Below are 72089 nucleotides of genomic sequence, written 5' to 3'. Positions count from 1 at the left end.
TGTAAGTTTGCAAAATTTGTGTATTTCTCTTTGGGAGAGAGTGTGCTCAAGAATTGGGGTATAATTCTTGAGGGAGTTGTAAGGTTACTCTTTGTCCTCAAAAGAAAGAACAAATTAGTGAATTTGTTGGAAAATCCTTAGTGTGGATAGCTAAGGTTGTAAACGTAGACTTTGGTTGAGAAAGTCGAACCACTCTAAATCGCTATGCAAATATTTTCAATTTTCTGCAAAAGCTTCCACCAAAATTTTTATTGCCAATTCACCCTCTTCTTGGCCAATTCCATCGATCGATTAACTCAACACTTTATATATATTGTTTTTATATATAGTTCATATGTAAACTATATAGTATATATAAACTATATTTGTAGTATATACTATATAAATCTTTTATTAATTAATGTATTCAACTATATAGTATTCATACATTTAATATAAACTTTGAATTTATATAGTATAAATTATATTATAGAGTATATAAATATCAATTATAGTATATAGTTTATATGGTTTTTATATATAGTTCATATGCAAATTATACTATATAGTATATATAGTTTATATATATAATATATAGTATATAAATATAAACTATAGTTTATATATGTAGTATATACTATATAAATAGTTTATATAGTTCTTTAATAAACTATATATATAGTTCATATGTAAACTATATAGTTTATATATATATAATTCATATGTAAACTATAGTTCATATGTAAATATCAATTATTGTTAATATGTAAACTATAGTTCGTATATAAACTATATAGTTTTACTATAGTTTATATATAGTTCATATATAAACTATAGTTCATATACCAACTATATAATTTTTATAGTTTATATATAAATATCAACTATAGTATATAGTTTATATATAAACTATAGTTTATATAATGTAAATTATACTATACATACTATATAGTTTATATATATAGTATATACTATATAAATAGTTTATATTGTTTACTAATAAACTATATATATAGGTCATATGTAAACTATATAGTTTATACATATAGTTCATATGTAAACTATATAATATATATAGTTTACATATAGTATAAGTTAGTATATATTGTTTATATCTTGTTTAAATACTACTATCTATAAACTATATAGTATTATAGTTTATACATAATATATATATAATATATAGTTTATATAGAGTATATAATAATATAAATATAAACAATATAGTTTATATATATAATATATATACTTTATATATAAACTATATAGTTTATACTCTCTCTATATATATTATAGTTGTTTCAAATTTTTTTCTCAACTTTTGAAATGAATGCAATTTAGTCCACTTTACAGTTTTTTTTTCACATATTACAATCATTTTGATTTGATCCCTTTGTGTTGTTTAATTTATTTAAATTTTTATTTGTAATTTCATATTTGTTCAATTTAGTCCTTAAAATTATATTTGCATATGAAATTGTCCCATACTTATTACTTATTTATATTTTTAAAGTGGCTCATAACTTTTTAAATGGTTATAAATTAGTACTTTTGTATTAATTTAAACCTCATAATTTAAAATTATTTCTATTTAATCCCTCGTCAATGTGTGTTGTTTAATTTATTTAATTTTTTATTTGTAATTTCATATTTGTTCAATTTAGTCCTTAAAATTATATTTGCATATGAAATTGGCCCATATTTATTACTTATTTATATTTTTTTAATTGGTCCATAACTTTTTAAATGGTTATAACTTAGTACTTGTTTGTATTCATTTAAACCTTAAAATATAAAATTATTTCGATTTGATCCCCCATCAATGTGTAATGTTTAATTTATTTTAATTTTAATTTTTAATTTAACATTTGTTCAATTTAGTCCTTAAAATTACACTTGCATATGAAATTGGCTCATACTTATTACATATTTATATTTTTTAATTCGCCCAAAACTTTTTAAATGGGTATAATTTAGTACTTTTTTTGTATTAATTTCAACCTCGGAAATTAAAATTATTTTAATTTGATCCCTCATCAATGTCTGTTGTTTAATTTATTAAAATTTTAATTTGTAATTTCATATTTATTCAATTTAGTTCTTAAATTTATATTTTTCATGAAATTGAACCATGATTATTTATATTCTTAGTAATTTACTCTAAATAATATACAATTACAAATTGAAATTCAACGTTCACGAAATACATAAATAATTAATCCAAAAATAAAAATTAAACCGATTTGAACTCAATTCGTATCTGATAGAGATATGACCTGAATTTTATCTGACAATGATGTGACCCGATCTAAAAGAGATCCACCTGAAGTCCATCCGAACCTGAATTAACCTGTTTTTTAACTACTCCGGACCTGAACTGTTTTGACCTGAACTGCCATTGATCCGAACTGAAAGCAACTCGACCTGAACCCGAACTGTACCTAGTGTCAAGTCAACCTGAAAATGACCCGACCTTATTTGACCTGGACCCGACCTAATCCAAGTCGAAGCATCAAATTTACCTGAGTTGACCTAATTTTATTCTCAGACGAGAGAGATATGTTTCTAGGCTTACCATGAGAGGGTATGTATAGCCTTCAAATTCCTAAAACCAAGCTATAGATAATTTCTAAAATAATATCTTAAATCCTAATTAAAACACTTAAAACTATTTAACCTAAAACAAAGATAAAATAAAATACTATTTAAAATAATATTCTAAATCCTAATTGAAATACTAAAACCTATTTAAACTAAAATACTTAAAACAAAGATAAAATTTTAAGTTTAAAATATTATCCTAAAACTTGAGTTTAATCCAAATCCGTATTCCAGAAACGTGCAGCCAATCCATTTGTGCTTCTAGAAACGCTGATTGGATCTTCTAGAAGGTGATGATGTCATCGTATCGTCGGATGTTTCATGGCCGAATTCATGCCCATAATCTATCTTCGATTCCGAAAATAAAAAAAAAAAAACTGCAGAATTCTTTCCTTTTAGTGCAATTCCCAGAATCTGACGTCATACATAGAAAATGAATCAAAACGAAAAAAATAAGCCACTTGTTTAATTAAGCACTTATCAAATTCCCCCTCACTTATTCAATGCTTGTCCTCAAGCATTGATCAATTAACACATTAAAATCACAAGTTTATATCTTCAATTTGAATTTATTCCTCAAACTTCCAATTGAACTAAGTCCATGACATTTGTCGAATTCAAGTTGCAATCAAGCAAAGACACCACTAAATAAATTTAAAGTAAGCAAGACATCCCAATTAATTGCCAACTTCAATGAAACATGACTCGATACCTCACAAAGATTCACATATATCCACTCAAAGTGTTTGAGGTAAATGAAATCACTCAAATCGAAACAAACCAAAATTTACCAAAGGCTTGGAATCCAATCAAGTCTCCACTATGAAAAATGAACATAATGTAATAATCAAGGGGTCTTTAAACAAGGTGTAATGGGGCTTAGATTAGGGTAGGGAAAAGGCCAAAAAGAAAGGTTTAAAATACTAAAACAAGAGATCTAAATAATTAAGAACAATCCACAAATTAACATGAAGCGCAATGAAAAACAAAACAAGGAAAAATAATAGATGTAATACAATTGAAACGATCGATTTTTCCTTCATTTTTTTCGAGCTAAGGGTCTGTTTTTTCTAATGTTCAAAACAGTGAGCAGCTTATTTTTTTTTTAGAAACATTTAATTTTTTTCATTTTTTCGTGGAACAAGATTAATACAAGATCTAAAGTCGGCAAGGGTGTGAAAAGAGAGGAAAAATAAAAAGAAAAGCTTCGGGTTAAATTATGAGGTGTAAAACAAAGAAAGAGAAATAGACTCAAATGTGGTTCACTAGTAGATACGTAAATGGGTAGACTTTTTGGGAAAAGTGGGTTTATCCTAGGTGCCCCTATCACATTAAAACATTACATTCAATATGTAGTCTCGATATGCATTATGATTACAAGATCTAGAACATCCTAATTAGTCTGGCACACACAAGTCAAACAATGAGCAAGAAAGCAAATGTATGCTCGTTAGGCTCAAATCTCACAAGAAAAGTTTAAGTGCATTGAGTCATGTTCATCTTTATTGACAAAAGGATGAAATATCAATACTCAACAAAAAAATTCACTAGCTATACCAATCACCAATCATGCAAATTAAATTCGATCAAAACATGGTCATATTCCAAAAGGAAGCAAGAGTATAAAGTGAAGTTCAAGACTAGCAACCAATGATCCAAACACATCAACATCAGAATAACTCAATTTCAAACAATCAAACAAGTCAAGAAAAATTTAACATGCTTATCCTTCCCCCCTCACTTAATTCGTTTTGTCCCAGAACGTATATTAAATTAAAAAACAAAGATAGGGAAAAGGAATACTCCCCAATCTAGTGGCGACCACGGCCACGACCATATCGAGACGAGCCCAGGCGAAGGTACGAAATATTTGATCGAAATTCGAATTTGTTCAGAGAAAAATAAAATAAAATTAAGCATTTGATAAAATAAAATAAAAATAAAATAAAATAAATGAAATGAAATGAAATAAATTTTGCTAAAAATAAAGCAAAATTAAAATGAAAATAAAACGAAATGGGTTGCCACACATCAAGCGCTTTTGTTTAACGTCGTTAGCTCGGTGACCTAATTTTGCAGACTGTGGGTTCCTCTAAATTGATTTCTTCAATTAGACCAACGGGAGCATTTTCATAATACGGCTTCAACCTTTGACTGTTAACTTTAAATCGAACTCCTGAGTTATCTTCAACTTCAATAGCACCATGACGAAATACTTGAGTTACTGTAAACGGTCCGAGCCATTTTGATATAAGTTTTCCTGTAAAAAGTTTAAATTTGGAGTAAAATAACAAAACCTTTTGACCGACAAAAAGTTTTAAAAGAAATTCTACTATCGTGAAATTCTTTTGTTTTTTCTTTAAATATCCAAGCATCGTCATAGGCATTTTTCGGATTTCTTCAAGTTCTTGAATGTGTAATTTTTTTAGCTTCACCAACCGCATCCATGTCCATGTTACACTGTTTAACAGTCCAATAAGCCCAATGTTCTAACTCAACCGATAAATGGCATGGTTTATCGAAAACAAGTCAGTATGGTGACATCCCAATGAGACCTTTATAAGCGGTTCGATATGCCCAAAGTGCATCAATTAATTTTAAACTCCAATCCTTTCGGTCCTGTTTAACAATTTTTTCAAGAATTGTTTTAATTTCCCGATTTTATACTTATTCCTGTCCATTTGTTTGTGGATAGTAAGCGGTAGCAATTCTTTGTGTTACTCCAAATTTCTTCATTAATGATTCGATCACTTGGTTTAGGAAATGTGTTCCTCTGTCGCTTATTATAGCCTGTGGCGTGCCAAACCGGGAAAAAATAGTATTTTTTTCAAAAAATTAACTATAGTTTTAGCATCATTATTCCGAGTGGCTTTAGCTTCCACCCATTTAGAATCATAATCTACAACTAAAATAATATAGGTATTTCCAAATGACGAAATAAAAGGACCCATATAATTGATTCCACAAACATAAAAAAAATTCACAAACTTGTATAGAATTAAGAGACATTTCATTCCTACGGCTTAAAATACATGTACATTGACATCTTTCACAAGTTTTACAAAACATATAAGAGTCTCGAAAGATATTAGGCCAAAAGAAACCACATTCAAGAATTTGATGGGCTGTACGTTTTGGCTCAAAATGACCACCACAAGAATAATAATGACAAAATTATAAAATTGAATTTACCTCACTTTCGACAATATATCACCCAATTACCTAATCCGAGAATCGCTTCCATAAATAAGGATCATCCCAAATATAGTATCGGGATTCACGCTCAATTCGATTGATTTCAACTCTCGACAAATCTAATGGTAACTTACCTTAACCATGTGTGCAAACCACATGGTTATATTTTATGCCACCATTAATTTTTCTTTAGGAAATTCTTCTCTAAGTGGCGGGTCAGATGTCGAAAGGGGAATTCGACTCAAGTGATCCGCTACCAGATTTTCTCATTCCTTTTTGTCTTTAATTTCCAAGTTAAATTCCTGTAAAAGAAAGATCCATCAGATAAGCCTCGATTTTGCTTACTTTTTGCTCATCAAATTCCTTAAAGCTGCATGATCAGAATAAACAATAATTTTTATGCCAAGTAAATAAGATCTAAATTTTTTTAAAGTAAAAATTATAGCAAAAAGTTATTTTTCCATAGTTGAATAATTTTTCTGAGCCGAGTCCAATGTTCACGATGCATAAGCTATGACATGTTGTTATTTACCTATTTTTTGGCCGAGAACGGCTCAAACGCTAGTATCCGATGCGTCACACATAAGTTCAAAGGGATAATTCCAATCTGGTGGCTGAACAATTGGAGCTGAAATAAGCTTTTCCTTTAATGAATCGAAAGACCCCTTGCATTTGGAATTAAAGTCAAAGTCTTGATCCTTTCGAAGAAGATTGCATAAAGGTTGTGCTATCTTCGAAAAGTCTTTAATAAACCTACGGTAAAATCCTGCATGGCCAAGAAAAGAACGAATTTCCCTCACTGTTTTGGAGTAAGGAAGTGAACGTATAATATATGTTTTAGCTTTATCAACCACAATCCTTTTTGAGGAAACAATATGACCTAAAATTAACCCTTTATCAACCATAAAATGACATTTTTCATAGTTTAAAACAATATTATATTATAAAATTCTTTTAAGCACATTAGTTAAATTATCAAGACATTCATTAAAATAATTACCATAAACGTGAAGTCATCCATAAAGACTTTGATACCTTTCTCCACATAGTCCGAAAATATGCTTAACATGCATCTTTGGAAGGTGGCTGGTGCTTTACAAAGACCAAAGGGCATCCTTTTATAGGCAAATGTACTGAAGGGACAAGTAAAAGTCATTTTCTATTGATCTCGGGTGCTACTGTATTTGGAAAAAACCTGAAAAACCATCAAGGCAACAATAATGAGTTTCCCATCTAATCTTTTAATCATTTGGTCTATTAAGGAAAGAGGAAAATGATCTATTCGAGTAAGAGAGTTCAACTTCCTGTGATCAATACAAACTCGCCATCCATTTTGATCTCTTGTTGGCACTAACTCCGCTTCTTGATTTTCGACCACTGTGACTCCCATTTTCTTGGGAACCACATAAATCGTACGTACCCAATTACTATCTGATATCGGATAGATTATGTTAACATCAAGGAGTTTCTGAATTTCTTTCTTTATTGCTTCCATCATCGGTGGATTTAATCAGTGTTGTAATTCTTGTGATGCCTTTGCTCCTTCAACTTTGATCTTGTGCATCCAAGTCGAGGGAATTTATCCTTTAATGTCGGTAATGGTCCATCCTATGGTTTCTTTATTAGAATGTAACACTCCTACCAAAGTTTACTCTTCTCCTTCGGATAATTTACTTGAGATGATCACTAATAAGGTTCCATTTTCGCCCAAAAAGGCATTTTTCAAATGTTTCGATAATTACTTCAATACTACCTCAGGTGCCTGTAAAACAAAAGGTAGAATTTTAGTTTTAGAGGAAGATAAAGATAAATCACAATTAATTGAATTAATATTTTCAAACTCCTTTTCTTCCTCTTCGTGACAAAGTTCAGGATCCTTGAAAAGATCATAAGAGAAATTAGATTCAATATATTCATCAATTAAAGGATCTATAATATCAATATAATTAATTCTTTCAACAGGATCAAAGCATTTCATTGCTTTGTAAACATCAAATTCAACGATCTCACCATCAAATTTCATTGTCAGTATACCACTTCTAACATCGACTTTATATGTGTGGTGCTTAGGAAGGATCGACCTAAGAGTACCTCGAAATAAGAATCTGACCTATCATGTTCCATGTTAATGACATAAACATCTGCAGGAAAAAATAATACATCGACCTTTACTAAGACGTTTTCTATCAGTCCCACTAGGTAAATCATAGATCAATCAGCCAACTATATTGTTATTCTTGTTTCCTTTAAAGGCTCGTTAGTAATCATTTTATAAATAGAAAATGGCATAACATTGATTGAATCTCCTAAGTCACACATTGGACGTTTAATTTTAAAATTACCTATTTTACAAGGTATAGTGAACATACCTTGATCCTTTATCTTTGGTGGGAGCTTTCGTTGAAAAATTGCGGAGACACATTCTCCCAAATTTACCTTTTCATGCCCCATTAATTTCCTGTTCGTAGTGCAAAGTTCTTTTAAAAATCGGGTATACCTCGGTACTTGTCGAATTACTTAAAGAAGAGGTATGTTGACTTGAACTTTTTGGAACACCTCTAAGATCTCCCTTTCTTCAACTCTTTTATGACGTTTTATCAACCTTTATGGGAAGGGTAGTGGCGTGATTTTATGAGAAGAAAGAGAAGAATGTGCTTCAGACGTACCTTGTATTTCTAGAGGTGGCGTTTCTTCTTGTTTTTCTTGATGTGCAGTTTTTTCTGCTAGAACTTCAAGTGAGATAACTATTCCACTTCGAAGTGTGATGGCACTAACATTCTCTCTTGGATTTAACTCTGTTTGAGAAGGTAGTCTTCTTTGTGATTCCAATTTTCTCGTAGTTTGAGCTAGTCGGCTCACTTGGTTATCCAACTCTTGAAGATGTGTCTCAGTTCGGTTTTGGAATTTTTCCTGGGATGCAATGAACTTTTCTTGGGATGTAACCAACTTTTCTTGTAAAATTTCTAACTTTCCTATGATTTCTTCCAACGATAACTTTTGCGTTTGCTATTGAAGATGAGGTCTTGGTTGATAGGTTGTCTTTTGATTTGCCACATAATTGAAGATTGGGTGGTCATGCCATCCTGGATTATAAGTATTGTTTTATGGGTTGTATTGTCTTTTTAGAGGACCTAGAAAGTTCTCTATGGCATTGATTTCTGCATTGCCTCCTTCTTGTATCAGCGGGCAGCAATCTGTCGGATGTTCTAGCTTTGTGCATATCTCACATGCTCTTGTTACTCCAGATTTTCCAGCAACAAATGAATTAACTACTTAAGTTAATTTATCTAACATATTTTCAAGGGAAAATGTACTTATCTCGTGAACCCGTTGGCTGGGTTCATTTGAAAACTGTTGAGAATTGGCTGGCATGGTTGAAATCAATTCCCTTGCTATTGTTAGGGTCATGTTGACTAATGCTCCTCCACTGGCGGCATCTATAATTTTCATCTCTATTTGTAAAAGACCTTAATAAAAGTATTGAATTAATGTTTGATCACTTAATCCGTGTTGTAGACAACGTGCGTAAATCTTTTTAAATCATTCCCAATAGTCATAAAGACTTTCTTCTCTCTTTTGCAAAATGGAAAGAATGCTCCTTCGTAACTCGCTTGCTTTAGCCGCTGGAAAGAACCTGTCAAGAAATATTTGACTCATGTTAGCCCATAAATTAACTGAATTTGGAGGTAAATAAAATAACCAATCTTTAGCCAAGTCGGATAAAGAGAAAGGGAAAACTCTCAATTTAATTTGATCTTCAGTAACTCCATGTGGTTTCATGCTAGTGCAAACCATGTGGAATTCCAACAAGTGTTTGTGCAGATCTTCAGTGGCAAAGTTGTGGAAAGTGGGAAGAAGGTGAATGAGTCTCGTATTTAATTGAAACAGAGTCCCGCTAATATGAAAATTGATGTATAATGGCGACAGAGTGACAGGAGCTGTGACTAGCTCTCAGATCGTTTGTTATTCTTTTTCCATCGAAATTTGATCTTCGTTGTATGCGTCTGCTTCAAAGTTTGTCACCAAATTTGATTCTACTTCTGAACTCTGCTCTTATTCTTCTTGTCTTTTTATCTTTTCTCGAAGCGTTTATTTTGGATACTTCATGCTTGGATTCCATCTCCGGGTCTAGATATGCTAATTCACCTGAGTTTCTTCTGGTCATAAATCAAAAAATAGAAAAATAAATCAGTACTTGTCGTTAGTCTCAGAAACGGAGCCAATTTGATAACTGTCGTTTTGCTATCAAAATAATTTCAGCTTCTTAATAAGTAAAAAGGGAGAATAGAATAGAGAAACAGGGTCGATCCACAGAGACTGTGGTGTTTCTGATTTAGTTAAACTCTTTATTGATTTAGAAGAAGATATAATTTCAGACAAATATGAAAAGATACAAATAATAAAATAAATAAATATAATTAAAAGATAAAAGGGGGAGTTTTTAAATTGTTTAGAGAAATAAAATGAGATAAAAATTAAATAAACAAATAAATAAAATAAATAAATTGGGATAAAGAAAACTTATAGTAAATGCAGCCTCAGACTTCATCTTTGTCTCAAATTCCTCGGATCATCGAAACAGATATTTACTCCAAGATTCACGTCGTCTTACAAGGACAATTCTTCGCTGCCGACTCGAATTATGTTGTTTCAACAATAACTGATTCCAACTCGGTTTCCTCTTAGCAAACAATTTTGCTAAGCGTGTTCTCGGGAAGTTGAATGTTCTTTAATAAGCCAATCCTTCTTCCAACGTTAACTATAACAACATCCAGACCAACGTCAACTTTTGGTTTTGAAAATTGTTTTGATTTGAAAAGTAAGCTCATAAAACAGAGAGAAAAAATCTGAAGCGATTTAAGTGCCTTACAATTCTCACGTTTGGAATTGAGTCTTCATTTTTGCCTTTAGCTTAAAAGAAAATTAGCTAGGCATGACCAAAGTCATACTTAGTATACTTGAAAACAAAATTTTAAAGGGAAATAAAGGAAGTATGTGAAAAATGGGGAGAAACCTAAAGAGAAAAAGAAGATTTTATTATCAGACGAGAGAGATATGTTTCTAGGCTTACCCTGAGAGGGTATTTATAGCCTTCAAATTCCTAAAAACAAGCTAAATATAATTTCTAAAATAATATCTGAAATCCTAATTAAAACACTTAAAACTATTTAAACTAAAATACCTAAAACAAAGATAAAATAAAATAATATTTAAAATAATATCCTAAATCCTAATTGAAATACAAAAATCTATTTAAACTAAAATACTTAAAATAAAGATAAAATATAATGTTAAAATATTATCCTAAAACTTGAGTTTAATCCAAATTCGTATTCTAGAAATGTGCGGCCAATCCATCGTGCTTCTAGAAATGGTGACTGGATTTTCTAGAAGGTGCTGACGTCATCGCATCGTCGGATGTTTCATGCCCGAATTCATGCTCACTAATCCAGCTTCAATTCTGAAAATAAAAAAATGTAGAATTCTTTCCTTTCAGTGGAATTTCCAAAATCTGACGTCCTGGACAGAAAATAAATCAAAATGAACAAATAAACCACAAAAACCATTGATTGAAAAGTAATTTAAAAGAAAAATATTAACTAAATTAAACACTTATCAAACTTCTACAATGAGGCAGTCCTTTACCACCACTGGAGGAAGATACACATTGATGGAAACTCAAAAGCTAACGAGGGACATCAACTATGATATTCTTACTGAGTTCGTATCCAGATTCACTAGAGTACTCAGATATTGGTGTATATCATTATCTGCAGGAGATCAGATGCAGTTCCTTCTTCAATAAGATTTTACTGCAATAATCAGGGTCATGCACAATTGTTTTCTTGGAAATCAAGATTATGTGAAAACCCTCCAAAGAAAAGAAATTTTCAAAATAAAATGGTGTTCTTATGAGAAAAAAGATATGGAAAAACATTTTATTATCATGATCAAGCTATTCTACACTCCGGGAGCAGATCAAAGTTAGAAGCAAGCAATTCTAGCCTCAATTCTAGAGTTACTGCAAAATGCAATTCACTGACATCTTCAACAGTAAAGAAGAGATGTTTTACAGTTAACTGTTGGAGAAATACAACAGGAAACTATTATTGCTCTTAAAGAAACATGTGACAGGAAGAAGATCATTAAAGATTATATGACATGATCCAGAGAATTGGATTAAGCCTGCAAGGAACTTGGACTGACTATTAAGTGCAAAACTCTACATCAACGTCATTGTAAAATTCATAGGAGAAAGAAAGAAAATTCTTTAGTACTCCATCTTTTTCCAATAAGAAGAAGAATATAGAGGTACTTGAGAAAGAAAAAGCCCAAGGAGTCAAATCATCCAGATGTTATTTTTGCGGACAAAAGGGGCATTTTGCAAAAAATTGTCTTAAAAACAAGAACGGTGCAAAGATGATCAAGCAGATCTAAAAGAAAACATGGATTAAAAAAAAGATGATGTTGAATCTCTTTTCTCTATTGACCCCACTGATCATTCACTATTTGCTATCCAAAGCCTTGATACTGAAGACTCAACATCAGAGACATAATGGACTTCTGAAAATGAAGGGGTTTATATGCTTCAAAGAAAGATCAGTTCGTCAATGGCGTCTATAGTCCCTGTACCACATATCCCATCAATAATATATCTGGGAAAATATGAAAAGCCAATTTTGTTCATTGCTTTCATTGATACTGGATCCGCATAATCAATCATAAACCCAAAAGTACTTCCCCCAGAATGGTGGAAACCTCATACCAGATATTTTAATTCTGTAGCAGACCAGACTTTTGCAACTCATCTCATAAGTAAGCCTATTACTATTCAATTTTCCTAGGATGTTCTATTACCACTACAGTTCTTGGATCACAACTTCCTGGAAAAGATTTGGTTGTAGGTTTTGACCTATATACCAAGGCAAAACATCTGAGAATTCTACGTAATGGTCTTAAATATAAACAAATGTTTAAGCCATTTGTAGAAATTTTCATATTGTATTTGATGGAAGAGAAGATTTCTTGTGCTATAACAGAACTCAAGTAAAAACATTGTGTAGAATCACATGTATAATTCTTGTCTAAGTGTGATCATCCATTATGGAAGAATTTAGAGTTCTTCATACAGTTACTGTTCAAAAAGAATGAAGATATCAATCCAACTAAAGCTAGCCATTCAAGAATGAATCTTGAACATCAAAAGTTGGCAGAATCAGAATGTAATGAGCTCTTACAACAAGAGTTAATTGAACCTTCAGATTCACAGTGGGCGTGTGAAGCTTTCTATGTCAACAAGAGGTCTAAACAAGCACGAGGAAAGTTGAGACTTGTTATAAACTACCAGCCTCTTAACCAATTCCTTCAAGATGACAAATTCCCAGTGCCCAACAGAAATATATTGTTGTCAAGCCTATAAATTGCTCAAATCTTTTCAAAGTTTGATCATAAATTTGGATTTTGGAAATTGGATATAAGTCCAGCAGAAAGGCCCAAAACAAGATTTTGCATTCCAAACCATCACTACTAGTGGAAGGTCATGCCCTTTGAACTCAAAATAGCTCCATCACTATTTCAAAAGTCGATGATTAAAATATTTCAACCCATAAAGAAGAGTGCTCTTATCTACATCGATGACATTCTCCTGTATAGCCCAAATGAAGAGTATCATCTTTAATTACTTGATCAGTTTAAACAACTGATTCTTTAATATGGGATTATGCTATCATAAAAGAAGATGAAAATCTATCAACAGGAGATTAAATTCGTCGGGATGCATCTAAAAAATGGACAATATCACCCAGGACCTCACATTGCTCAAGAATTACTAAAGTTCCCAGAAGAGAATCTAACAAAGAAGCAAGGTCTTCAATTTCTTGGGATAGTAAATTATTTAAGAGATTTTATTCCAAAAAATCTCTAAATATACTAACCCTTTGAGGAAAATGCTTAAAAAAGATCCTCCTCCATGGAAGGAACCTCAGACGAGCCGTAAAAGTGTTAAAAGAGAAACTTCAGCAGATACAACCATTGCAAATTCCCTCAGATGAAAAGAAAATTCTCCAAACAGATGCAAGTGATAAATACACGGGAGCAATTATTTTAGAAGAAAAAGACAAGAAGATATATGTTTGCTGATACAAAAGTGGAAGACTTTCAGATGCAAAAATCCATTACCACTCAACCTTTAAGGAAATTCTAGAAGTCAAGAAAGGAATCACCGAGTTTGAATTTCATCTAATAGGACATCACTTTTTGGTATAAATGGATATGTCCTCTTTTCCTTAGATGATGAAGTTCAAACAGAATGTCAACCCAAATCCACAACTTCTCAGATGGGCAGAATGGTTTTCAAAATATTCATTTGATTGCAAGCACATAAAAGGTAAAACTAATGTTATTGCGGATTTATTGTCCAGAACACCTCAAAACAAAATAATGATGTTCAGATCTTCATCTTCATCATCCTTAAAACCACCAAAAAGATGAAAACCCCATCTTCCTTCGGAAACAACCTTTTCCATCCCTCCAAACCTCAATCCAAAATTCCCTCCTAAAGTCTATAGACTGGTAATTGAAAACAAATTCCATTCAAAAGACAAAGATATGATGTTTGGATTCCATTTAGTTATTTTTAGATATTATGGAGGCCTTTTCCTAAAACCTCATGGATTGCACCCTGATTATCCTTTTATTCATCCAACCCCTTTTGAATTTACTGAAGTACCAGACAAGCTAAAATGGTTATTATGGTATTTTACCCACCTACACCATGTAGCCTTTCAATTTGTTTTAGAAGATCTTCAGTATTGTTTTGACAAAGCCATTAGAGGATTAAGTCAACCAGAACTAGGATTGATCCATCCAGAACTCAAGAATCTTTTTGTTATCCTTCAATGGTTTTATGCTTTAAATCAATGGCTAGAGATGGTAAACAAAGAAGCTCAGAAGACTCCAGGAAATTATATACTAATCATTTCTACAAACCACACTACATACTGCATCATGGAGCATCAAAGCAACTTGGAACACTTCCTACGTCATGGATACACCGTATATTCCAGGATGATGTCAGAAAACTTGATGACCACTACAGAGAACTCCAGAGATATTTGTACCAGAAAAACAGACAGGTTACCATTAAAATATGGCCACCACCAAATGTGGATGCACCATGGGGCTCAAGGCCCTCAGATCCTACACTCTTGACACTTTACGACAAAGCAATAATGGATGCAACACGTGAATATCAAGAAATCTTGCTAGATCCATCAACATGGTCCCAAGATTATCCATGGGTCAGTAATACTGCCAGCAAGATTAGTGAATCATAAAAATGACAAACTTATCAAAAGCACAGACATGCAATAAGATGGAAATGGACCCGGAAGATTGACATGAAGCTTATCAGTTAGCATGCCACAGGAAAAAGAAGATCGAATAATTGAGCTAAACATCACCTCAAATGAGTCCACCGACTATAGCAACATATCACTGTAGTCACTTTAATGCTTTTACCTTTTACTTTGTCAAGCACCAGACTTTGTCTGAAATCTTATGTACTGTATGCATATGTGTAAAATATGTGTGTTTGTCGTGTTCCTTATCCTTCAGCCTATAAAAGGAGAACTTGTAAATTGTAAGAGGCAGGAATTAGCCCTTCTAAATAAAATCGTGTTTTTCTCAAAAATGGTTTTCTAAATTCCCTTCCATCTTTTTTCTGAGACTTTAGAGATGAATGAATAGATCTCCAGTGAGTTTTCTTGGTGTATGCTCTGCAACTTGCTATTTTTAATGGATCATGTTTTCTTCAGAAACCATGAAAGCTTAGACCAAGAAACTAAGTATGACAGTTTTGAAAGGGATTATGATTAGATATTGTCGCTAACAGGTAGTGCCCTTTGTCTGTGGAAGAGCCTAGTTTGGCATAGAGTTGCTATAGTACTTTCGATCATATTTATGGTCACCCCGTCCTATTTGGGAATATTTAATTAAACAAATCATTAAGCTCAATCACGTCTCTTCGCCACTATTTAGACTTGACCAATAATGTCTTATCAATCCGCTAATCTTGCCTGCCCAAGCTCTCAAACATTAGCTGCTTGAGGAAGGTAGGAGGTAAGGGAGAAAGCTTCTAGCTTTTGGGTGCATTTAGAGATTGATCGATAGAGGTTGATAGAATAATTATTTATTTAAAAATTTTAAATTCTCATATAATTTAAAATATTTTTTTATATTTTTTACTGACATTTTTTTCTTCTTAATAATTTATAAGTTAGTCCCTTAGTATAAAACTATACATTTGCTTTTTTTCTTAGCAAAATAATTTATTAATAATACTTAATCCTAAGTTGTTTGTCTTGTAAAACCTCTCTCTACTTATTTGAAGCAAAAGAGGACACACGACTAGGTGATTGAATACAAAACAGAGATCGCTCAATACACCAAAATAATCACAAAAATAGAAAAAATAACTTACAAAGTGGTGCAGAAACTGCAAAACCAAAGTATACAAAACCTCTTCGTGTTAAAACTACTTACCACCATAACCTTCCTTCTTTTGCAAGGTGTAAGTGCTTAGATTTCAAAAACTGTGCATTGGCCTTGTCCTTTGAAACAATGCGTAACTCCTCAATGACAACAATTTTGTAGACTGTTTGCTGCAAGGAATAAATACTTGCCCTCAAGCTCTTATCATTGAAAACATCATATATCAAACAAATCAGCAAGGCAGCAACCATAATAACCCAGCAATCCCTATAGGACATAATACGCAAAAGCAAGCAGTCTACAGAACTTGCACACAATTGTTACTTAACAACGATCACCGCCAAGCTAAAAATAAAACTTGACTCGACACCCCATTATTGTCAAACATGTCGCCATTGAAAAGTATGACTATGAACCATTAGGGAGCTGCTCCTTTCCAATATGCCTTAACCGATCAACAATTTTCGAAAAGGTTGTCCACCTTTCCAAAGAAAGATGCGAAGGTTTTTCAATCCAACTTAATATTTAGCCGCATTTGTCTTTAATTAAAATTAGGGAAATGAACATATTGAAAGAAGATGTATCACATGTTTAAGAGATGCCACTACAAAAAAATAAGACTTTTAGTGATAATTTAATCATGATACTAAAGACTTTGATCACAGAAAATATGAAAATTATTTTTTATTTATGTAATTAGACTTAATTTTGAACTCTTTGATAATTTGAGACAACTTTGAAGCTCATCACAAGTAATTCGTCACTAATAGTGTTTTATTGTGACCAAAGTAAGTTGTCATTTTCAATTGGTCACTAATAGAATGGTCGAATTGGTGTCAACTTATTTTCCGCGAAAAAATCGTAATAATGACAATATATTACATAGTAATTATTATTATTTATAATTGTGATGAAAACAGTTGGTCACTAATTTTAGATGGTTATTGATGACAATGATTGTTTTTGTCACTAGTCTTAGTTGGTCATTTGTGACAATAATTATTTTTCTTACTAGTCTTAGTTGGTGATTTGTGACAAAAATATTTTTTATCACTGTTAAAGTGAATAGTTATGTCCTATTTGTATTTGGTCACTAATAAAATATTTGAATTGACATCACATTTTTTTAACAAGAAACGATATAATAGTTATAACATATTCTCACTATTATTATTCATAATTGTGGTAATAACATTTTTTTCGCTAGTAAGTTTACCATTTTATAATGATATACTTGTGACAGTCTTAAATTACGTCACAAGTATAACTACAAGAGTAAAGGTCTTTACTGACAAATTGATAATGATTATTAGTAATTTTGTCACAAATATTAAACTTTTAATGAAATAAATTTTGTATGACACTATTAATAAAAATAAGTGTGAAATATTTTATTTCGTCATTGTTATAGTGATAACTATGATGATTATATTTTTCTCAAAATTAAATTCTCACTATAAATATATAATTGTAATACAAATTTCACCGTCACAAAAATTGTGAAACTATTAGAATACGAAAATTGACACAATTATTTTCTTGGCGAGAAGTGAAAAGATAGTGACGATATATAAAGTGATCACTATTATTTGATATTTGTTGTGACAATAAAGTTGCTTGTCACTTAAAATTTTACTTTTTATTGTGATAAATATTCACATCAATAATAATTAAAATTGTTGTTAAGATAAACCTAATTATTTATTTGATTTAAATCTCAATATTTATATGATTATATTTTAAAATAAACTTAATTATTTTTTATATTTATCTTCACCGTATGCATTTCATATGAGAAATCATAAAAAATATAATTAAATTATTATAATAATAATTAATATTATATATTAAAATAAATAAAATTAATTCCAACAATAGTTTAACATAAATATTATTTTTCTGTCAACAACATATATTTCTTTCTCAGCACAGTGGTTAGATGTTGCACTTTTTCCCTGAAGGTCCCAGGTTCAATCATCTTAAATATAACACCCTAAACCAAAACGACACCCAGTCGACCGATCAGAGTGCTACACGGAACCACCAGGGTAGGTTCGATCATCTTAAATATAACACCCTAAACTAGAACGACACTCAATCGAATGATCAGAGTTCTACACGGAACCACCAGTGGCTTACCAAAATTTTTTCTTAAACTTACTCAATTAAAAACATTTATTTAAAAATTACCCATGATAAAATAACAATAATATTTACATAATAAATCAATTCACATCGGGGGCTCTCTAGATATCATTTCAAAATATACAAACCATTAATTTAAACGAGTTACGACTCAATTAAACAAAACATGGATTCAAATATATATACAAAATAAGGGTTTCAGAATAGAGACATACTCTACTCTGAACCTGGTTTGGAACACTGCTGCACAAAATGCTCATTTATTGCTCCTCCTCACTTGAGAATCTGCGTAAGAAAACAAATTTCAAACACTCAGTTAACTAGCCGAATGCCACAATAACAACTAAAATATACTAAAAGGGGATTCATTAACTCATGCTCAGGCCCAAGTAATAAAATAATATAGTGAGTATACTTGTATACTCAATCTCTACCCTATTGTAAACATCATGGTACGACCAAGGGATTTCTGTATCTCGGAGCTCATGCAACCCTCTAGTCTACTGAGGATAAGGCCAAAAAATCTCTACATCGGACACAACACCCTCGACTGTCCCACCCCTTGCGAGTGTCAGACATTGCGCCCCAGTTAGTCAGTTTAAAGTGCCTTGTGCACTACCTAAGGATATTCAAACTGATTCTAAATTTTGTCACCTTATATTTGCTAAAGGAACTCGGGTGTCCTAATTGTTTCCCGAGCATCAATCAAGGCTAGTTTTATATCACCTTAACTTGTTTTATTTCTACGTGTAATTAAGCATTGTTATTGTTTCCACTTGTAATCTTATTTGAGAGTAATATATAGTTCTTGGGAACCTTATTAACCTTTAAAAACTTTTGGGTTTTATGCCCAAAATAGAACGAGGGTATCGATACTCACTCTTGGGGTATCGATATCTTAAGTTAAATTAAAGCAGAAAATGCGTGAGCAGTATCGATACTACCAACCTAGTATCAACACTCACGGACTAGGGTATCGATACCAATATCAATACTGAAAATGGCTTCGATGTTGAAAATAGACTTTTGGTATTGATACTCTACTAAGAGTACCGATATTGGTATCAATACTTATTGAGTATCGGTACCAAAAGTGGCTACTGGATTTCTGATCTTGCAATACCAAACCCCCAGTATCGATACTCCTTTAAAAGGTATCGATACTACCCTTATAAAGTTCACGTATTTTAAGCGTGAAACAAGAACAGTACTAATACTGGTCCCTCTAGTACCAATACTTAAACTCCTGAATGCCTGTTTTGGATATTCAAACTCAACCACATTGACACTTTGGAGTTCCCATCTATTATTAATATCTTATGTGATTACAAGGGGTCATAAATAAGGCTTTAAAACATACTACTAACATAAAACATAGAGTTCACCATGAACATACTTCTCAAGCTTAAATCTCAACTTTCATGTTATAACACACTTCCAATGACCCACTAAAGAGTTGTAAGTGTGGTTACCTTGAAATTCCTGGCTAAAAGCAAAACCTCAAACTCACTCAAGAGGTGCCTTCTATTTTCCCTTAGCTTTGGAACTCTCTCATATGTTTTTCGCTAAACAAGATAGAAAATATATTACTAGTTTAACTGGATGTTCAAAACAATTAAAATACACTCTCCATAATTCAAATCCACCCAAAAAGAGTTAGAATCTTCATATTCTCATAACCCCCTCAAAAACCCATTTTTGGAATCCATGTCTAAAACTTGCAATGTGGAGCTTAAACCGAAGCTAGGAGAATGAGGATTAAAAATCTTACCTTAGTTAAGCCAAATCTATATTTAAAATGCTTGATATATTGATATTGGAAAGGAAGAGGAAGAGAATAAAATTGAAGGAAGAAAAAGGTTTGGTGAGATATGGGGGGAGTAGTTCACGTAAACTAGCTTATAATAAGGGGATTTTCAGTTTTTTACCTAAAAATGGATAAATTGCACTTTCAATCACTTTGACTCCAAAATAAGCAAAATCACCATTATCCCTTGGGTCTAACTCAAGCCCAAACCTTAACTAGTTAATCCAAAAATTTTATTGGGTCTTTGGTTCAATTTATGGGTTTCAGGTTGACTCAAACTACAAACTCGAGTTTTAGAGTGTTACATTAAAAACCATGCATTGTGTTAATTTATAAAAAATATCATGTTAAACCAACAACCAAATGGTTGAATCATCTATCGTTAATGAAAAATAACTAACCGATGACAATGATTGTAATGTAAGTTCCTAAAGAAGATAGATACAACTAAAAATGTAATATCTACTATAAATGATTGAATAATAAAATTTTTAATTAATTTAGTTATGTAGTTGTGATAAAATATTTGGTCACTAAAAAAATACTTAGCATGATAACATTGGTGGACACAAAATATACTTTTAGTGTCAAATAAATTTATCATAATTTCTATTGATAATAGTATTGATTATTTGAACACTAAAAATATTTAGTGTGACAATATTGATGGCCACAAAATATATTTTTAGTGTCAACAAATTCATCACAATTCATATTGAAATTTGTGTGATGGTCACAAAAGAAAAAAAAGGAACAATTGTGACAATTTTTAGAATAATTATCGGTAATATAATAGTGACAACATTATTATTGACGATAAGTGAGGAATTAAAAATTTTGTCACTATGCATTTTAGTGTCTAAATTTAATAAATTTAATGCTTTTAGTGAACATTTGCATTTCACTAAAGGTGTATTTCCTTGTAGTGGGTATTCTTACATTTGAGATTAATTTTTTTAAGTAAACCTATTTATTATGGATTTGATTAGACGTTATGTATACTGTTTTTTTTTTTTGCACACTCATTATTTTACTAAAAAAATGTGACTTTGAGAATGCTTTAAAGGACAAATGAGAAATAGAGTGAAAAAATGAAAATCATGAACTACGGAGTACATTCACAAGGACATTCTTTTGAGTGAAATAAAATTAGAAAGAGTCACTATAGTTGTCAGAATTTGTAAATCATTCTACTTGAATGAGATATTGTTTGTAATCCTACTCAATAGTAAAAGGTAAGTTAGTATTGGATTAGAGACCCGTAATTTTCTCAATTTAAGGTTTTTGCATCACTAAATTTCTTATATTTCTTCTTATTTTAATTGTTTCTTTTACTCTTATGTTTTTACCCAACAACAGTATTAAAATTTGGTTCTAATTTCTATAATTTATCTCGCGAAATCAAAACGGAAAGAAACATTATTCATGATGGTGACATGAAACTCACTGTTGATAAACTTTCCTCTTAAAAACCAATGATAAAAGATGTTTGATGCGATCATGCAAGCACAAGATCCAAAGATTATGCCACAAGGACCAATCACAAGGTCTAAGGCTAAGCAAATCAGGGTAGAAATTTCTCTGAAGTGCATTCAAGCTTTTGATTCCTTTAAAGAGACTTTAACCTAAGATGGCAAGATATTTAATGTGTCGCATGATGATGATATATAGCATATTGCGTACTCCCACATCTTTACTTAGTTTATATTATGCTTATGTTATGTTTTACATTCATTCTTAGCTTATTAGTATGCATATTGTAATACCCCAAATTTTGGATTAAAATGCAAGTTTTGAAAGTTTAGTAGCCAAAATGTAAATTTATAAAAATTTAGGGAAAAATATAATTTTTAAAAGTTATATATTTTGGCCCATAAACGAATAGTTTTTCCAAAAATAAAATTTTCAAGGGAATCAAAATTTTGATTCGGGATTTGTATTAAAAGCATAAAGCAGTAAAGTTCGATAAGAATTCGGATAAACAAATCGATTCAGAATTTCATGAAAATTTAAAGGATGCTAGATAAAGGTTGGAAATATTATTTCCATATTTTATAAAAGTAAAATTTTGCATGGATAAGTGGAATTGAAGTTAATTTCCCTATTTAGCTGAAATTGGGAAATTTGATGACAAAATTACAATTTTCAAAAATTGCATGGCTAAAGTAAAATGTTAACTTCAAATTGGTTAATCTTTGACTATGGAATATTTTAATGGAATATATTGCAATGGAAAATGACAATTATCATGATTCATTAATGGCAAAATGGGGATTTCTCATAAATTGAATTTTAAATTCAATTTAATTAGTTTAAAGCCATGTGTTTTTATGATAAATTACTAGAAAAAATCAAGAAAATTTTCTCATCTTCCTCCTCTTGGCCGAAAGTCCATAGACACCAAGGTAAGGATTTGGTTTTAATTTTTAAAGCTACATGATTGATTTTTTTTTGGATTAAGCTATTAGATAGAGAATTAATCCTCTTGAAATTCTCTATCATTTGGTATAATAATTTCATGGAAATCATGCTTGGATGACGAGATTAGTGATTAGGGTTTATGAAGGACATCTTGAATTTGGTTGAATTCAAGGATGAATTTTATGTTTTTGATGTTGTAGATTAATTTCCAAGCCTATGTAATGATTAAAATTAAGTGTAAAGACATATACAAGGTTCAACCATAGTAGGGTTTATGGATATTGATTTAATTTTGATTAAATTTGATGTTATGAAGATTAGAATAGAATGAAATTGATGTTAGGAGGTTGAATACATGCTTGAAATTGAAAGAAAAGTTTACCCTAATTGCTTAAGGATATTCAGCCATAGGGGAAATTATGAGAAAATGTTGAAACATTTTCCATGGTCTATAATTGATGTGTTATATAAGCTTTGGAGATTGAATTGAATCAATTTGGAACCTGGAGATAGTAAAAGGATTATTTTACAAGTTTTTGAAATTATGAGACATTGTTGAAAAATCATTTAATTATGGGTATTAAATGTTAATGTTTAGTTATTGACCGCTGAAATTTAAGTTTGAATATTGATTTGGGACTAAAGTGTAGGTTTGGTGAAATGCCATGGTGGAATTAGAATGGTTATGAAATTTAGGAAATCGATTTCATGTTTGAAAATGTGATGGTAGTATTTTAGTATAAAATTAAAATACTGGAAATCATTACTTGAATGCTGATTTTCAAGATTAAGTAAATGTTTGGGATTAATTTACAAGTTGTAAAGTTGATGGTACTATTCGAAAAGGTTAATGAAAATTAAGGATGAAATTACAAGTTTTTAATTGTTAAAGTACTGGATTGAGTATATTATTTATATGATGGAATTTTTAATTTTTGGTTTGGAAAGAGTAAAATGGTGAAGGACCATTTTAAATTAAATGGAAAAGTTGATGTGAATTCTAAAGAGAATTCATAAATGGTGATTTAAATGTAAAGTTTGTGAAATTTGAAGGATTGATGATGGAAATAACTATTTATGAAATCAAATAGCTATTTTGGACAGTTTGAAGTTATGATGGAATTGTGAATTAGTTTTATATCGATTTAGTATCGATTATGCTTTATAGAATTTTTTTTATCGGAATTAGATTATGGTAGTATAATACTAACATATAGTTTGAAAATAGTGTTATGAATGTGATGTCGTGCAAATTATGAACAATTTTGTGATCCCAGTGACCTGAAAGCGAAAGGCAATCCACCTGAGTAAAAGGATATCATAAAAAAGGTTCGGTAGTGAGGCAAAAGTGAGTGCAATTTGATTATTTACTTATTTTGATCGAGGAAGACTTGCGATAAGTCAACCTCAAGATATTTGTAAAAAGTATGATTTTATTTTGATTATGGAATATTTCCATAATACTATATAAAGGTTTTATTAATGATTTATGGTATGAACTACCCAAGTAATGATTTTGTAATGATGAATTGAAAATGATTCTAGTTTGGAAATGTTGAATATTTAATGAATATGATATAATCTGAAAGCCTATTGTATGTTGCATTCAGAGTCGTAGGTACACTTGGCATGCCATGAAGTTGAGTAAAGTAAAGTCCGATTCTGATATGGTACATTCATTTACATTATGTATAACTCTATTGGTGCAAATGAAATAATTGCACTCGGAGCGCATATTATGACGATGATGATGGCATTGTTGGTACTTAGTGTGCACATTATGTACGACTCACGTACCTTTCATTCTCTTAAATATGCATTGGGATATGAAAATGAAATATGAAAGTTTTGAAATGTATCTGAATGAAAAAGAATACGAAATGATTATTATGTCTGATAATGATTGTCATGATTTTGATAAAATCATGAGATGATGATTTTCAGGTTTCTGATGAAGAAAATGGCTTGAATAAGTCAATTTGAAAGTTTCATGTTTTTATTTGAATTACCTTATATTGTTTTGATGTATTTATGATATTTTTATGCTTTATCTCACCTTAATGATTACTGCCTCACTAAGTTTTACTTAGCATGTGAAAATCTTCATGCGTAGGTTCAGATCAGGAAAAAGACTTGAAGTGAGAAGTCTTCTGAGCATCGTTTTGGAAACATTACCTACCCATAGTATCGATAAGATATCTATGATGTTCTTTTGACTTTTAGTGGCATGTATATTATATCTATATGCTTGCTCTGTCAGTTTTATTTAGAATGGTTTGTAATAGTAAACTAGGACCATTTTATATTTGCTAGCTTTAGTTATATCCAAATTTATGAATGAATAATATATATATATATATATATATATATATATTATGTTTTAAATGGTCTTTAAATTGTTAAATGAAATTTTTAAATGGAATGAATTTTTAAGGGTTTATATACAAAGAATGTTTCAAATGTTAACATAATATCTTTAGCTTCGTATTTCGAGACATATACATGTTATGGTTGTTATATTTATTAGTATTAAAGCTACATATTTAACCGATTCTCGGCCTAAACCAAGTTTATGTTATGTTGAAAATGTGTACATGCCACTAAGATGTCGAAATTACTAATATGGTATGGTTAGGTGATTTTATTTATAATGTTTCTCTTTACTAACATAAAGTTAAATGTGATTGTTTAGATGTTAGATTCGTAGGGATCGAGACGAGCTACCAAACAAGAGGTACCCAAGGGAATTAGTGGTGATAGTAATAAAGTTAAACATGTGTCTCCAGTTCAATCTGATTAGTAAGGAGAACATGCTCATTAGGTGATTCGTGCATCACAAGGCTCACATCAAAGGAAGATGGACTAATGCTTCCAATGGACTCACACGATCAAGCCTTGAAAAAAAAGAATAATAGATCAGTAGACTTACAACTACTTTTTGAATGGAATCTTGATGTTATTTGGTCGATATTCTTCTAGATTTACAACCCACTTCTGTTAGCATTCCAACTGTTCTTGAATCGAATCAATCCGATATTGGAACTCAAGATATGGCCATTTTAGTGAAGAGTGTGCATGAAAAACTTCCTATACGGGATTCTGTAAATATTACAAATTTTTAATATTTTTATTGATTATTTGTAATATAATTTAATATAGGATGAATTATTATCTTTTAGGATTATATTTACTATTTTATTAGGAATTAAGAGAGAGTTAAAACAATTATCTTTAGTTTATTGTTATTTTATTAGTTAGTCATGTTACTACAAGGACTCCTCCAAGCCTATATAAGGAGGCTCTTTCCCCTTATTGTATACACATCTTTTAATCTTTAATACAATATAACGATAGTTCATTTTTCCAAGAGCTGATTACCTTGTTCCTTCAAAGAATCTTCTTCTTTAGTTCTTCCGAGTTATTGAGAGAGAGGCCTTCACACTCCGATTTGCCTATTCATTGTAATTAGGCGGGCTGGTTAGAGCCGTATTATCGAGTTTTCTTTTTTCATTATGACTATGAGGGTTCGATAGGACATACCTATCTACCAAAATCATCACGCCACCTTCATCATTAGCATCTTTCATCATCCACGCCAATTTCATACAAAAACCATAGGTTTGTGTTACTTAATACCTATTAGAGTAATTTTTTAGTTGCGTTTTTCTCTTAATTCGATCATCTGATTTCAATTTCATCTTCAGCATCCCTTCTATTTTTTCATCATCTTTCCAAGGAGTATTTACTCATCACGATCATATCATTACATCATTCGCGCTTATTACAAGGGAATATAAGTTTATTACATGCTTTGTTTTATGCCCTAATTCATTACCCATGTTTTCCTTGATCTAATTCTTCTTGGATTTTAGTACCCTTAATTTTATTGCCTTATTCGTATTTATTTTGTCTATTTTCCAGCAAATAAAGGCCTCCTAGAACTCTAATCTTCTGTTTCCACTTCTCAGTCAATTGGTATCAGATTTGGGATGATTATTGGGAAGAATCAAATAAATTTGACTTGTTCTTCAAGCATCAATCACTGAAGTACCCTAACAGAGCTAGTTCGCGATGATTCATCATTTTCAAATTATTTTTGCAATTTTTTAATTTAGTTTCAATTCCTTCTTATTATTTTGATGATTTTCATTTAAAAAAAAGAAAATGGCAAAAAAAGAAAGAGAAAAAGCTAAAAAAATCTATAAATTGTAAATAGAGGAATTTGGGGTCGATTTTTTTATAGGTACTTGATTTGTCTTAAGATAGATTTACTATCCAAAATTCATACCAATCGAACATCAATAGACCCCCCTGTTCCATTGTTCAAGATTGTTAGATAGATTTGAGCACTTGTCCTTGATGAATTTTTCTAGAGTTTTTAAGAAAGAATTTGGGGATGAAATTTTCCATATTACAACTAAATATATTGGGTGATATCCAAAAGTTATTTTAAAATTTTTGGAGACCAGAAACCCTTTCATAAACATTTCTCAAGTTGATCCTGCATTTGTTCGGCATATTCGAGTTCTTCTCATTGACAAAATTTTCCAGAAGGAATTTCAAGCTGAAAATTTCCAGATCCCCAACTAGACTCATTGAAAAATAATTAAAAAAACATATTTTTTGGAGATCGACAACCCCTTCAAAAACGTTTTTCAAGTTAATCCAGTGTTTTAGGTTCTATTCCGGGTTTGGGATTTTTTCCAAAATTTTTCGTTTAAATCTTGTTGCTTCTAGGTTCTTTTGTTTTACCTTTCCTTGTTCCTTTACACCATCTAAAACATTCTCTTCCTTATGTTAGTAGGATTAAAAGAGTTTGCATACTTCTTCTTTCTTGCATTCTCGTTTACTTTGAGTACTATATTTCTTTGGCCTCTTAGAACTTATAAGTTTTTTGTCTTCTTTTGTTAGTGATCAAACTCTGATATGAATATCGAAAGACGTTTGGAGATGAGCATTTTAAAGAGTACAAGATTTGACTTTCTTGCCTCTCGTTGTGTTTCTTCCTTGGAGTGACCTGTGAGGTTTCTTTTTTTCTTTTATTTTCTTTTTACATTTTACATGTTGCTTTGAGTTTTGTGATTTTCAAGATGTTTTATCCAAATATACTGAAATCAAGCATTCCAAAATTATATGGCGTGGAATACCCACACGCCTACTATGAGTGGGAAACCAAGATGGAATTCATATTCCACGACTACAATTTCTTTGAACAATAAATACTGTCTGTAGCTACACATGACCTCAGAGACAAGGAACTCTTATGGAGTATACCAGATCTATATGGAATCAATTATGTCAAAACCTGGGAAGAGCTCAAATTTGAAATAAGAGAATGATTTGTTCCAAGTTACTACGCTCGAGAAAATAAACAAAGACATCAAAAAATACAACAAGACAACAAATATGTGGAAGAATATTTCAACGAGATGGAGCTTTACTACGATGAGAAAATATTTGTGAGAGCAAATAAGTCATCGAAACCAAGTTCGTATTAGGCCTCATTCAAAACATCCTTGGTGAACTTAATTGACAATGCTATATAAATCTTTCATATGTACTACAAAAAGCAATGACAATTGAATAACAATTACAGAGTAAGTATCATTTCAGAGATACTTACCAAGGTACTTCATCTACTTTCTAAGCTAATTCACCTACTTCCATTACATCTTCTACTCCACTTGCTATCATGGATAATGAATTAGACGATGACAATGATGAATACGATAGTAGTAGCTTTGTAATAGAATATCAATCTTCAGTTACTTCGTCCTTGTAACACCTTAATCTGATCTGACCCGAAAGCCGATGAACTATGATGTCACACGGAACCACCACAGTGGGCAACCATTTTTTTTAAAAATCTCATAAGAAGCATTATAATATATATCATTCCCAAATACCATATACTGACAAAATATTAGTAGTTTAAATATGAGGAAGCTCCCGACATAAGTCTCCAAAATATGATAATAAATAAATACAGAGTTTACGACTCAAATACACATATGGGTTTATGACAATACATGCCTACAAAAATACTCGAGATATACTCTAGAGGTGAACAAGACTGGAAGCTCTGAATCAATTATGTACTCCTTAAATTGGCACCTAAGGACCTGTGTACAGAAACACATTCCATACGCTGAGTTCATAAGCTCAATGCCACATAAATATCCCTACTATACTACATGCATTCAAAATATAAGCATGATACAATATAATCATGAACGATTGCAAACACTCACGTAAATAAGTAAGTATTATGGTGTAGCTCGGGGTCACTTAGCCTATGGAACTCACACCCCTCTTTACTTACTACACCCTTTATGAAGACCTAGCTCACAAAGCATCAATGTATCCTTAAACTTTGGGTTAAGTATGGGTCACGAAGTGTTGGTACTTTACGGGGCTAGTCTACTCTTCTAGAGTGTGCGGACGCGTCTGAGTCATGTAGCATCAGTACAACGTCCAACTAGCAATTATAGTGCCAAAGTACTAATTTGGAATTATAGTGTCTTATGGGATCTTACCGCATTAAGACATTATGTTATTACACATTTAAATATGGTTATCACTTTGATTTTTATGGAAGAGTTTGCCTTCTTTACGAAGCCCCATTTACCCTTCTCAAATTAGCAACCAAAACTACCAAAGATTTCACGTGGTATCGATACTCACCCTCCTTAGTATAGATGCTCCCATGGGTATCGATAGTAATTTTGCACTCGATGTTTAGGAAAATATCCCAACATCGATACTCCTAAGGGGAGTATCGATACTTTCCCCTTGGTATCGATACTCCCTTGAGTATCGGTACCAAAATAGCGTACTGGAATCAATTTAAGACCCCGACTATCGATACCAATCCCCATGGTACCAATACCGCACAAGTAATATCGATACTCTCCGGTGAGTATCTATACTCCCTCCTATTTATTTAATTTTTTAGCCTTCCACGAAGAATAGTATCGGTACTATTCTTACAGTACCGATACCCTTGGTCCTGCACCTCTATTTTCACTCATGAAAACACTCCCAAAACAATATTAAGGCACCCCAACATATCCATTTGGTGATTAAGGCTTATTTAGCATGTAAGAAACATAAAAGGTCATCACTTTGAGCAAAAACAACAATAAATCCCGTTTTACGCTTTAAATCCTCCACTCAAGTGCACACAAAGGCTCTTACACACAACATGCATCAAATCTTAAGATCTTAATCTACAAGCAGTAGGGAAAGGTTAGAAATGTCCTACCTATTACCTAATAGCTGCAAAAATGGCCTCAAGCTTAACCAAGAGTCTCATTTCCTTTGCCTTAGCCTTTATATCTTTCACCCACTTATCTCACTAGAACAAGCAAATACAGGGGGTTATTAAATCTCTCAAAGGCTTAGAGCATTAGAAATAATGGGTTTAAGGTTTAGAAATGTTCTAGAATTCATCCTATGCTCTAGAACTCAAAACCTTTCTTAAACCCAACCTTGACCAACATGACCAAACCTCCTGGTTGGGGGCTCATTTTGAAGCTTTAGAGAAGATGCATGTTAATATTACCTTCTTAATTTAAGACTAGGGATGAACGTAAACAAAATTATCATCTTTGTTTTTCTTCTAGACAAAGATATAAAAAGAAGAAATGAAGAAGAAGACAAAGAAATGGTGAAGAAAAAGAGAGTCGAAGAGCCTCTTCGATATTGGTGTCTTATTTATGCAGTGATTTCATCATCCTATTAAAAGGATTCATCTTTAAAACCTTTTAGGAGAAAATTACATTCCTATTCCTCCTCATTTGATGCACACTTTAAAAATACCCTTTTTAAGCCTTATTAAGCTTAAGCCCAAACCAAAACAACTATGTTATGACTCAAAACTCCTAATTATTTCCCTTAATACATTTAAAACCTATTTGGGTTTACCCGAAACTATTAACCCATAAATTGAGGCATTATAGTCTTACACCATTGGAATCAAAAGATGAACTAGAATGTAATAAGATGAAATTTTGAGATAAGGGTGGGAAAAAATAAAAAGAAAAAGAAACTTAAAAAGAGGCAAAAACAAAAAAAGGTTACAACCCATAAAAGCTAAGAACATGACCCACATGAGGTGAGTGATCTTATTTGTGAGAAAAAAATGAGTCAAAACATAGATGTTAAGAAAAAAGTATTGAGATAAAACCTTCATCACAAAAAAGCATTGCATCCTTGTTCGCTTTAAAGAATCAATGGTTTCAATATCTAACATTAGCAAGGATTTACCTAGTGTGATTATTTATCTCTTACAGGATTTTTGAGAAGTGATAGGTGATCCACCTGAGGGATGACCACCAGAAATAGGAAAACAACACCAAACTAATATAATTTAAGGTTCTATCATACCCCACCAAACAAACAATCTTGAAGGAACCAATGAGTTAGATTTGCTATGGAATGGCTCCACCCATGAAATCCTTATTCATTGTGTCATCTCGGTGATGAATCAAGATTTTCAAGAATCTAAAGGTAAGTATATTGCTGCTCATTTTAATGGTATTCTAACATACTTTTTCTCTTTTGTACAAGTTAAGTTACTTGAAGTTCTCTTCTATGTCACTAAAAAAAAGGTAAAAAACAATTCAAGACTGGTCTACACCATCTTCTATTACTAAGGTAAGATCCTTCCATGGTGTATCAAGCTCCTACCACCAATTTTCAAGGATTTTCCACTATTGCTACACCTTTGACGAAAATAATCAAGAAGTTAGTTGAGTTCAAATGGAAACCACAACAACAAGATACATTTGAATTGCCTAAAATTAAGTTAAGTTCTGCACCTACTCTTTATCTTCCTGGTTTTTCTAGCACATTCGAGTTAGAAAGCGATGCTTATGGTATAGGCATAGGCATAGTTCTTATGCATGAAAGATAACCTATCTTTTAATTTAGCGAGAAGTTAAAAGCTACACAATTGAATTACTCTTCCTAAGACAAAGAACTTCTGGAATTAGTTCATGCAGTCGAAGTATGGAAATTCTATCTTATTCCTAAAGAGTTTGTCATACACGAGGAACACGATTCACTAAAGTGGTTAAAAGATCGAGGTAGGACAAACATAGTAGAAGATGCACTATCCCGAAGGTACACTCTTACCTATCAAAAGCATACTACAATTTTAAGAATTGAACATATCAAATATGTACATCATGATGACTCATAATTTTTTTTATATTTATACCCATTGTTTTAAAACTGCTTTTAATGAGTTTTATCTTGTAGGTAGGTTTTCGTTTCAACTGATAAGGTTATGCAGTCCACAAAGTCCCAGAAGAGTTACTATTTCCTAAACCACACTTAGGTGACTTCATGGACTACTTTCATGAACCACTTGACATGGTTTTTAAACATTCATTCTTGCCACAAAAGATTGAAACCATGGACAAAACATATGAATCAGTCACAGGCAAAGATAACAGTGGCCGATGCCATATTAAATTTTAACTAAAACACCATATTTTAAGACATATGTTCAAAAGAGGATTTCAATGCAATAATAATTCGATTCCAACAAGGAACAAACCTCTAATAATGCGCATAAAGACATATCTAATTTCATTCTCTTGAATTTTCAGGTTTGTGAACGAATCCTTTTGAGGAGTGGGGAATGATACATGCACTAGAGTCCATAAAAATGACAACGCATGCTTCTTTGGACTAGCGTTTATACTCAAACATATTTCAAGAACAAAGTCTCAAAGATTCAAAACATATATACTCGGTAAGTATAATGTGTGTGAATTCTTAAAAGGCTCTAATTTTTCTCCCTTCGATGTTTTAGATTCGAGGTTAAATCCTTTTGAAGAAAGGGAGGATAATACATGCATCACAAGGCTCACATCAAAGGAAGATGGACTAACTCTTCCAATGGACTCACATGATCAAGCCTTGGAAAAGAATAATAATATATCATCAAATTTGTGACTACTTTTTGAATGTGATCCTAATGTTATTTGGTTTATATACTTCTATATTTATGACTGAATATCTGTTAGGTTTCCAACGATTCGTTAATCGCATCAATTCGATATCGGGAACTCATGATATGACCATTTTAGTGAAGACTGTGCATGCAGAAATTCCTATACGTGATTAATACGAGATTTTGTAAATATTACAAAATTTTAATATTTTTATTAATTATTTGTAATATAATTTAATATAGGATGATGGATTATCTTTTAGGATTATATTTATTATTTTATTAGGATTTAAGAGAGAGTTAAAATAATTATGTTTATTTTACTGTTATTTTATTAGTTAGTCATGTTACTACGAGAACTCCTTCAAGCCTATATAAGGAGGCTCCTTCCGCTCATTGTATACAAATATTTTATTCTTTAATATAATATAAAGAGAGTTTGTTTTTTCAATATTTGATTGCATTGTTCCTTTGAATCATCTTATTCTCTTGTTCTTCCGAATTCTTGAGAGAGAGAGATCTTTCGAGTTCTTAGGAGGGATGGTTAGAGCCGTATTATCAAGTTTTCCTTTTCATTGCAACTAGGAGGGTTCTATAAAACATATCCACCTACCAAGATCATCATGCCACCTTCATCATTAGTATCTATCATCATTCACACTAATTCCATCCAAAAACCCTAGGTTTGTGTTACTCAATACATACCGGGGTAAATTTTCAATTACATTTTTCTCTTAATCCGACCATTCGATTTCAATTATGTATTCACCATCTTTTCTATATTTTCATCCACTTTCCAATGAGTATTTACTCAGTAATACCAGGTCATTACATCATTGGTGCCCATTACAAGGGAAGATAAGTTTATTACATGTTTGTTTTATGCCCTAATTCATTACTTATCTTTATCCTAATTATTCTTGGATTTTATTACCCTTATTTTTATTGTATTATTCTTATTTCTTATTTATATTTTCCAATAACTAAAGGCATCATAAAACCCTAATCTTTGATTTCAACTTCTAAGCTCCCATACAAGGCCATTCGTTTCTTCATCGAGTCTAGAACTTTCTTAGGTTTGTTCCCTCGATGAAACATACGTTCACATCATTCACTACTGCTTCTCTATCATCAGGGAGTGCTAGCTCTGGATTAGGGGACTTTTCTCAAGCTTTACATGCTATTTTAGCTCATTATCAGTCAATAGCAGCACTTCCCCTCCTTCATCTCCCGCTCTTCCTCATGCTCATCTGGCTCTAATGGTATCAATTCTAAATGAATTAAAAATTTTGGGTGCCCTTAAATTTAAAATAAAAGCTAATTAAGGCCCAATAGCGACTGATATATGGATGAATGATGTGAAGTTTATGTTGGTCAGTCTTCACTGTTCAGATGAGGAGAAACAAGAAGGCATAGATTCATTGATGCAAGGTCAGGCTCGTATTTGGTGGACCAGTGTGACTTTGCATGTTCCTGAAGATTAGATTACCTCGTAGTTCTTTCAGGAGGCATTTTAGAGGAAATATATTAGGGAGTAGTTCATCAGGCATATAAAGTAGGATTTCTTCAATTTGATTTAGGGCAATAGATTAATATATGAGTATGAATGTAGGTTTAACATGCTCAATTGATATGCTTAAGAGCTAATTCATACAGAAAGACATTGTTGCTGAGGTTTCTTCGGTGTCTAAAACCTAGGTTAAAAGAGCTTTTGTTAACTTCAAATCTATCAAATTTTCAAGAAGTGGTAAACAAAGCTAAAGACTTGGAAATGTTTGGAAATGAAAAAACCATTATTGATCAGAGACGACAATCATCAAAGAGATCAGGAGCATCACCATCGTCTCATTCTAAAAGAGGTTGAGGTTCATATTTTTATTACTAATATAAGCCATAAAATGGTTCTTCTAGTTGCAAAGGGCCTGAGGTGAAAGAAAAAGGTCAATAGACTCAGACGATAGCTACTGGGGCTGGTAAATCAACTCAGGCACAGGGTCAATTTTTACTATGTCAACAATGTGGTAAAACTCACTCTGGAGCATGTAGAGTGGGTTTAGGATATTGTTTCCACTGTGGAAATATTGGTCATTTTATTAGGTACTGTTTGATGGTAGGAGAGAGATATGTTCAGACATAGAGTACTGTTGCAGTGTCTCACCGAGGCCGAGGCAGAGTTAGAGGGAGGGATATTTAGAGAGCTTCTTAGTTCGATATACAACCTTCGACTAAAGTTTATAACATCAAGAATGAGGAGGATTATGATGACTTAGAGATTATAACAAGTACTTTTCATCTATATGATGAGCCAATATTTATTTTAATTGATCTGGGTTCTACATATTCTTATGTTAGTATGAAATTAGTCAGATAAAAGGTCTTCCCTTAGAACCCATTGATAGTGATATGATAGCCATAAATCTACTAGGCCATAGTTCCAGAGTAAATCGAATAAATAGAAATTATCTAATAAAGATTAAAAGGGTGGTATTCCCGGTAAATCTTATGGAATTGTCGTTTGATGAGTTTGAGATCATCTTGGACGTGTATTGGTTATATATGCACTATGTGTAATTCCCTAAATATCGGGTCAGTAGTTCATGTCAACTCGAGATCCTTAAATTGAGCCCAAAGGACCTATTACGATTGATTGGACCAAATTTTGTTGGAAGTGGGCTTGAGTTGAGGCCAAGAGTTAGGGAATAATGATGATTTTAACTTGAGATAAAAAGTATAGGGGCAAAAAGTGGCAATTTACCTATTTTTTCAATTAAAGGATGAAAACCCTTTATTTTAGGTGATTTTCATGTGTATCGAACCCACCCAGAACTCTTCCATTTCTTTTTTTCTCTCTCTTCTTTTTCCTCTTCAAGGGTAAGCTAAAGGTGAAAGCTTTTGAAATTTCAAGCTTAGTTTGAGTTAAACAAAGTACAAATATAATCTCAAGTTTTGGTCATAATTTTCAAAAATAGGTTTTAGGGAGTTTTAATGGAATCAAGTGATTCTAGCCATTTTTTATTGATTTTAGTTATAGGTAGCGTATTTATTTTATATCAAACACCTAGTTGATTAGTAATCCAATTTTCTACCTTGTTTAGTGAAAGAGGCATGAGAGAGTTCCAAAGCAATGGGGAAAGAACAGACAAATCATAGTTGATTTGGGGGAGACTTTAGCAAAAAAAGAATCTAGGTAACCCATTTACAACTCCGTCATGCCAATTATAGGTCATTAGAAATTCATTCTAGCTTAAGAGTTGAGATTGAAGCATGTTAAATAAATTTCCATGGTAAATTCTATGTAATGGTGTTTTAGCATGTTTCAAAGCCTTATTTATGACCCCTTTTTATCACATAAGACTTAAATACTAATTAAAAACCTCCAGATAACAATTTAAGGGTGTTTGAGTGGCCAATTCGTCTCCAAATAGGGTATTTTCAATGGTGTGTATCGATATAGTAAGAACAATATCTATACTGTTCTTATTAGAGGCATAAGTCAGGGTAATTTTTTTGGGGGTCCAGTTTTATGACCAGATGGGTGGGTATCGAAACCATTTTCCAGTATACAATTTGAGTATCGATACTCTAGGGGAGTATGGATACCTAGGGTAGATTATCGATACTACCCATAGGAGTATCAATACTTATCCTACATTTTCAATAGAAATCAACATCGCAGTATCGATACCCTTAAGGGAGTATCGATACTAAAGGGGTGGTATCAATACCGAGAGGTTAGTTTTAATACCAGAGTGCATTTTTGGGCATGAAAGTTTAGGGACTTTATAAAGGATATGAGGTTTTACAAAAGCTCTACAATTCCTCTCAAACAAAATTACAAGTGAGGATAAGAATAATGTTAATTACAATTAGAAACGATATAAATTAGGGTGACATAAAACTAGCCTTGATTTAATACTTGGGAAAATGATCAGGACACCTGGGTTACTTTAGTAAGTGATACTAGTATCGATAAATAGAATCAATCCATATATCTTTTGGTAGGGTGCAATATACTTTAAACTAACTAACTAAGGCCGAGGCCAACACTCGTGAGGGGTGGGTTAGTCGAGGGTGTTGTGTCTGATGTAGAGTTCCAGGCCTCGTCCTTAGTGGACTAGTGGAGAGCGTTAGCTCTGAAATACAGAACCCTCAGCTGGACCATGATGTCTACCATAGAGTAGAGAGTGGGTATACGAGTATACTCACTGATGAATTAGACTTGATAACATGAGTATTTATTAAACACTTTTACTATGATTTAGTTGTTAGTGTATCACTGGACTAGTGAGCTCAGTGTTTGGAATTTGTTTCCTTACGCAGATTAGTAGGTGGAACATTTAAGGAGCCTTTTGATCAGCCAAGATCTAGACCAAGTTCAGAGCAGAGTACATCTCAAATATTTCTTTAAATGTCATGTATATTTATATACCTCCTTTTTATAATAGACCATAACTTATTTGAAAAGTTGGTTTGTATAGTTTTTTATATTTTTATTTTGGGAGCTCCCCGATGTAAAAACTTTATTTATATTGTATGAATGAATTTCTTTATTGAAATGGTTTAAAAATTGACATTTTTATTAACAAATTCAGAAATATTTTGAGTTAGCCATTCGAGTGGTTCCATGTGACATTGTAATCATCAACTGTGTGTCGTACTGGTTTAGGGTGTTACACTATGGTTGGGTAGACTGTCACATGAAGCAATTATTTTTGATAAATGCGAAAGGGTCTGAAATAATAGTAATCAGAGAAAAAACTAAATTGTTGGCCAATATGATATCAAAAGATTGTTCAACCTACTTGTCTAATGTGACTGACACTCAAGCGTATGAGGTTAAGAGGATATTCTGCCAGTTAAAATTTTTTCGAATGTGTTCCTTGATGAATTACTTGTATTACCTTCTGATCGTTAAGTGGAATTCAAGATTGATCTTTTTTGGCTACTGTACCTATATTAATGGCCCCGTACCGAATGGCTCTGACTAAACTCAGAAAGCTAAAGTTACAGTTTCAGGAGCTAATTGATCAGGGTTTTATTAGACCGAATGTGTCTCTGTAGGGTGCACCTATACTCTTTGATAAAAATGGATCTTTACAATTTTACATAGATTACTATCAGCTGAATGAAGTGACAGTAAAAAATAAATATCCTTTTCCAAGGATCAATGATCTATTTGATCAACTTAAAGGTGGTTTATTATTTTCGATAAATGATCTTCGATCTATATATCATCAATTAAATTAAAGAATAAGATATTTCGAAGATGATTTTTAGAACCTGATATGGTCACTATGAGTTCATAGTGATGCCATTTGGATTGATTAATGCCCCTGCAACATTTACAGATTTGATAAATCGGGTCCTCCAGTTGTACTTGGATCAATTTGTGGTCATGTTTATTGGCGATATTTTAGTTTATTCCAAGACTAAAGAAGAACACGATCCATATCTTTGCATTGTACTTTAGACATTACAGGATAAAAATCTTTATGCCAAGTTATCGAAGTGTGAATTCTGTTTGCCGAGAGTTGCTTTTCTTGGTCACATGATTTTGGCAGAAGGAATTAGGGTGATGCCAAGAAAATACAAGTGATAGTGGAATGGAATACTCTGAAAATGTTTCTGAAGGTCGAAGTTTCTTGGGGTTGGCTCGATATTATCAAAGATTCATGAAGAATTTCTCGATGATTGCTTCTCCACTCACCAAATTTCTAAGAAAAGATGTGTCATTTGTATGAACTGAGAAGTGTCAATAAAGCTTTGATATGCTTAAAAAGATTCTAACAGAGGCACCAGTTCTAATGCAACTAGGATCAGGTAAAGACTATGTGATTTACATTGATGCATCTCATAATGGTTTGGGATGTTTGTTGATGCAAGAAGCAAAAGTTATAGCTCATGCTTTGAGACAATGAAAGCTGATGAAAGGAATTATCCAACTCATGATTTGGAGTTAGTAGCTGTGGTTTTTGCTTTAAAGTTTGGTACCATTACCTATATGGTGAATGGTGTTATATCTATATGGATCATAAAAGTCTAATAATATCTGCTAACTCAGAAAGAATTGAATCTGAGACAAAGAAGATGGATTGAGTTCCTAAAAGACTATGATGTGATCATTGATTATCATCCTATAAAAGCGAATGTGGTAGCAGATGTACTTAGCTGAAAGATATTCTCTGCTTTGAGAGCTTTGGATGCTGAATTATTTATATAAAATGATGGTGCTTTTGTTGTATAGTTGAGGCTTTCATTATTGGATCGAATAAAATATCTTCAAAGTAGGGATGAGAAATGTTTAGCAAAGATCGATCAAGTGAATAAAGGTGAAGCTAGAGAATTTGAAGTTAAATCTGATAGATGTTTGTATTATCGGGGATGAGTTTGCATACTCGATGATAAAGAACTAAAGAAGGATATTATTTTTGAAGCTCATTATAATCGTTTTACTATGCATCTAGGATGAAGTAAAATGTATCAATATTTAAAGAGCCGATACTGGTGAGCATGTACGAAAATAACTATAACTGAGTTTGTATCTAAGTATTTCACAAGTCAGTAGGTGAAAGCAAAACACTAGATATCATCTGGTTTGTTGTAACCTATTTTCATTCCTAAATGGAAATGAAAAAGAGTTACTATGGTTTTTGTGATAGGTTTACCGTTGAAAAAAAAAGACTTGATCTGGGTGATTCTGCATAGATTGACTAATACAACACACTTTTTTCTAGTTTGAGCGAATTACTCGATGGATAAGTATGTTGAGTTATATTTCAGGGATATTGTGCGACTACATGGAATACATGTCTTGATATTTTCTGATAGAGATCCGAGATTTAGTTCGAGATTTTGGATGTTTATGCATACAGTTTTAGGAACTCGACTGAATTTCAGCATGACATTTATCTGCAAACTAATGAACAGTCTAAGCGAACTATCTAGATACTTGAAGATATGCTATGTGCGTGTTATTAATTTCAAATGATCATGGGAAAAGATTTTACCTTTAGTAGAGTTCACTTATAACAACAGTTATCAGTCGAATATTAAGATGGCTCCTTTTGAAGCATTATACGAAAGAAAATGTCAGACACCGTTAAATTGATATAAGTTAAAAGATTGAGACATAATTGGTCCATATCTAATTAAAGAAGTAGAAGACAAAGTAAAGGTTATAAAAGATAATCTCAAAATAGATGTCGACCGACAGAAATCTTATTCAGATTCGAAGAGAAACGAAATTTAATATCAATTCGATGATAAAAGTACTTCTCAAAGTATAACCATGGAGAAAGGTTTTGATATTCATGCGTAAAGGAAAGTTGAGTTTGAGATTCATTGGCTCGTATGAGGTTATAAAGAGAGTTGGTCCGATAACTCACTAGTTAACATTACTTCTGGAGAATGACAAAATTCATAATGTGTTTCATGTATCAATGATCCGTAAGTATCGTGCGGATCCTTTGCATGTGAATACACCGAAGAAAATTGAAATTAAGCTAGACTTGTCACATGAAGAGTAACCTGTGAAGATCTTAGATTATGGAGTTAAAGAATTGAGAAACAAAATGGTTCCACTTGTAAATGTTCTTTGGTGGAATCACAAGGTAGGCGAAGCGACTTGAGAATGAGAAGAAGATACGAAAAAGCAATTTCCTAATCTTTTCACTTCAGGTGTGTAAATACATACGAAAAATATGACGAATGTAATACCCTAAAATTTGGTTAGTGACCAAAATATAAAATTTGAAAGTTTAGTGGCCAAAGTATAAAGTTTAGAAAGTTTAAGTATGAAAAAAGTAATTTCCAAAAGTTAAAGGACCAAAAGTGAAATTTCCAAAATTTAAGTGTTTTTACCTCATAAATAAATAGTTTACCATAAGAACGATGTTTTGGTGTGAATCAGATTCTTGATCCGAAATTTATGTTAAAAGCTAGAAAGTGTTAAAACTGGTAAAAATTTGATAAATCGGATCGAATAGAAATACCAGGAAATTTTTGAAGGTTATTAAATTAAGCTTAGAAATATTATTTCCTCATGTTAAAATGATGGAAAATAATATGGATCACTGGATTTGAGACTTTATCTCCATGTTCAATTTGGACCTTTGGATGAAAAATGGCAATATTGAAAATTTTAAGAAAATGCATGGCAAAGTTGTAAAAGGTTAATTATTTTATTCATATTGACTTTGAAAAGATGATAAGGGTTATGTGGCTTGGTATGGATGTAAATATAAGGTTTCATTAATGGTAAAATTGTCATATCTCATTAAATGATTTTTAAATTCATTTAAGCTTAATATATGACAAATTAACATGAAATTAACTAGAAATTTCATGAAAATATGGTCTTCTTCAAGATCCATTTCTTACTCCCCATAAACCCTAGGTACGAGATTTTTTTCATTTTTGAGCAATTTCCTTTGGCTTTTGAATTAAGACGTGAAATAAAAAATTATTCTATTCGATTAGCTCTATCATTTGGTACCAATACTGAATGCTAATATTGCTTGATTTCAAAGATCCCAAATTTTAAGGTTTATGTTCATTTTAGGTTTTTATAAATTGATGATGGATTTTAAGGTTTTTTGACATTGTACATCCATTTCCAAGCTTGTTTGATGATTAAATCATGATCAAACCTCCTAGAAATGCATGAATAATTGTTGCCCTAAACCCTAAAAATTATAGGAGTTGTGATTTGATGAAATTGAGTTAGGGGTTTGATTGTAGAGGTTTTAAAATGTTGATTAGATGTTAATTTATTGCACGAATTGAATCAAAAATCAAGTGGAAATCAAGAAACCCTAGCTTTGTACTATTCGACGTTAGGGGTTTAAATAGGGAAAATTGTGAGAAATTTATCATGGATTAGAAATTATATTTGGAATGTTTTACAAGCCTTAGAAAAATTTTGGGATCATTATGTTATTTTTCAAAAGTTAGGGGACCTATTTGATAATTTTGAAAAGTTATGGGGTAAATGTGTAATTACCCAATAGTTGATGAACTATTCTATAAATTAATGTTAGAATGTCAAAATTGATGTTAGAGTGTAAAATTGGGTCAATTTGGAAAGTTGGTAAAAGGTGAAGATCAAATCACAAATGTGGAAAAGTTGGAAACCTAAGTGAAATTGTTGTGAAGTTTGGATAAATTGGATAAATAGGAATTGGAATGGTGAACTTGAAGTGATAAAGTCAACATTTATGTTGTGAAATGGAAATTGTATCAAATGAGCATCAAAATGTTTTTAGGAAATTATTCTATATTGTGTGCCAACGTTAGTGAAATTGTAACATGTGGTTTGAAATGTATATATCTTATAATGATGTTTGATTGAAGTCAAGATCAAGAAAAAATAGAGTTAAGGATGAATGTGAATCTCTAAGGAAGATTTGCAAGCTAAGGACACCAGGTGAGTGCATTTATTATTTACTTATATGATGTGAGAATGACTTGTGATGAGTAAACCTCGATTGTATTTAATATTCACGTTTTTAAATGATTTTGAAATATTTTTCATAAAGTTTTATGAAAATGATTTTACTGAATTATTTTAGGGTATGAACTACCCTAAAATGAATGAAAATGTTTCACACTATTTATCATCTATTAATGTTTTGGAATAATTGTTTAATCTGTGATTTGGATAAATATCCTATTATATGTACAATGAGAGTCATAGGTGCAATTGTAATACCTTGTATAAGGTGGGCCTGGATTGATATTGGTAAATGCATTACTGCATTATTGTAGTAGTACATTTGTTATACTATGGAACCTTGTGTGTAAGGATGATATTCATAATGAATTATCACTCCATAATTGTTAGTATAAAGTCAATGTATACTATAGTACCTATACGTTATTATGGCACTTAGATGCCTATTGGTGTGGCACATTATGTTCTTATTGGGTGGGTACCTTGCAATCTCATATGTCATACATTGGACTGTGAATGGATTTTTGAATACATCAAATGATAAATATGCTATGCATATGGAAATAATATTTCGCAGGTTAATTGACGAAAACTTGGCTTATCAAGTTAGTTTTATGCGTTTATATATTTTATATGATTAAATTCATATTTTGATCTTTTATGGTTTATTTATGTTTTTAAAATGCTTTAGTTAATTTCTTATGCCTCACTAAGTGTATACTTGGCTTGTGATGATTTTCATGCGTAGGTAAAAGAAGCGAATGGAGTAAGGAGCTGAGTTTGGCATCAATTATCGAAGACTACTTACTGGTATCAGTAATGCATCCTATTGTTGTTTTAAATTTCTAGTTGACATATATATGTGTAAAAGAGTTTGTTTTATTTTAATATGAGTCTGACACATGTTATAGTAGAAGTATATATTATATTATTAAATCGTATAATCTAAATAAAGAAAATTTTACTAATTTTCGAGTACGAAAAATGTTTTTAAAGAGCATGTGACATCTCTAACTCGTGTTTGGGGACGTATACGGGAAAGAGGTGTTACAGTGAATTTTCTTTAAGATTATTGACTAAAATTGTAATGCCCCAAATTTTGGTTAATGACTAAAATGCAAGTTTTGAAAGTTTAGTGGCCAAAGTATTAATTTTTTAATAGGGATAAAAATATATTTTTTAAAGTTACATATTTTGGTCTATAAATGAATAGTTTGTCCCAAAATAAATGTTTTCGTGGGAATCATAATTTTCATTTAGGATTTTTATTAAAGGCTATAAAGCAGTAAAGTTCGATAAGATATCGAATAATCGGATTGAATCGAGATTTCACAAAAATTTAAAGGATGCTAGATAAAGATTGGAAACGTTATTTCCTTATTTTGGAACAATGAAATTTAGCATGGATCAGTGGAATTGAAGTTAATTTTTTCTATTTAGCTGAAATTTGGTGACTAAATTGCAATTTTCAAAAATTACATGACTAAAGTAAAAAGTCAACTTCAAATTGGTTCATCTTTGACTATGGAATATTTTAATGCAAAATGTTGCAAAGGTAAATGATAATTATCATGATTCATTAATTGAAAAATGAGGATTTCTCATCAATTGAATTTTAAATTCAATTCAATTTAGTTTAAAAATTTCTCATCTTCCTCCTCTTCGCCGAAACTCCATAGCCACCCAATGTAAGGATTTTGTTTTGATTTTTAAATCTACATGATTTTTTTTAAATTAAGCTATTAGATATAGAATTAATCCTCCTGAAATTCTCTATCATTTGGTATAAAATTTTCTTGGAAATCATGCTTAGATGATGAGATTTATGATTAGGGTTTATGAAGGACATGTTGAATTTTGTTGAACTTAAGGTTGAATTTTATGCTTTTGATGTTGTAGATTAATTTCCAAGCATATATGATGATTAAAATTAAGTGTAAAGCTAGATACAAGGTAAGACCATGGTAGAGTTTATGGATATTGGTTTAATTTTGATTGAATTTGATGTTATGAAGATTAGAATAGAATGAATTTGATTTAAGGAGGTTGACTTCATGATTGAAATTAAAAGAAAAGTATACCCTAATTGCTTAAGGATATTCGACCATAGGGGGAATTATGGGAAAATTTTTGAAAAAAATTCTATAGTCTAGAATTGATATTAGACGGGTTCTACAAATTTTGGAGATTGAATAATCAATTTGGAACCTTTAGATAGTAAAAGGACTATTTTACAAGTTTTGGAAATTATGAAACATTTTTGAGAAATCATGTAATTATGGGTATTGAATGTTAATGTTTAATTATTGAATACTGAAATTTAAGTTTGAATATTGATTTGGGACTAACGTGCAAGTTCGGTTAAATTCTATGGTGGAATTTGAATGGTTATGATTTAAGGACTTGGTTGCAAGTTTGTAAATGTGATCATAATATTTGGGTATAAAATTAAAATATTGGAAATTATTACTTGAATGCTGATTTTCAAGTTTAAATATATGTTTGGGATCAATTTACAAGTTGGTAAAGTTAATGGTAGAGTTCGAAAAGGTTAAGGAAAATTAAGGATGCGATTGTAAGTTTTCAAATATTAAAGTATTGAATTGAGTATATTATTTATATGATGGAATTTTTAATGTTTGGTTTGGAATGAGTAAAGTGGTGAAGGACTATTTTAAATTAAATGGAAAACTTGATATGAATTCTAAAGAGAATTCATAAATGGTGATTTAAATGCGAAGTTTGTGAAAGTTGAATGATTGATTATGGAAATGAATATTTATGGAATCGAACATCTATTTTGGAAAGTTTGAATTTATGATGGAATTATGATTTAGTTTTATATCGATTTAGTATCAATTATGCAATATAAAAATTTATTTTATTGAAATTAGATTATGTTAGTATTATACTAACATATAGCTTGAAAATGTTGTTACATATGAGATGTCGTGAAAATTACGACAAATCTTGTGGTCCCAGTGACTAGAGAGCAAAAGGCAAAGCACCTGAGTAAAAGGATATATAAAAAAAGGTTTGGTAGTGAGGCAAAGTGAGTGCAGTTTGTTTATTTACTTATTTTGATCGTGGAAGACTTGTGATAAGTTAACCTCAAGATATTTTTAAAAAGTATGTTTTTATTTTGATTATTGAATATTTCCAAAATACTATATAATGTTTTTATGAATGATTTAGGGTATGAACTGCCCAAGTAATGATTTTATAATGATGAATTAAAAATGATTATGGTTTGGAAATGTTGATTATTAAATGAATATGATATAATTTGAAAGTCAATTGTTTGTTGCATTGAGAGTAGTAGGTACACTTAGCATGCCATGATGTTGCGTGAAGTAAAGTCCAATTCTGATATGGTACATTCATGTACATTATGTATGACACCGTTGGTACAACTGAAATGATTGCACTTGGAGTGCATACTATGATAATGATGATGGCACCGTTACTGCTTAGTACGCACATTATGTTCGACACTCGTACCTTGCATTCTCTTAAATATGTATTGGGTTATGAAAATGAAATATGAAAGTTCTTAAATTTATATGAATGAAAAATAATTAGAAATAATTATTATGTCTAATAGAATCGTGAGATGACAATTTTTAGGTTTCTAATGAAGAAAATATATTGAATAAGTCAGTTTGAAAGTTTAATGTTTTTATTTGAATTACCTCTTAATGTTTTGACATATTTCTAATATTTTTATGTTTTATCCCACCTTAAAGATTACTGTCTCACTAAGTTTTACTTAGCACGTGAAAATTTTCTTGTGTAGGTTCATATCAAGAAACAAACATGAAGTGAGGAGCCTCTTGAGCATCCTTTTGCAAATATTACCTATCGACAGTATATGTAAGACATCTCTGATGTTATTTTGACTTTTTGTGGAATGTATATTATATTTGTTCGCTTCCTCTGTTAGTTTTATTTAAAATGGTATGTTATAGCAAACTAGGACCGTTTTATTTTGGCTAGCTTTAGTCATATATGAATTTATGAATGAATAGTATATATATATATATATATATATATATATATATATATATATATATGCTTTAAATGGGTTTTCAATTTAAGCAGGATTTAGGCAATTTTACATAGATTATGGAACAACATTGAATTTCCTAATTACCGCCTAGAATCGATTTTGTTTTAGAAGATAAATTATTATTTAATATTTATAAGTGATTATTTAAATAAATTTAAATTGATAAATGAAAGGTTTTAAATAGAACGAAATTTTAAGTGCACAAAGAATGTATAAAATGTTAACGTAACATCGTTAGCTCGTATTTCGAGATGTATATGGCTAATAGGTGTTACATTTATTGGTATCATAACTGCGGATTTAGCCAATTCCCAACATAAACCTAGTTTATGTGATGTTGGAAATGTGTACATGCTACTAGGATGTCGAAATTACTAATATGGTATTATTAGGTGATTTTATTTATGATGTTGCTCCTTACTAATGTAAAGTTAAATGTGATTGTTTAGATGTCAGATTCAAAGGGCTCGAGATGAGCTACCGAGCAGGAGGTTCCTGAGGGAACTGGTGGTGACAGTAATGAAGTTGAGCACGCCCCTCCTGTTTAATTCGATCAACAGGGAGCACAAACTCGTCAAGGAATGCCAACTCTAAATCAGGGGACTTTTCTCTAAGTTTTGGAGGCTATTTTGGCTCGTTATCAGCCATTAGCAACATCTCCCCCTCCTCTGTAACCACTTTATCATCTAGCTATTATGGCTACAAGGGTACTAGTTTCGAAAGAATTAAAAGTCTGGGTGCCCTTGAATTTAAATGGATAAGCGAATGAAAGCCCAATAGTAGTAGATATGTGGATGAATGATATGAACATTATGTCGGACAGTCATCACTGCTCAGACAAGGAGAAACTGGAGGCCATAGTTTCATTGTTTCAAGGTTAGGCTCATATTTTGTGTACCAATGTGACTATGTGTGTTCCTCTATATCAGATTACCTAGAAATTCTTCCAGGAGGCATTTAAGAGGAAATATATTTAGGAGCAGTTTTTCACACAAATGAAGCATGATTTCTTCAATCTGATTCAAGGCAATATATCAATATATGAGTATGAATGTGAGTTTAACAAACTTAGTTGATATGCTTCAAAGATGATTTCTACAGAGAGATATTGTTTCCAGAGGTTTATTTGGGGTCTATGACCCATGTTAAAGGAGCTTTTCTTGACTACAAATCATCCACTTTTCAAGAAGTGGTAAACAAAGCTAAAGACTTGGAAATAAATCAAAATGAAAAGAGAAAATAACTTCAGTGACCGAAAATGGCTTATAATATACGATTTTAACCAACTTTTTATGAATTTGCAAAAATAACCAACAAATTCGCAACGCGATTTCAAATTTGCAACACGAACTCCAATTTCGCAACACAACTTCCAAATTCGCAACTCAGTTTTCAAATTCGCAACTAGAATTTCTTTTTCGCAACGCGATTTTCAAAATTCGCAACACAAGAGTCATTTTCGCAACAAGATTTTATAATTCGCAAAGCGCATTTATTTTCGCAACGCGAATTTTAATTTCGCAACACAAATGTAAATAGTATATCTCGTAAATCGTAACTCATAACCTAAACCCCTAAATCACAACTCAGTCCCATTTCCATTTCTCACTCTCTACGACGATATCCGTCCCCATATACGGTGACCCCCTCCATCTCCATCTCTCAGAGCCACCTTCTCACAACCATTCACGGCCACAAATGGAAAATCAACCACCGAAGGTTATTTTTTTAATTATTTTTATTTTCAAATTTTTGTATTATTATTAGATTTTTCATATTTAAATTGATGGTAAATTTACTTGTAATTTCAATATATAGATTAACCATTTCACTTAGATTGCTTAGTAAATTTATTCGGTTGCTGCTAATACTGCTAAAATGTATAGTCTTTAACCCTGTGAAGTTAGTATTTGTCTTTTGGTTGAAGTAATGCAATTCATTCAAGTTTCAATTTGCAGAAGAAGAGTAGTTTTTGTAACTTAAATTCGCAACACGAAAATGAAATTTGCAACACAAAAATCGCAAAGTGATTTTAGTTTTCGCGTTGCGAATTTTGTGTTGCGAATTTCATTTTCGAGTTGCGATTTTCATGTTGCGAATTTAAGTTTCAAGAATAAACTACTATTCTTCTGCAAATTGAAACTTGAATGAATTGCATTACTTCAACCAAAAAACAAAGACAAATACTAACTTCACAGTGTTGTGAATTTAAGTTTCAAGAATAAACTACTACTCTTCTAGAATGTTGTCTTTGAACCTGCACTAAACCTATATGTTGTCCTTTTAAATGTTTATATAAGTGCTTACTTATGGAATGTTATCTGATGCATTTTGTGAATCATGATAGAATAATGACTTGGGTGAATACCAGGCTAGTTTGAAACATATTTGGCTATATTTTCCCTGTTTAATATCATGTCTGTTTATTGTGTATAATTTGTAGTTTTTGGTATATTATTAGTATATCTAACTTGGTATGTTTATTGTCTTTGTTAGGAATTTTTTCGGTTGCATTGACTTTAAGGAATAAATTAAGCCTAGCCACTACAATTGCGTCGAGACTTACACTTGTCCAAAGAAATTTATTTGAGAATACTTTTTTAGGGCCATGGCTGAAAGTACAACATCCAAGTGGAGATGCTATGCTGACTCATTTATTTCTTCAGACCATGACTAATGATCTACCCAAGGGGATACAACGTGGTGATGAGGAGATATGGTTTCATTTTCCACCGACGTATACTCGTTTTGGACAGGAGGAGTTTTGCTTAGTCACTGGTCTACGTTTCGGATGACACGATGAATTAGGTCCGTACACTAGTCATATCGCCAGCCCATCATGGTTATTTCAGGTTTTTCCTTAGCTGGAAAAGGTGAAGGCCACTTTACACATCGACGATTTGAAAAGATTACTTCTTAAAGATGGTTTTACTCTAATTGATGACCTTGATATTGTTCGAGTATGCCTTTTGTTACTTTTGTATACCGGCTTTTTAGCAAAAGATGGCAGACAACCTATTTTTCAGGATTTAATATTATTGGTAGATGACCTAGATGCATGGAATGTGATTCTGTGGGGTTCATATCTATGGAAAGCTACTTGGAAAAAATTGTCGTTTGCCTTTGAGGACCGTCGTAGTTTGCGTGAGCATAGTTCCAAGTACACTTTGGTAGGATTTATTTGGGCCTTTAAGGTAAGAATTTCTATATAATGTTTCCAAAAATAGTTATTTAACAATTACTAAAATTAATGTTTGTGTATTATATTGTTTGTAGATTTGGATATTTGAGGAATTTCCCAGTATGCATACTTATGCCATCAATAATTCAAAAGATATTCATAGGGCTATTAGTTGGAAGAGGATCCGGCTGTTGGATTGGGAAGATTTACTACCATATAAGACGATCAATGATGTAAGTTAACACAAATACTACCATATATAAACAAGTTATTACTAGTAGACGTTTGACTTTGTTTGGGCTTTTATATTTTTAGGAGGGAAACTATCCAATACAGACATTGACACCCACAGAGGCTGGGCTTGCCACTGATTGGTGGAAAGCTAGTAGGCGTTTTTTATGGGACGGATGATGAGTACCCCCACTTTTTCATTGAGTCGATTCTTCAGTTCGACACCGAGATCCATCACCTCATCGAGTCGATTCTCCACTTCGACACCGAGATCCATCACTTGATCGAGCCGATTCTACACCGTGACACTGAGATCCATCACTTATTCCATCACATAATCGAGCCTCTTCTCCACCATCACCTCATGATAGGAGACCGACAAAGATGCCATGATATTTATCTCCCCGTTCTCCATCTCCACGGGATGAGTTAGGTGCTTTACGTGATGAGGTCAGTACTTTACGTGATGAGGTTGGTGCTTTACGTGATGACAATGGTGCATGGCATGATGAGGTATGGTCTTTACGTGGTGAGGTAGTTGTTTTACGTGATGACAATGGTTCTTTACGTGGTGAAGTAGTTGCTTTCTGTGATGAGGTCGGTGCTCTACGTGAGATTGTTTTATCGTTGCAGAATGAGGTTTATACTCTACGCAAGTAGGTAAGTTTGTTTAATTTTATAAGAAATATTATACTAAAAATGCAAATAACCTTTTTTGACATTATTTATTTATTTATATACTTATTTATGTATTAATTTATTTTTAGCGGCCCGATGAGGTAGGTGCTTTACGTCAGGTTTTTCTTGCACGATGGGGTTCATGCATCAGATGTCGTGGACCTTCCATTACGTCTCCTTTCACCCCATTAGTTCCAAGACTGCATAAGAAGAAGCCTGATCCACCTACCATTGTTTAGGATCCACCTCCCATTGTTCAAGATTCACCTCTTATCGTTCAAGAGACCCCTCCCATCATTCAAGAGGCCCCTCCCATCATTCAAGAAGCCCATCCCATCATTCAGGATCCACCTCCCATCGTTTAGGATCCACATTCCATACTATGTCGACATATTGGTAAACCCTCTCTTGAACCCGGTATGATGGATCAGATATGGCATTCGTATCAGTTACTGACCAGTACCATTCCTCAGCATGAGATATGCACACTACCAGACACAATTAAGGATAATACCATTTCGGCTAAGACCGCAGTTGATTTTTATCTACATGAGCGGAGCTAGGGGTTCTTCACCGACATATGCAAAACCGACGATACATATTTGTTTCTTGAGCAATCTTGGTGGGGTGTTTTATTAGGGGTTGAAGAGAATGGCTATTTCGAATGGGGGGTAAGTATTATATTCTTTTTATATTGATTTTGATTATTTTTTTTTAAATTTATTAAATTCTCTAATATATGTATTTTTTTATAAAACAACATATTAATGTATGGGTAACACGACTTCTGATCTTAAGGAAATTGAAGAAACTAAAAAAGACGCGATGGACTATTATGCCTTCTTCTTTTCACGTAGTTCACTTGAAAGATCAGAGAGACTCTTCATATGCGTTAGGTAATGGAAAAGCTATCCTTTATCCTGCGTGGTGGGAGGTCGGTAAGGTTAGTATTTATTTTTGCATATTTAAAGGTGTTCATAAAATTTATTTGATGCGCGTAGTTGAAGTATTATTTATTATATTGCAGGTGTTTATCCCTGTTATGAAACGTCGTCATTGGATTCTCGTCGAGCTTCAGCTCCCATCCCTGAAGACGATAGTATATGACAACATGCTGAATTACATATCATTATCTGATTTGAAAGATGTTATTTGTAGGAAATGAAGCGATCTTTTGGCTAAATACTTGGATGTGATTTCTTATTGGACTAATTCAGGAAACGAGAAGCCAAAAAAGTTAAAAGTTACAATGATGAGAGACGAGACAACGCCATAACAAACGTCAATAGCCAGAGGGGATTATGGTCCGCTTGTATGCATGTGCTTGGAACGTATGAAGAGATGAGGTAAACAGTTTCTACATCCGGAAGATATAGATAGACCTACAGCAGGGTTGTGGTTTTGGCATTTTATGGCTAGAGATATATATGCGAGACGTTGCCTACATGTATCTAGTTGTTGATATGCGATAGTATAACCATGTGAGAATTTCCTTTCGCTTATCTATATGACTCTGAACTGTGATTAGAATGTACATGATTTTCACTTGTGAGTTTTATGCATAGGTTTGAAGCTGAGAAATATTGAGATGCTTATAACCTCACCGGGTGATGAAAGTGTGCATAAACAACCATTTGTTGATACATGTTAAATAATTTAATTTATCTCAATTCATTAGCTGATCATATCCATTTGCAAGTTGTATATAATGATTGTCAACCTAAATTTTGTTGTATACAGTGAAATGTTTCTAACCAATGTCTGTAAGCTCCCTATTGTTAGGAGCATTTTAGGTTGGATGTGTTGTAAAGTGTAAATCAAATTTGTTTATTTCTTGTTTAATTGATTTGTTTAATTTTAATCTGCATTATGTTGTCCAGAAAGACATGTTAAAGGCACAATACGTTTAAGAAAATCAAATTCGTAATGCGAAAATCAATTTTGCAACGCGAAAATTGCAACTCGATATTCAAATTCGCAATACAAAAATCGAATTCGTAAAGCGAAAATCGGTTTCGCAATTCGAAAATCAAATTCACAACAAGAAAATTGCGTTGCGAATTTTAATATCAAGTTGCGAATTTTAATATCGACTTGTGATTTTCGTATTGCAAACACGATTTTCGTGTTGCGAATTTTATTTTTGCGTTGTGAATTTGGAATTCGAGTTGCAAATTTGAGTTGCGAATATGGAGAATTTCACAATAACCATATTTTTTTCTAGTTTCAATTCAAGGCAAACACCTTCAAAAAGAAGACAACAAACAACAATCTGAAAAGTGATAACAACTGAACAGATCATAGCAATGTTCAAACTCAAGTTACTAGTATATGTGATGTTAGGAGTACAACTTTATAATGCATGCCTAACTGCAAAAATGTATGCATTCACACATAAAATACACATAATACAACGTTTGCATTTAAAAATCACCTAAGTTAATAGTCCCAAAAGGTGAAGGCGGTTGTGATTGGGAATTTGATTTTGATTACGATTTTGATTTCCTTTTGCTTGGCACCATATGAGCTTTGTATTTTGATGAGGATCCATATTTTGGTAGAGGAAAAGATGATTGTGATGGCACTGGTGATCCACAGGTCAACCTTGTATGACCACTTTCCTTACACCGACTACATGTCGATATCTTCTTCTCTTCACCCTTAGACGGTATACAATCATATTTTTTGGTCGGCTAGGTACCCTTCTGTCCATGACTGGTGGTAAAACTGTTTGTAAGTCATCTGGTATGTCTCACTCAGAAGGATGTGTAATATGGTAGACAATCTCGACACAAGTCTGTCGATATACTTCTGTAGTGTAGCAATCCATAGCGTATGTGCTTGAATCATCTTGGTTTAGATGAAGAGTAACTTTTATAACATGGCCACATGGATAACCAGATGTTTTCCATTTCATACAACTACACGTCTTTGCATTTAGATTGACAAGCCCATTTAAGTTATTATCCAAGACTTCATACAAAGTTTTTGAACATGGTTCAACTCTCCATGACTTTGACTTCACAACACGTTTCGTTATCTTTTTTTCCAGTCCATGATGTAACATGACGTTCCAATGTTCCTATAAATTTAAATAAATAATACTTAGTAAAATCTATTAAATATGATAAGTTACGAATTTAAAGAAATAATACTTGCATGGTTTGTTTTATTATAGTACCACTGTTGAATAGAGGCTCGAAAAAACTCCATTAACATATAGTAATGGGTAATTTTCGGGAATGACGACTTAGAACGTTGATTGATTTTGTACTATTAGACATCATGAAACCATATATTGCTCCAAGTTGATGTACTCTTGACCATATTTCAAACTCGACATGTTCTAGTGTTTGAGCACATTGAGGCAAAACACGTCTTAAACAATTTATATGCTTATTAAAATCCACTTCCCGATAACCTTTTACAACCTTCCAGTATGTCTATTTGTGATTTTTTATACCAACAAACCTTGATTTTAGATTTTTGTACAAATGATCACCACAAATCCATGAAAAGCATCTGGGAAACACCTTCTAATAGCGTTGTCAATTGAGTTTTCCCTATCGGATATGATTGTTAGATTGCTAATAGGACCTATGCAATCCCTAAGATGCCCTATAAACCATGTCCATGAATAAGAGGTTTTAGATTTTCCAACCCCGTAAGGTATTGGCAATATCCCATTGTTAGCATCCATGACTACTGATAATAAGTTTACTCCAAGGTATCGACCTTTCAAATGTGCTCCGTCAACTATAATAATTGGGCGCATGCAAGTAATAAACGAATGAATCTACAAAATAATATACACAAGAAATATAATCATTTAAATGTGAAATGCATGTAACTAACAAAAATGAGTCAACAAAATTATATTGATTTACTAACCGCATCACTAATGGCGATAAACAATAACTCAAAACGTCCATCTCTATTTATTTTGATATGAGTTCCCAACCCATGATTTTTCAGCTTTAAATTGTGATAATAATCCAAAAGTTGGGCAAATGATGCTTCTGGCGACCCCCTCAACAATTCCAATGCATAAGATTTGGCTCAGCCAAAAAACCACCCAACACTTTTTTGTTTGCCTGTCTATGGTGAGGAAAAACTTGGGTTCTTGAACATGTATGTTTATCAATAAAAGTCCGAACTTGAAACATTTCTCAATCTTTTATCCTCTTTCCAATCATACGCCAAGTACAGTTTTTGTCAATCCTAAACTTTATTTCGAAACGCCCTTTGCTTGATTTGTTAACTTTTAGTTGATACCCATCTTCCACACATTTCATATACAAAGCTATCTTCAAGTCTTCCTTTGTATCAAAACAATCATCTTTCTTGATACGAATAACTTTTCTGTAACAATCAACTGATATCTTTACCAACTCTTCTTCCGGTATCTGAAGTAATTCTGGCATATTCCAGTTATACTCCTGTGGCTCTTTCTTCTTCTTATTTTTCCTTTTCAGGGTTATTTGAATTACAGAATGGATGTTCAACATATTCATTCTTAGTCGTAACTTCCTCTTTATTATCATCAACAACATCTTCCTCGGCAGCGATTGTTTCATCATCAAAATGCAAGTATTGACCAATATCAAAATCATTACAAGCAGGGTATGTTTCTTCTTCTAAAACATCATCAAAATCCGAATATTGACCAAGATCAAAGTCCGGGTATTGACCAAGATCAAATTTCGAATACTAACTAGTACTCATAATTTTTTCTGTTGGCTCATCATCGTCTAACTGGTCAATACGAAAACTGGAATTTGGTGTTGAAAGTTGATTGGGATTTGGATTAGAGAAAAGTTGTGGATTTTGAGATTGTGTTTGGTATTGGAAATGTGGTGAAACAAAATTTTCTTGGTGATGAAATTGTGGTGGAACCATGAAATTTTGAGGTTGATAAAAACGTTATACATTGTGAGCACCATAAACTGGGGCTGAAGAACTTAGTTGATTACTACTCGTTACTGACCCAACTTCACTACTTCTAGGTTCAACAACATACAACGTAACACCATCTTGCGAAACACTAATGTAAGTAATGAATCGTTCAACATCTTCGTTGTCGGTTAACAAATAAACTTTACCTTTTCTCTAATAAGATATCCTGAATCCACTTAGAGGCTCTAAATTCAACTTCTTTGAAACATGTAACATTAGAGTTTCAAAGGTTAACAAATTTAATGACAGTTTTAGTTGAAGATTCATGGGTAAAGGCATATATTGTAAAACACCATTAACATTCTCCCATAACCCTCCATAACATAAATCTATCCAAACATTATCAACATTAGATGATTTCATTCTACAAATTGTAAATAAATTTACTAAACAAACGAGCTATAAACTAGATATCATCACTAACTTAGAGAAAAACATACCTTTATTTAGTTGATACTTGATAATTTGGGAGGGAAATCATTGAAAATTATATAGAAATAAAATTATGTAAAAAAATTAGAGATGGGGAAGGATGTCGTCAAAAATAGGAACAAATGTCGCCGGAAAGAGTGAGAGATGGAGATAGACTATGTTACGATTTAGCTACTACTGCTGCGTAGTTTATATACACAAAAAATTCGTGTTGTGAAAAAGAAAATCTAGTTGCGAAAATTCGTGTTGCAAAAAAGAAAATCTAGTTGCAGAGAAGAAATTCATGTTGCGAAAAAAAAATTCATATTGTGAATTCAAAAATCGAGTTGCTAAATTAAAAGTCGTGTTGTGAAAAAGAAATTCGTGTTGTGAAAAAGAAATTTGTGTTGCGAATTTGACTTCTGTGTTGCGAATTTGGAAAATCGCGTTGCGAAAAAGAAATTCGAGTTGCAAATTTAAAAACTGAGTTGCAAATTTGAGTGAAATTAGAGTTCATGTCGCGAATTTAAAATCGCGTTGCGAATTTGAAACCGCGTAGCAAATTTTTTGGTTATTTTTGCAAATCCAAACAAAGTTGGTTAAAATCGTATATTATAAGACATTTTCATTCTCTGAAGTTATTTTCTCAAATGAAAAATCCATGATCGATCAGAGATAGGAATCATCAAAGAGATTGGGAGAAACATCATATTCTCATTCTAAAAAGGTATAGGTTTTGGTTTTTAGTACTAGAATAAGTCATAAAGTGGTGCTTTTGGTGGCAAAGGGCCTGAAGTGAAAGAAAAAGGTCAAAAAACTTAAACGGCAGCTACTGGGCTGGTAAATCAGCTTAGGCACATGATCAATTTTTACCATATCAGTAGTGTGGTAAACATACCCTGAAGCATGTAGAGCAGGTTCATGAGCTTGTTTTCGCTGTTGAGTCATTGATCATTTTATTAGAGACTATCTGATGGAAGGAAAGATGTCTATTAAGACAGAAAGGTCTGCAATATTGTCTTAGTGAGGCTGAGGAAGAGGTAGAGGGATGGGATATTCATAGATATCTTCCTAGTCCGATGTGCGTGTTTCGACTAGAGTTTATAACATCAAGATGGTGAAGGATCATGATGACCTAGACATTGTAGGAGGTAATTTCTATCTTTATGATGAGTCTGTATTTGTTTTTAATTGATCCAGGTTCTACGCATTCTGATGTTAGTATGAAATTAATTAAAGAAAAAGGTATTTCGTTGAACCCATTGATAGTGATATGATAACCACAAATCCATTGGGTCATACTGCTAGAGTAAAGTGGATAATTATAAATTTTCCAATAAAGATTCAAGGCATAAGTACATTAGCTCAGAAGTATCTTATTCGAACCTATTAAAGGGTAGTTTATTCACGTTAAAAGAAGCTCGAGGCATAAAGACATTAGCTCTAAACTAGATGAAGAATCTGAACAAGAGATGAAAGTAGTTGGACAGTAGTTGTGGTCCAAGCTAGCTACCTATGCACTCACCTTAGTACCAATTACCTACCATAGGCTCATCATGCATCATATGGTCAAACCATCCTTACTCTTAATGTGGGATGATATCTACATTCAAAAGGAGGTCATGTGCATTAAGTATGCTTCCATGTGTATAATACAAGCATGTGCATGAAATGTAACCCAATTAGGTGCTAAACATCCAAAGGGCGTCACTATTTGACCTAAGCATTGCATCCATTCCCCTTGGCACCTAAATGAAGCAATACATCATAATTCGACTAAGCACTATGCCTCCTTATTCGAACCAAATTATTCTCACCCTTTTGAAGTGTTAGTTGAGCCAACACCTAGGCCAAAGAACATATATATTGATTAAATAATAATTTATCTTCATAAAGACACAAGTGTGGCCAAACCAATACCTATCCATTCAACCATGCCCCCTTATTTGTTAAAAATAGCCAATGTCTTGGCATTTGTAAGTCATATGCTTTATGCATAAATCTATTATGAGGTTTTCATCTTTTTCAAGTTCTTTGTTAACTCTATGGACTTATCAAGTTCCTTGTATGCTTCTGGCATCAACCCATTCTTTTCTATTGATATTTTTGTTTCTTGACTTATTATAATCAAAGGGGTTAATCCTTCTTTACCACCTCTTAAGCAAACTATAAGCATTGATATTAGGCTCTTTGTAGCCTAGTTTCTTCCTTATTGCTTAAGATACTATCCTACCCATTATATTGTTTCATAAGCCACCACCATGCCTACAACATCACTCAAACCAGCTTACTTCCATTGCTTTCTTTCTTATTCCATTTATTATTCTAGCCCACCATTTTCACCATTATAACAGCCCACCAAGCCATCTTCTTTGAGCTTGACTTATTGCAAGTGACTTGCTCTTTCACTCGATCCATAGTCAAGGTACAATCGTGGGGGTTTAACCTATATCAAGCGATATTTAGAGCTTTGGGTGAAGAGAAAAAAATACCCAAATAAACCCTACCATCAAGCAAAAAAATAACAAAAACAAGTACAAGCAATAGTGCATTCAACCAAAAGAAGAAATTCAACCAAGAGGCTCCAAATAAACAACAAAAGGAGTTCAAAATGATCAAAAGGGAAGGACGAAAAAGAAAAGCACAAAAAAGATCAAGGGAAGAACTACAACAACAAGGTTTCATCATCAAAGTCTGGAAGCCATCCAAAGCCTTGATTCTGGTGAAAAGTGAAGTTCTGAGTGACTTGTTGTTAATGGCCTTTTTTTCTTTTCTTTCTACCTTCTAATCCACTTTTCACTTTAAATTTGTTTTCTATCCTACCTTAACCTACTTTGCAGAAGACGCTAACATTACACCAAGACTTGAAAAAGTTTTGAGTGAGTTTTCTTTAGGACTTCACAAAAAAATAAATAATGGAAAAATACACTAAGCGTGGGAGATTAGAAGAGGACGAGTGAAAGCCATTGAGTCCTGAGTGCTAAACACGAGTGATCTAAGTGTCATCATTCTTTTCCTTTAGAGTGACCACAGAGGTCTTTGTGAGAAAAATTTGGTAAGGTCATTTTACACATTTCATTCTTCTTTTTACTAACGATGTTTCCAGTTTTTTTTTGTTCTACATCCAACAGAGTCATTGTTTTTAAAAAGGCATTGAACATTCAAAACTTAGAGGAATAACAAGAGAGGACATCTTCCACACAAGATGTCATATTTACAACAAAGTTTGTTTCATTATTATTGATGGTGGTTGTTGTACAAATGTAGCAAGTATTTTCATGGTGGAGAAGCCAAACTTAAAGACTACAAAATATCTCAATCCGTAAAATCTACAATGGTTGAACGATGGAGGAGAATTAAAGGTCAAAAAATAAGTATTTGTTCTTTCTCAATAGTTAATTACAAAGATGAAGTATTATGTTATGTGCTTCCAACGAATGCAATTCATATTCTGCTTAAGCATCAATGGTAATTTGATAAAAGGGTTTCTCATGACGAATTCACCAATATGCACACGCCTCTTCCAATTCCAAGCATGTTGTGGGTTGACATATTAATGTATTTTGTGTTAGGACTACCAAGGACCAAGAGTGGACGAGACTCTATCTTTTTAGTGGTTGATCGATTCTCCAAAATGGCCTATTTCATTCCATGCCATAAGACGGATGATGATAATCACATAACCAACCTATTATTTTAGGAAGTGGTACGGTTACATGGGATTCCAAGAACCATTGCGTCTGATCGTGATGTTAAGTTCTTTAGCCACTTTTGAAGGACATTCTGGAGTGAGATCAGAACAAAGTTACTCTTCCCCGCCATATGTTATCCTCATACTGATAGTCAAATTAAAGTGGTGAATCAAGTTCTATCTACCTTGTTGAGGTCTATCATGAAGAAGAATATCAAGGCTTGGGAAGAATGTCTCCCTAAGTGGAGTTCGCTTACAATGGAGCATCTTGTTCTGCAATAAAGCACTCTCCATTTGAGGTAATGTATGGTTTCAACCCTTTTACACTTTTATACTTACTACCTTTACCTTTCGAATGTATGATAAGAAAGGATAGCAAGGACAAGTTCGAGTATGGAAAGAAGCTTCATGAACAAGTTAGAGTATTGTTTTGGGTGAAATAGCAGAATTTAGGAAAGTTTGGTTGCTAATTTGAATGGAATAGGAAATTTTGGGAGGTATTACAAGTTTTTAAATGTTAAAGTATTAGATTGAGTACATTATCTCAATTTTGGAAATTTTAATGTTTGATTTGAAATAAGTAAAATGGTAAAGGACCATTATGAATTAATTGGAAAAGTTAGTGTAAATTCTAAAAGAATTCATAAATGTTGACTAAACTGCAAAGTTTATGGAATTTAAATGGTTGGTGATGAAAATGAATATTTATGGAATTGAAGAGTTATTTTGGAAAAGTTGAAGTTGACATGGATTAGGGAAGTGATTTCTATATCGATTATATTTTACTGAATTTTTATTATTGGGTTTCGGTTATGTTAGTATAATAAAATCATATATTTTGAACACTTTTTTGTTTATATGATGATGTCTAGACTATGATAAATCTTGCGATCCAAGTGAATCTAAATCAAAGTATAAAGTACCGAAATAAAAGGATATTGTTATAAAAGGTTTCGGTAGTGAGGCAAAGAGGAGTGCATTTGTAACACCCGAAACACAATCGAGCCTAAAGTGCTACATTGGGTTACCGAGGTAACCCTTGATTTTCAAAACATGTTCATTTTCTTTTCAAACATGTTGAATAGTATCATAGTTCAATATAAATAACTGTTATAAACAATTTACAAAATTGGAGCTCCTTGACAAATAATTTAAAACCAAAATATTATAAACTCTGAGTTTAAAAATCTGAATACATGAGTAAGGTTCTATGAATGCATATGCCCACTAAGTTAAGGTATACTACTTTGAAGGAGATGTTGGAAGTCCTACTGTGATGGTGCTCCATGAACTGCTCAAGCTACTGACCTACCAACGTAAAACATCCGAAGGTTAAGCTTATAAAGCCCCAACAATATAATCGCTAGTCTAAAGCAGCATAAGAATTTCATAAACACAAGCATGTTGAAGAAATTGCACTAAGTAGTAGATACATGCATGATCTAGATCAAGTGCTACCTACTTAAGGCTTAGCTACTATATCAACTAAGTAGGGGTCTCATGCTTCCCTAGGTCCTTTACTGAGGGCTTAATCATGAGTACACCTCAAAAGGGTCTCTAACCCTATTGACTTTACCTAATGCACATTGTCTAAATGTGATACTGACACTTATGAACATTATCTAAATGCAACAATAGCTCTGATATGTAATACCCTAAATTTTGGTTAGTAACCAAAATGTAAATTTTGAAAGTTTTGTGGCTAACTTATAAACTTTTGGAAACTTTTAGGGACTTAAGTGGTAATTTTTTCAAAAAGAATTTTTATTCCATAAATCAATAGTTTAATATTGAAAGTAGTGTTTTATTGAAATCAGATTCTTGATTTGGAAATTGTGTTAAAAACTAGAAAGTGTTAAAGTTCGGTAAAAATTCGGTAAATCGGATCAAATAGAAATTTTGAGAAAAATTGAAGGATGATAAATTAGGCTTAAAAATATTATTTCCACATTTTAAAATGATGAAAAATAATATAAACCATTGGATTTGAGGATTCAATTACATGTTAATTTTGGATCGTTGGATTAAAGTGGAAAGATTGTAATTTTTTTGGGAAATTACAAGAGCAAAATGGTAAAGTGGGACCTATTTTCTTCATCTTTGACTTTTGGAAGATGATAAGGTTAAGGTGTCTTGGTTTTGTGAACTACAATTTGGGAAAAAAATTTAATCACATTTTAGTTGGTAAACGTTCTAAGTACTAATGTGACATATATATAACATATATTGGTATAAGTATACAGGTCGTAGGTATTACATTTATTGGTATCAGAGCTACATGTTTAGCCGTTTCTGGACATAGAATGAGTCTAAGAATGGATACATGGTAATAGAATGTCAAAATTTTACTGATAGATGTATCTATGCTATGATGCTTATTGTTGAGTAAAATTACTCCTTACTAATGTTAGATGATTTTGACTGTGTTCCGATGTCGGATCATCAGGATCTAGTAAGGAAAATTAGAATGTTACTCTTGGTATGCATAATAGTATCGGGAAATATAAAATACACCCAAATGTAGAGTTGCATAATATAAAACAATATGATATGCATGTTCAAGACCGGGAGTTGTTTTTACAAGCTCTTGAAAATATTATTAATTGTCGGGCAATAGTATCGGTTCTAAACAACTAAGAAAAATCAAAGCACATGAATTTTGAGGGGATATAGGAGCTGATCCGATGACTATTGATTACTGGTTGAATGATGTTAAGAACATGTTGAACATGATTCCTTATGACGATTAGGGAAAGCTAGAAGGGGTAGTGTCTCTCCTGATGGAGTAAGCTAATGTGTGGTGGAATACAGTCGTCGCACGAGTCTCTGCTAAGCATATCACATGGGACGTTTTCCTTTTGGAATTCAAGAAGAAGTATATTGAGGACGTGTTCATAAAAAAATGATGCAACAATTCCTGAATTTGAAGCAGTCTGGTAGAACAATAAATGAGTATGAATTTGAGTTCCACAGATTGAGCCAATTTGCATCAGAGTTTCTTTCGACAGAGAAAGCCAGAATGGATAGGTTTATTTCTAGATTGGATCCTCAATACAAAAGGATATTGTTTATCATCATTTTACTGCTTTCCAATAAGCAGTAAACAAGGCTAAAGCTATGGAAAAAGTTTACCTTGAAGAATTGGAGCGAAAAAGGCTTAAACAAGTAAAATGTATGGAAACTCCTACTATACACCATTTTCCAAATGCAACAATGGTCAACAAAAAAAAAGTTATACCTCCTCAGCATCCATATGCAGAAAGGGATTTTTTGGAGGGAAGTCGAAGCAGACTCAGACAGCTTTGATATGTACTTAAGGTTCATGATTTCGTCCAATTCCAGAATGTAATATTTGCGGAAGGAAACATCCAGGTCAGTGTTGTTCGATGAAGGAACATGCTTTATCTGTGGGCAAGATGCGTATTTTAAAAGAAATAGTCCAGAGCGCTACCTAGACCAGTCGGTAGCAAGACCCCATAAGGGTATAGGTGGCAAAGGAGGAAAACCAGATACGCCTGAGGATGCATCCAATCATGAAGACAATACTACTGCTCGAATTTATCATATCAAGACTGATGATGATCGAGATGCTTCTAAAATTATAGCAGTACCTTTTGTCTCTTTGATGAACCTATTTTTGCGTCGATAGATTCTAGTTCTACTTACTCTTATATTAGTGCAAAGATGGTTAGAGATAGGATAATTCCCTTAGAACCTATTTATAGTGATATTATGGCAATCAATCCGCTGGGATATAATGCGAGGATTAGTCGGATATGTAAGGATTATCCGATAAAGATACATGGAGTAGAATTTCTTGCAAATATTTTGGAATTACCTTTTGAGTAGTTTGAAATAATTTTAGGCATGAATTGGTTATCTTCCTACTATGGTTGGGTATATTTTCGTTTGAAGGTAATGTTTTTAAATGACACAAAAGGTTCAAAGATATTTTTTGTTGACGAAAGGGTGAATCCCTTATCGAATGTGATTTTACCCTTTACTACTAAGAAATTGTTGTCATATGGATGTCAAGCAATTTTAACGAATGTGCTGGATACAAGATCTGCTGAAGTTAAGTTGGAAGACATTCAAACAGTTCGAGAATATCCAGAGGTGTTTCTAGATGAGTTGCCTGAATTACCTCCAAATAGAGAGGTGGAGTTTGGTATTGATGTATTTCCAGGTACAATGCCTATTTCAATGGCTCCTTACCGAATGACCCAGACAGAATTAAGGGAATTTAAGGCTCAAATACAAGAGTTGCTAGATCGAGGATTCATTAGACCAAGTGTTTCACCTTAGGGAGCACCAGTGTTGTTTGTGAAAAAGAATGACGGATCCATGCGATTATGTATAGATTATCGGCAATTAAACAAATTGATTATCAAGAACAAGTATCCTCTTCCAAGGATTGATGATTTGTTTGATCAGATTAAGGGAGCATCAGTTTTCTCTAAGATTGATCTTCGATCAGGATATCACCATCTAAAGATTAAAGAGGAAGATATTCCAACTTTCAGGATACCGTATAGGCACTACGAGTTTGTGGTAATGCCATTTGGTTTAACCAATGCTCCGACAACATTCATGGATTTAGTGAATCAAGTATTTCAGCCTTACTTGTTTGTGGTGGTATTTATTGATGACATTCTAGTGTACTCAAGGACAAAGAAAGAGTATGACGTTAACCTTCGTACAGTTCTTGAGATCCTTAAGGAGAAAAAGTTATATGACAAGCTGTCAAAGTGTTAATTTTGGATGTCAGAAGATGCTTTTCTTGGTCATGTTATCTCAAAAAAAGGCCTAAAGGTTGATCCTAAGAAAGTTTAGGCGATAGTAGAGTGGAAACCCCTAAATAATATTGTAGAGGTTCGAAGCTTCTTAGGACATACTAGTTATTTTTGAATGTTCGTGAAAAACTTTTCGATGATTGCTTCTCCTTTGACCAAGAACTTGAGAAAAGATGTTCCATTTATTTTGACTGAGAAGTTCCAAGGGAGTTTTGAAACTCTAAAGAATATTTTAACGGAAGCACCGGTATTGGTACAACCAGAATATGGTAAAGAGCATGTGGTATATAATGATGCATCTCATAATGGTTTGGGTTGTGTACTTATGCAATAATGTAAGGTTGTAGATTATGCTTCCCAATAACTAAAGATGCATGAGAGAAATTATCCCACACGTGATCTTAAGTTGGCAACAGTGGTATTTGCTCTAAAGATTTGGCATCATTATTTGTATGGTGAGCGGTCCTACATCTACACAGATCATAAAAGTCTAAAGTACTTGTTGACTCAAAAAGAGCTAAACTTGAGACATAGAATATGGATAGAACTTTTAAAGGACTATGATATGGTCATCAACTACCATCATGGGAAGGCTAATGTTGTAGCTGATGCACTTAGCCGAAAGACTTTCGCACCTTTGTAGACTTTAGATGCACGTTTATCTTTAAAGGAAAATAGTGCACTGTTGGATTAATTAAGGATAAAACCAATGCTTTTAGATCAGTTAAAAGAGCTATAAAAGAAAGACATGAGATGCTTGGAAAAGATTGCACAAGTGGAAAAAGGTGAAATTAAAGACTTTGAAGTCATGTCCGACGGATGTCTGTATTATAGAGGAAGAATCTATATTCCACATGATGATGAGTTGAAGAAAGATATTCTTTTTTAGGCTCATTATAGTCCACTGACTATGCACCCATGTGGGAACAAGATGTATCAAGATTTAAAGAATCGATATTGGTGGTCGGGTATAAAAAAGCCATCATTGAGTTTGTTACAACATGTATGACATGTCAGCAAGTAAAAGCTAAACATCAAGCACCTTCGGGATTGTTACAAGCGATTTCAATTCCATAATGGAAGTGGGAAAGAGTCATTAAGGATTTTATTACATGGCTACCTTTAACATCAAATAAGAAGGATTTCATTTGGGTGATAGTTGACCGATTAACTAAGTCGGCACATTTCATTCCAGTGCAAATGGACTATTCATTAGATAAGTATGCAGAGATGTATATAAAATAGATAGTTCGTCCGAATGAAGTGATGGTGTTGATAATATCTGACAGGGATCCAAGGTTCACATCAAGATTTTGGAATTCTTTACATAAAGCTTTGTGTACTTGATTGAATTTCAGTACAACCTTTCATCCATAGACGGATGGTCAATCAGAGCGGACTATTCAGATATTAGAGGATATGTTGAGGGCATGTGTGATTGAGTTTGAGGGATCATGGGAAAATATTTGCCTTTAGTAGAATTTTCCTACAACAACAATATCAATCGAGCATCAAGATAGCTTTGTATGAAGCTTTATATGAGAGAAAGTGTCGAACATCGTTAAATTGGTTTGAGTTAAAATATCAAGATCTTATTGGTCCCGATTTATTAAAAGAGGTCGAGGATAAAGTAAGGATAATTCAAGATAATCTCAAGATAGCATTTGATCGGGAAAAGTCTTATGCAGACTTGAAGCGAAAAGAGATTAAATTCCATGAAGGTGATAAATTATTTCTAAAAGTATCACCTTGGAAAAGATATTACATTTTGGACATAAAGGAAAATTAAGTCCAAGATTCATTGGACCTTTTGAGATCTTAAAGAGAACCAGACCGTTTGCCTACCAGTTAGCATGTCGATGCTTAGAATGTATCAATGTGATCCTTCACATGTCATTACATCAGAGTAAATTGAGATCGGACTAGATTTTACTTATGAAGAAGAACTAGTGCAGATTCTGACTCGAGAAATCAAATAACTACGTAATAAGACGATTTCTCTAGTTAAAGTACTTTGGTGAAATCGTAAAGTCGAGGAAGCTATGGGGAAAGAGTGGAGAACACGAGGAAGCAATATCCACACCTCTTCACATCAGGTACATATTAAAATTCAAGGACGAATTTTATTTAGGAGGGAGAATTGTAATACCCCAAACTTTAGTTAGTAACCAAAATATAAATTTTGGAAGTTTAGTGGCTAAAGTATAAAGAAAAGTTTATGGACCTAAGTGGTAATTTTACCAAAAATTTTCATTCCATAAATGGATAGTTTACTCTTAAAAGTGGGGTTTTATTGAAATTAGATTCTTGATCTGGAAATTGTGTTAAAACTATAAAGTGTTAAAGTCCGGTAAAAAAATCGTAAATCGGATCTTATATAAATTTTGAGAAATTTTGCAGGATGATAAATTAGGCTTAAAAATAATATTTCCACATTTTAAAATGATGGAAAATAATATAAACCATTGTATTTGAGGATTTAATTCCATGTTGAATTTGGATCGTAGGATTAAAGTGGTAAGATTAAAATTTTTGTGAACTTGTATAGGAAAAATGGTAAAGTGGGAAATATTTTGTTCATCTATGACTTTTCGAAGATGATAAGGTTCAGGCGTCTTGGTTTTATGGTAAATATGAAGTTTCATTAAGGGTAAATTGGTCTTTTCTCCATTAAATGAATAATATATTCATTTAAGCTTAAATTAAAGGTAAATTAACATGAAATTAATCTAAAATTTCATGCTATTTTGTTTATCTTCCTCCTCAAAAGCTGTGAGATCCACCAAAGGTGAGAAAAAGTTTCTTTTCAATTTTTGAGCAATTTTCTTTGGATTTTCAGTTATGTCGTGAAATAGAAAATTATTCTACGCGGAAAAAAAAAACTTTCTTTCGGTACCATTTAGGCTTGTTAATATTTCTTTATTTAAAAGATCCCAAATTCAAGGGTTTATGTTCATATTAAGGCTTAAGGGATTCATGATGAATCTGATGTTTTTGAGGTTGTAGATTCATTTTCAAGCTTGTGTGATGATAAAAACATGTACAATCTTCGTAGAAAATTCTCTTTAAGATTCGACCAAACTATAAGTTTGGGAAACTTTCTGTTTTGTTGAAATTAGATTAGTGATTTGATTTATAGATGTTGTAATGTTGGATGGAAGTTGATTTCATGCTTGAATCGAATCAAAATCGAGCAAAAACATGAAAAAACTATTCTAGGAGCTTTGGAACATTCGACCATGGCATAAATGGATGAGAAACAATTTTGGAAAATTAATGTAAGGGATGGAAATGATGTAGGAAGCATTCTACAAGACTTAGAAATTTTTGGGGACCATTTAGTAATTTTTGAAAAGTTAGGGATCAAATTTATAATTTTTGGAAAATTATGGGTTGTTGTGTAATTGTTCTATAATTCATGTACTATTCTGGAAATTAATGTTTTGGAATTGAAATGAGTGTTAGGATATGAAATTTGATCATTTTGGAAGTTTAGAAAGTTGGTGATTTATATGTAACATTCAATTAGTTTACGGTGTTTAATTGTAATTATACCTTTGTATATGTATTTGGGTGGTAATTATTTCATTGATGGAATTTTGGCATTTAAAATTTGAGTGGTAAAGTGGTGAAGGACAATTTTATATAAGTTGGAAAAGTTGGTGCCAAAATTAAAAGAATTAATAAGTGTTGAAGTATTTGATGGTGGACAATTTCAAGTGTGATTATGGATTTTGTTTTGGAAATGTATTTACATTAGTACAATACTAACATATGTATCGATATAAATTTATGAGTTTGTACAGATCATGATTGACTTTGCATTCGAAGCAAATTGAGAATAAAAAGGATTAAGTTTGGATCATAGTGAGGAAAATCTTTTGAAAATTATAAAGTGTCAAGGTGAGTGCAATGCATGCATGACATTGTACATAAATGTTTTATACATCATCAGGAAGACTTGCGATGAGTTTACCTTGTTTATATCATCATGATATTATGTCATTATTCATAATATCGACATGACCTTGATATGTCAATGTGTGGAATCATAATGCATTGATCACTTACAAATATGATATTTTCAATGAATGTTATTTTGGGTATGAACTGCCCTAATGTTAATTATATGGATTAGCGATGCCATGGATGAAATAAATTATACTATATGCCCAAGTAAGTCATTGAAGGACAGGGTATAGTTGGCATGCCATAGTGTATAGCAGCTGTAGGTTTATATTAGCACAGTGTTTAAGGACACTATGTGCAGGTGGTGGGCATGACCTTATGTGTCATATCTGGATTAGCACCATAGTGTAAACCTTGTTTAGGTAGTGGAAATGACCCTACGGGGGTGTTTGGATGGGGGAATGTGGGATCCCCATGGGAATGGAATTCACATTCCCCCGTTTGGTTATCCCGGGAATCTCATTCCTGGTAATGTAAGATTACCAATAGTAGATTTTTTGGGTATATTATCGGGAATGTTATTACCTCCCTTTCCTTAGGTATTATTGGATTACCGGCGTTTTGGACTAAAATGCCCTTAATTTTTTTTCTTTCAAAAATATCCTTCTTATGTCATTGAATAATAAAAATTCTACGAAGGTTAAATTATAAATTTATCCTTAAACTATTTTAGATTTACAAAAATAAAATTTTATATGAAGTTTAGGGGTTAAAATAAAATTTTACCCTTTCATTAAACCTTTTTATATTTTCAATTTTTAAAAAAAATTATATAAATTTTATGAATTTAAATTTTTTAAAGAAAATATATAAATATTTTCCAACTTGTTAAAAAATATATAATAAGGACAATTTGGTCAAATATACATTCCAATAATCTTTTATTACTTTAACCAAACACGGTAATCTTACATTCCTGCTAAGTCAACCAAACACAAAATACAACATTCCCAGTAATATTATTCCCTGGTAATCTTACATTCCTATTGGTAATCTTACATTCTGTGAACCAAACGCACCCTATATGTCATATCCAGATTAGTACTAGAGTGTAAGCTTAGTGCATGTTTAATATTACAATGTATATATTTTTACTCGAATACCCAGGGTCTTCATAGGTTTATATTTGGGCTATGGTTATTGGAAAAAAGATTATAATGATATCATTATCATGTGATTATGGTAAAATATTGGACATGCAGGTATGGTGATCTTATTGCATTGGAAAATGACAAGTAATTTCATGCATGAGTTGTATTGCACTATTTATTATTTTAATTTTCTTACAAAGTATATACTTAGAGTGTGATGATTTTCACGCATAGGTAAAGATCAAGAGTATGAGTAAGGAGAACTGAGCAACCCCAAGAATCGAGGTGTATATTGTAATATCAGTAATACACCGTTTGATGTGATTTTGACTTAGTTAGTGGCTTGTACTTATGAATGTCCTTGTTGCTCGGTAACTATTTTGGAAATAGTTTGTAATGACTAAACTAAATTGTTTTACCCTATTTCATCATGGATGATATTAACCAGTATTGCTTTTATAAATGGATGTATTTTACGATAATATATGATTTAAATTATTATGCAACAATTTTATGTGATTTAAGATTTTGTGTTGTTAACTACAATTTGGAAAAACTTTAATCACTTTCGAGTTGTTAAACGTTCTAAGTACTCTTGTGACATCTATAACCTATATTGGTATAAGTATACGGGTTGTAGGTATTACATTTATTGGTACCAGAGCTACAGGTTTGGTTGTTTCTTGACATGGATTGAGTCTAAATTTAGTTAAGAATGCATACATTCCATTAGGATGTCAAAATTTTATTGATAATTATATATATGTTATGATGCTTATTATTGAGTAAAGTTACTCCTTACTAATGTTAGATAATTTTTATTGTGTTGAGATGTTAGATCATCTGGAATCTAGTAAGCCAATTGTGTGTGTTACTTCTACACATAGTGGGAGTAATAAGGTGAACTAAAATCCACCTCTTGCTTAGCCTAATGTAGAGTTGCCTAATCTAAATCAACATGATATGTATGTTTAAGATCAAGGGTTTTTCTTACAAGCTCTTGAAAACATTATTAATCGTTGACCACTAGTATCAGTTCTGAATGAACTATGAAAAATGAGAGCACCTAAATTTTAAGGTGATACAGACGTTGATCCGATGGCTATTGATTACTAGTTGAATGATGTTAAGAACATATTAAACATGATTCCTTTTGATGATCAGGGAATGTTAGAACAGGTTGTGTCTCTACTAATGCAACTAGCCAGTGTGTGGTAGAATACAATCGCAGCACGAGTCACTCCTGAGTAGAACACATGGGACTTCTTCCTGATGGAATTCAAGGAGAAGTATATTGAGGACGTTCTCATCAACGAAATGATACAACAGTTCCAAAATTTGAAGCAGTCTGGAAAAACAATATATGAGTATGAATGTGAGTTCCAAAGATTTAGCCGATTTGTATCGAAGTTTCTTATGACAGAGAAAGCCATAATTTATAGGTTTATTTTTAGATTGGATCCTCGTTCAAAAGAATCATGGCTTCTCACCAATTTACTACTTTCTAAGAAGAAGTAAACAAGGCTAAAGCTATGAAAAGTTGACCTTGAAGAATCAGAGGCGAAAAAGGCTCAAACAAGTAAAAGGTTTGGAAGCTCATACTCTGCGCCATTTTCTAAACGCAACAAAGGTTAGTAGTAGAAAATTTCTGCCTCCTCTACATATACAGGAAGAAAGAGATTTTTTGGAGGGAAATCAAAGCAGACTCAGATAGCTTCGGTAGGTACTTAAGGTTCGGGATTTCATCCTATTCTAAAATGTAAGATTTACGGAAGGAAACATCCGGGTTAATGTTAGTTCAATGAAGGAAAATTCTTCAACTATGGGCAAGCGTGGAATTTTAAAAGGAATTGTCCAGAGTGCTACCCAGACTAGTCAGTAGCGGTATATCAGAAGGGAAGAGGTGACAAAGGAGGCAAAATGGTACATATAAGGTTGCATCCAATCGTGAAGGAAAGATTACTGCTCAAATTTATCATATCAAAACTAATGATGATCGAGATGCTCTTGAGATTATAGCAGGTACCTTTTATCTCTTTGATGAACATATTTTTGTGTTGATAGATTATGGTTATTCTTACTCTTATATTAGTGAAAAGTTGTTGAGAGATAGGAGAATTCCCTTAGAACCTATTTCTAGTGATATTGTGGCAATCAATCCATTGGAACATGGTGCGAGGATTAGTCGGATATGTAAGGATTGTTTGATATAGATACAGGGAGTAGAATTTCCCGTAAATCTGTTGGAATTACCTTTTGTGGAGTCTAGAATGATTTTAGGCATGGATTGGTTATCTTCCTACTATGGTTGGGTAGTTTGTCTTTTGAAGATATTGTTTTTAAAGGATACAAAAGGTTAAGAGATAATTTTTGTTAGAGAAAGGGTGAATCCCTTATCCAATGTGATTTCAGCCTTTACTACTAAGAAAATGTTGTCACATGCATGTGAAGCAATTTTAGCAAATGTGGTGGATACAAGAGCTGCTGAAGTTAAGCTGGAAGACATTCTAACAGTTCGAGAGTATCAATAAGTGTTTCTAGATGAGTTACTTGGATTACCTCCAGATAGAGATGTGGAGTTTGGTATTGATGTATTTCCAGGTACATCGCCTATTTCAATGGCTCCTTACTGAATTCCCCCTATAGAATTAAAGGAATTAAAGGCTCAATTTCAAGAGCTGAAAGATCGAGGATTCATTAGACCAAGTGTTTCTCCTTACGGAGAACCAATGTTGTTTATGAAAAAGATAGACAGATCCATGTGATTATGTATAGATTATCGGTAGTTAAACAAATTGACTATCAAGAACAAGTATCCTCTTCTAAGGATTGATGATTTGTTTGATCAACATAAGGGAGTAGCACTTTTCTCTAAGATTAATCTTCAATTAGGGTATCTCCAGTTAAAGATTAAAGATGAAGATATTCCAAAGACAATTGTTAGGACACGGTGTGGGCACTACGA

Source organism: Hibiscus syriacus, unplaced genomic scaffold (assembly GCF_006381635.1).
Source record: "Hibiscus syriacus cultivar Baekdansim isolate YM2019G1 unplaced genomic scaffold, ASM638163v2 tig00110904_pilon, whole genome shotgun sequence".
Classification (NCBI taxonomy): domain Eukaryota; kingdom Viridiplantae; phylum Streptophyta; class Magnoliopsida; order Malvales; family Malvaceae; genus Hibiscus; species Hibiscus syriacus.
This window is presented reverse-complemented; position numbering follows the sequence as displayed.